The sequence below is a fragment of the Phoca vitulina genome, unplaced genomic scaffold (assembly GCF_004348235.1).
Source record: "Phoca vitulina isolate PV1807 unplaced genomic scaffold, GSC_HSeal_1.0 scaffold1, whole genome shotgun sequence".
Lineage (NCBI taxonomy): Eukaryota > Metazoa > Chordata > Mammalia > Carnivora > Phocidae > Phoca > Phoca vitulina.
This window is the reverse complement of record NW_022589704.1, coordinates 6,556,851-6,628,207: the sequence shown is the minus strand read 5'-3', so window position 1 is coordinate 6,628,207 and position 71,357 is coordinate 6,556,851. Positions and strand designations below refer to the sequence as shown.

At 44.5% G+C, this 71,357-nt stretch overlaps 2 protein-coding genes across 6 annotated transcripts in view; both read left to right on the top strand.

The window, feature by feature from the left end:
• The window catches only part of TRPM8 (transient receptor potential cation channel subfamily M member 8), a 111,099-nt gene extending 94,351 nt beyond the window's left edge, over positions 1 to 16,748 (top strand). Inside the window, exons 22-26 of one of the 2 annotated variants that reach the window (XM_032395253.1) lie at positions 1,131 to 1,321; positions 5,721 to 5,820; positions 6,870 to 6,903; positions 11,401 to 11,493; positions 14,286 to 16,748. In XM_032395253.1, the coding sequence (XP_032251144.1) occupies positions 1,131 to 1,321; positions 5,721 to 5,820; positions 6,870 to 6,903; positions 11,401 to 11,451 (376 nt within the window). In that variant the 3' untranslated portion in view covers positions 11,452 to 11,493; positions 14,286 to 16,748. The remainder of the gene's footprint in view (positions 1 to 1,130; positions 1,322 to 5,720; positions 5,821 to 6,869; positions 6,904 to 11,400; positions 11,494 to 14,285) is intronic. The other variant, XM_032395166.1, reaches the window with a different exon arrangement.
• A 10,420-nt stretch (positions 16,749 to 27,168) lies between these two features.
• Positions 27,169 to 56,228, top strand: SPP2 (secreted phosphoprotein 2). 4 transcript variants are annotated; one of them, XM_032394873.1, is made up of 8 exons: positions 27,169 to 27,232; positions 33,655 to 33,852; positions 33,954 to 34,078; positions 38,092 to 38,214; positions 39,356 to 39,463; positions 44,181 to 44,235; positions 48,607 to 48,704; positions 55,353 to 56,228. In XM_032394873.1, exons 2-7 carry the CDS (start codon positions 33,771 to 33,773, stop codon positions 48,675 to 48,677), a joined length of 564 nt encoding a protein of 187 aa, XP_032250764.1. In that variant the 5' UTR covers positions 27,169 to 27,232; positions 33,655 to 33,770; the 3' UTR covers positions 48,678 to 48,704; positions 55,353 to 56,228. The 4 variants fall into 4 exon arrangements, with proteins under 4 accessions (XP_032250764.1, XP_032250925.1, XP_032250849.1 ...); XM_032395034.1 differs by having other exon boundaries at positions 27,208 to 27,232; positions 33,661 to 33,852; XM_032394958.1 differs by lacking the exon at positions 27,169 to 27,232 and adding an exon at positions 27,253 to 27,617 and having other exon boundaries at positions 33,661 to 33,852.
• The last annotated feature ends 15,129 nt before the right edge of the window (positions 56,229 to 71,357 follow it).

Below are 71,357 nucleotides of genomic sequence, written 5' to 3'. Positions count from 1 at the left end.
TCATGCCCATTGTGTAATGCTTGGAAAGCAGACAACAGAGAATAAAGAACATTCATGATGTGTGCCGGGGATGAATGACCACTGTTGATGATGGGTTTATTTCTCCCCGTGACTTACGATTTATGTACTGAGATCATGTTGTAAGTATGAGTTTGAGCCTAATTATTTCACTTAACATGTATCAGAAGCATTTCCCCAAAGTACAAAAATTATTCATAATCATTATTTTTAAGGGCAGGGTAATGCAATCCTATTGATTAACCATAATGGGTGATACATTTTCTTAGTGTTAAGCATTTCCATTGTCCCATTCTGTTGAGGTGGGAGCTTGGAGCTGCTGTTACTTTCAGGACTATGGCAGACAGCTGTGGGTATATATCCATTTATATATATTTTTTTCTCAGTAACTCCTTAGTCTTAGATTTCCAGAAGTAAAGTCATTGGATCCAAGGGACGAACATTTCTAAGGCCCTTGATAAATATTAACAAACTTCCTCCGCAGTTTATTTACAATTAAACTCCCATTAGCAATGTATGAGGGGCAAATTGTTCCAAAGAGAGTCCACACCTTTGGCCTCTTTGTGGCTAACACAGTAACAGACTAACGAAAAAAGGGAATCCTTGAAAGCTCTTGAAGTAAAGCATTTTTTATTTTATTTTATTTTATTTATTTTTATTTTTATTTTTTTTTAAGAGTTTATTTATTTATTTGAGAGAGAGAGAGAGAGAGAAACAGCATGAGAGGGGATAGGGTCAGAGGGAGAAGCAGGCTCCCCGCCGAGCCGGGAGCCGGATGTGGGACTCGATCCCAGGACTCCGGGATCGTGACCTGAGCCGAAGGCAGTCGCTTAACCAACTGAGCCACCCAGGCACCCTAAAGCATTTTTTAAAGTTCACCAGACAGCCTTTTTTTTTTTTTTTTTTTTTTGTGATAAAAACAAAAACCCAAGTGGAAGAGTGCCCAGCGCTGAGCTGTCCTTGCCCCGGGCTCTGTGGGGCTCATCCTCTCTTCTGGGCTCAAGCTGCCCCAGGAATTACTTGGTTATCAATATTACCATGCTTGCCAGGGACATGAGGAGGCCCGTGGAAGGCTGAGGCTCACTCTTCTCTCCCCCCACCTCCCCGGCCAGCTACACTGTGGGCACCGTCCAGGAGAACAACGACCAGGTCTGGAAGTTCCAGAGGTACTTTCTGGTGCAGGAGTATTGCAACCGCCTGAATGTCCCCTTCCCCTTCGTGGTCTTCGCCTACTTCTACATGGTGGTCAAGAAGTGCGCCGGGTGCTTCTGGAGGGAGAAAGACGCCGAGCCTTCCGCCTGCTGTGAGTGGCTTATCGGTCTGTGCCGGGGGTCAGGAGCAGTGATTTGTCGCAGGGGAGCGCGCCCGGTCCGCGTGGCCGCAGGAAGGCATTACGCACTGTGGGGTCCCCGCGCATATCTGTAGGTTTGTAAGGATCGGGCACCGGCCAGCCCGTGAATGACGCAGCAGGGAAAGAGTAGATTAAAGGAGCGTGGCAGATCTGCTGGGACGGTCTCATTCTGGGGCAATGGCTTTCGGGGCGAGCATCATAATAACGTAAATAGGACATGGAGCAAGCATGATTCATGGGAGGGTGTCAAAACCCGACTTTGTGTTTGCTTCTGGGAGATGTTAGCCCTACTCCAGCAGAGCTCATGACTTTTCTGGCCGCTCCTAGGGAAATAGGAAATCTTACAATTACTTTACTTTAATCAATACAGTCTGTCTATTAACCAGCCGCTTAATTGCCATTCAGGCTGGGGGCGGGGGGGTTGTGGGAGAGACTTCCCTTTTTGCTGCACCCCCTCTCAGCTGACACAGTGGTCAGGAAGGGGGAGCCGTTGGCTTTTTCCTCTCTTACTCCCCTTCTCTGCCACCCACCAGCTGCTGTCGCTGCCCCGCTGTGGGTGGGAGCACAGGGAGGAAGGAGGAGAAAGAAGCAGAAAGTCTCTTCCAGAAACAGGGGTACTGTTCTGGGCTGGCTCCATGCTCTCTGACCTGGCACGTGTGTAAAACTGATCCTTTGTTGTGTGGGCACTTGGTGGGCCCTTCAGCTGTTCCCCGGCCGGCCCCTCGCCTCTGAGGACTTGGCAATCCTTTCTCTGGTGGCTGCATCCCCTGAGCCTCCGAATGCCGGGGGGCCACACTGCACACACTCTCCCTGATGGGGACCCACTTCCTTCTGGAAGGTAGGAATGTCCACAGCTCGGTTGGTTCTCTCTCTCCTGTGGCTACCCACCACCTTAGCTCTGACAAGGACTGAGGTGCAAGAGGGTCCCCACCCAGCTCCCTCTCCTCACCCCTGCTGGAGGAGCCAGAATCTGTCACTGTGGGAGTCTCGTCACATTCGGGCACCCCATCCTCAGGTACAGTTGTCTTCCCTGCACCAGGCTAGGTTTTCTTAACACCTGATCCTGGGGCCACTGAGCCGGACAGAGCACAGACATGTTTCAACCACATTAAGCAGGAAAGAAGGGAGAGGCCTATTTTTATTCATTTGGATGTTTGGACACAGAAAAAAAGATAGAAAGGGTACTGCCAGCCCATTAACTTTGACTTCTAACCTCAGATTTAAGCCAGGGGATCTGGCTCTGGGGTGGGCTGGGGTAGCCTCTCCATCACCCACAGCCCCGGAGCTCATGCACTGGAGGGACCATGAAAATCTTTACATTTCTTTTAAAAATCAGAAGAAAAAGAATGAACTGTTAGGTCACAAACTTTTAATTTAGGAAAGCAAAGCATGAAAAGGCATATACCCTATAGCACATACAGAAGAAACAGTGTAAGAGGAGTCGTCTTGCTCAAGGCCTGCCTTCCTTTGCAAATACATGCTTGGTTGTGGGGGTACAGTTACCAACAAAGTCACTTGACAGCTGGGCTGCTCAGGCCATATTTTTACTTGAACGGTTCTAGAGAAAAAACTAGCAATGGATAAAAGTTGCAGGGAGGAAGACTTTGACTTGGTATAAGTTTAAAACAAAGTCCACCAATTCGTGCTATCAGGAAATGAAATGAATAGCTCTGTGAGGTCGTGAATCCCCACGACTGGCTGAAGTCCATCTGGGCATGGGGGGACAGAAGGGCTATAGGGAATGAAGGTCTACTCTCCAAAGGTACACTGTGCTCAGTCCAGGATCAGTGGAACCAGAGAACTCAGTGTATAATTAAGGACAAATCCGTCTTTTGAATATGGGGTTGAGAAGGCAGGACAAAATGCATTATGTTCCCCTCCCAAACTTATTTAATGATTAAGCACAATAGGAACATAAAATGGGAACAAATTCCCCAATTTGGCCATCAAATGGACAGGAGCTTCAGTTTCAGGAGGCAAACAGGTCAGAAACAAACTCTGTGAATCTGCATGTGTTTCCCTGATGGGCCCTGGGAGAATGATGTTCTTAGAACCATTTGGAGAAATAGGTAATGTAAGCTGTTGATGCTCCCTCTCTTCGAATAGTTCTTAGTCTCAGGAAGAAATAAAGAAATAGAGGGAATGGGTTGACCATAGCAGGGCAGGTCCTTCTCCACCCAGCGTGCAGTGATGACAGAGATGGGGAGCCGAGAGCCCCCCGTTTACGCATCAGAGACTTCTGGAAGTGCCTGCTCACCACACATTCATTTGCTTCTTCCTGAGGATCACTAATTCCAGAAACCGCAGCACTCTGTGGTTGGCAGAGTCTCTCGTGGTAATTCACTTCCCAAATTCACTTTGCATTTGCCTGCAAGTGAGGAGGACATCATGGGATTTAAGTTCAAAATTGTCCTTCTTTGAAGAAGAACGCAAGATTTTTCAAATAACTTTTCAGAAAACATAGAATCAAAACTTCCATTTTGGGTATGTTCCGGTGACATCCTAAAGTAATCATGAAAAGGTATGCTACCCAGTGATCTACTTTTATAAAATATATTGCTTTCTATGATTAAAAAGTATACATATTCATTATAGAACATTTGAAAGCTATAGAAAAACACAAATAAGAAAGAGCCAAGAGCACATGTAACTCACCACTCAGAGATAAATATTGCCAACATAATGGTATCTATTCTATTATTTTTGTGTGGGTGTGTAATAATTAGGTTGTTCTGTAAACACATATTCATAATCTAATCTGTTCATTTGGCTAATGATACATCATGAACATTTTCCATATCCTTAAATATACATCTATATGACAGTTCTGAACTGTAGAGTATCCCAGCCTGTGGTTGCGCCATATTTAATGTAACCAATCCCTTGGCATTAACGTGGAGATCGTTTCAATTCTTTCAGTATCACACAGCGCTATGATAAACAGATGCCTACCTTTTTTAGCACATCAATGACTTTTTTCCTTGGAGTTATTTATAGGAGAGAAATTTCTAGATAAAGGTATGCACAGGTTTAAGTCTTTTGATATCGTTGGCCACCTTCCTCCTCCACCTTCTCATCCATCATGCCCGAAGGCTGTAACAAATTTACAGATTTTTTCCCAGTATATGGGAAGCCTGTTTATCCACATCTTTGCCCACACAGGCTATAGCTATTACTGTAGACTCTGCTAATTTTCCACTTTGGTTGGTGAAAATGCCATGTCATCATCTCAATAGCATTGTTTTGACTGCTAGAGAAGTTGGCCATTTTTTCCTGGTCATTAGTCACTGTTGCTCTTTGGCTATCTGTGTTCAGGAGCGTGTCGATCCTTTCCATGTTCATTTTTAAGTACTGCTATTGGGCTTCTGCATACATTTTAGTTTGAGGAAAAGACATTGGAAATCACTTGGCTAGGAAAAATACAATTAAAAGAAATTCAATTAGGGATTAATTTCTATAAATCTGTATTTGTTATGTAGGATTTGCTTCAATCCTGTCACTTGCCTTATTGGCTCTTTGATTCCCAATTAATTCTTTTTAAATCCAGGAAGATCTTATAATTTAGAGACAATTTAAAAACAAAACTTGATAGATTTTTTTTCTAAGTAGACACCTGCATGAACATATGTGCTTTTCTTTCCCCATGAATTCATATGGAGGATTGCTGTCCAACGCACCAGTATCTGAAACACAGGTGCCCTGGTGATCTCTTACTTTGCTTGCCTTCTGTAAGGCCCAAGTACTGCAAGAAACTGGACTGAGAAATCTTGCTGGAACATGCCCCTTAGCCAATTTTATAGCAAGCCCTGTCTTAGATGAAAGGAAAAGACTAGACGTAAGAATTTTCCTTGAGGTCCACACCCAGACTGCATGATGTCCAAGGCTTATTTTCCTCTCCTCCAAAGTTCCTACCCCGGTTTTAGGCTTAGAGTAGCAATCCGTCAGTAATTCTCCAACTGAGTGGTTGATTTAGCATTTTTATGTCATCCAAATGAAAGAGGAGCACATATAAAACGTGAGGACAAAATTCATTAGTGAAATGATTTTGCCAAGTCACAAAACACACAGACAGGCTTTAGATTGATCTCTATTTAGAATAAAGATTGCATTCCTATTTCATTCAGGCAGCTCCAATTCCTCATTGTTACCAAGAAATTCATTAACATTCCATTGCTCTGCTGTTGTCACCAGTAAGGAACATTACTCAGATCAGCCTGTGCGGGACGAATCTAATTCTTCTGGCTCTGGGGTATCACAAAATGACTAGCAGGTGTTGATTTAAGAGGTAAGGGGCAAATGAAACAATTTGAATGTGGTGTGTTTTTTTTTTTTTTTTGTCTCATTATTCAAGGTTTCAAAAATGAAGACAACGAGACTCTGGCGTGGGAGGGTGTCATGAAAGAAAATTACCTTGTCAAGATCAACATGAAAGCTAATGACACCTCAGAGGAGTATGTTCACTTCTGCTTTGCAAGGCTCCCCTTGCATAAGTTGGCAGAACATAAGTAGCTTATTTGTATAAACTCTGTAAAGAGAATTTACAGCAGAAAGAAATAGGACCAGAAAGATATTACCTAGGCAATTGAAGATGACAAGCACGTAAGTGTGTGCCAGCCTTTCAAGAAGGGCAGAACCACCCACCTGCCATCCTGATTGTCCTCCAAGGCCCTGGGGAAGAAAGAGGTATTTTGGGACTGCAGGTCAGGGCCTTGGAACCAGATAACAAGAGCGTGCAGCCATGGCAGAGGTGGATTCCGGGGAGACCCACAGATCATGGGCAATTGGCATGATCTTGCAGGTGCTGCACACATGTCTCTGTGAAGAAATAGAATCGAGAACCATTTGGTAGATCTGTTACAGTTGTCCTTGAGAAGTCCTGACCATCATTTATGAATCACATGGAGTTGTTATAAATGTCCCATAGAACTAGATAAGTCACAGCTAAATCCATAGATGGTCCCCAAGTAATGTGTCATGCATGGCCTTCACGCGCGTGCCCTTCTTATTATGCACGTTAACATGGTTAACGGTCTGATGTCACTCTTACTGAGAGCTCCAAACATACCTCAAAATTTACTTTAACAAAGAAAGAGTAAATGTAAGTACACCCAAGCCCTGTGCTAAGTTCAGCACAGCTACTGGGACACATGGGATGGATGGCGTGCTCTTTATCTTTGAGTAACAAGGTAGACTCCCTAAGCTCTTCTCCGTTCCTGGACTCTGAGATCTTGATTTTGGAAAGGAGGGATGGACCTTACTGCCCTCTCAGCAGAGGTATCATGTACTTGCTGTACTGCTCACTGGGGTGAGGGTGGGATTCCCCTTCATTTGGGTGTTGGGGAGAAAACTGCAGCTGACATGGATTTAGTTGAAAATGAAACTAATCTGTGTTTTGTTCTTTACAAGACTGTAAAATGGCATCTAATAGCCTTTTCTCTCCCCCCTCCCCCTTCTCTTGTTCTCTCTCTGTTTTTTTTTTTTTTTTTTAACTTCTTTGAAGAATGAGGCATCGGTTTAGACAGCTGGATATAAAGGTATAGTTCTGATAATAGTTTGGGAAACATTTTTTTAAAAGTCTGTGTTATCTGGGGTGCCTGGGTGGCTCAGTCGGTTAAGCGTCCGACTGAGTTTCAGCTTGGGTCCTGATCTCAGGGTTGTGGGATCGAGCCCTGGGTTGGGCTCTGCACTCAGGGTAGAGTCAGCTTGAGATTCTTTCTCTCTCCCTGTCCCTGTGCCCCTCCCCCTCCCCACTTGCCCTCCCTGCTCATGTGCCCTTTCTCTTTCTCAAAAAATCTGTGTTATCTTTGAGATTTCAGATAGAGGCCAGTGGTTGTGGTCTGAAAACAAAAGAAGTTAATTATTTAAAAAAAAAGATAGAAGTGACCCTGTTCCATATTCATCTTTCTTCATTCACTGAGTAAGGTCTGGGTGCTGGATGGAGCTGCTTCTCAGATGCTCCTGGCCCCTCTGGACGGTAGTGCTGGAGTCCCATTCCCATGATCTCTGAACTCTTTCATGTCTCTGTCGGACCCAGGGCCCCTTCTTCTCTTTCTCTCAGCTGTGAAAGCAGGTGTGAGATGCTTGTAGTTACAGAAACACCAGCGAGGCTCAGAAGAGCAATTTGGGAGCCTATGAGCCTCTGTGCTTGTCTTCGATGCCGCTCTAATTTGCTAGCTATTTAATTTGAAGGGCACTGCAGATGTACGAGTATACATGTGAACATTAGGCGTAGGGAGAGTGTGCCCACATCCACCCTGAGCTGGGTGGCCAGAAATGATGATTAGGTTTAGCAGAAATTACAATTGACTCATAAATACTGGATCGCTGTTAGGCTCTGTGGAGGAGATGATATCTGGTATTTTATCATGGTATTTTGAGACGAGCATCCTGGGTGATGATAGCCACACTCCCTCCCAGTGCTGTGTTGTTTGGTGGCTGGACAGTACCCCATCAGGTGAGGCAGAATCAGGGGCACCCAGTGCCTTGCCTGGACCAGTGGGGTCTCAATGAACATTTGCTGAGTGAATAAATGACCCAAAGTTGCCCCTCATGGAGCTCTTACATAAGAATTTATCCAGTTCAAACTTTCTTGGTTATTTATGTATTATTTACCACCAGCATTCTTAAAAACCAAGGCTGTGTTTTCCTAGGCCTCATCTCTTGAAGCCCGGTCCTAACAGGATGGTATGCCTTCCTGGTCCCCCTGGAGTAGCTCTTCTCTTCCTCCTGAGTCTTCGTCTCCTTTCCTTTCTCTGGAACGGCCAGCTCTATACATTGGAGTCAACTACTCAGGAGGATCAAATGCTTTGCTGCGTAACAAACAACCCCTACACTTCAGTGGCTTCAACCACCATTTTATTTTGTGCTTGCTTTCTCTTGTGGGCCAGGAATTTGGGAAGAGCTCATCCGGGCAGTTCTGCTTCATGTGGACACAGCTGGATTTCTTGGGCTGGATTCAGCTGGTGACGAGGCCAGGATCTGGCATCTCAGTGCTCGTCCATGTGGCTTCTCTCTCACCCATGACGTTTGATCCTTGTGGCTTGGGCTGGTCACCGCATGGCGGTCTTGAGGCAGTCCCCCTTCTTCCAAGAGTGAGGAAACAGAGACTGCCATTGCTCTTGAGGTCTAGGCGTGGACCTGGCGTGACATCACATCCACCAGAGTCTATTGATCAGAGCAGCCACGGGCCAGCCTGGATTCGGTCACTGGCCTCTTGAGGTGGGAGTGGGACTGGTGGACAGGCACAAAGGAACCATCGGCAGGCGTCTTTGGGGACTCACCATCACACAATAGTGTATCTTGTTACAGCTTCTCTCATCCTGATGTTGTGTTGTTGATCATTCATGGAGGGGCTGGGAAGATTCCTATTTGATTGGAGTTGAGTGCTGTACATAAGTGATCATGCTAGGATGTATATCATGATTATAATCAATGGAGAGGGAAAAGAAAAGTGCTAGGTATGTTTAAAGATTATAGAAAATTTAGCGAATATTAAGAGAATATATGAAAGAGGCAATAGGAGATAGTATTCTAAGTATTTGTATTAGAGACATATAGTATGTGATAAATAATATATATCCTCATATGATAAATTCACTTTTCCACCTCATGGATTTATATTTACATGTATTGTCTGCTGCTTCTGTGCCTAGGCCACATAGTACATAATATTTACCGAGCACCTGCGATGTGCCAGGCATGGGGCTAAGTGCCATCGAAGCAGATGTGGCCCCCCCCAATGTCATGAATGGACCCCTTTGTGAAGCAGTGTGGTTATAGGAGCTGAATTGTGCAGGATTCAATGGCAACAATGATTTCCAATGCAGTATCTGGCACGCATTCCACAGATCGCCTGTGTCTGCGTCAGCAGGGAGCAGGGTCAGCAGCTGTGAAGGCCCTGAGTCCAGAGAAGCAGGGAGAGTTCCAGGCAGCGACCGAGGGGCAGCGTGAACTCTGAGTGGGAGGAAGTGGGGGCGGCTGGGCCGCCCTGTGTGGGAACGTGCTTCTGTCCAGTTGGATTTTATCCCTGTGCAGGGGAGGCCTCTGCAGAGTTTTAGCCCGAGAGGGGCACATCTGGTGGACTCTTTCAAAGACCCTCCGAGCCATCGGGGTGGCCGCAGAAGAGCAGCTTAAACAGTCTGGTTTGGCAATAGAGGCCCCCTGGACTTGTCTAGGTGTGTGTTTCTGCAGAAATCAGGCTATTTTGGGTTGTGGTGTTGTGTTGTTTTTACTTGTGGTCTCACTTGGAGTGGCTTTGGAAGGAGAGAGGGGCAGGGCTGGAGCCTCAGCCCTCCTGGAGTCCACCAGGCCTGGGTCAGAGGTCATCGGGTGAACCAGGGCACTGGACGAGCTGACCTGACTCCCAGGGGCCACGCTGTTTGCAGACCGAGACCTCCTGACCACTGAGGGGCTGGCGATGACACGGTCAGTGGGGACAGTGGGCCTGAGCTGTGGGGGTTGTGGGAGGTGGGGGCTGAAGAGGTTGCTTGTCACTGAAAGCACAGTTTAAGGCTGTCCACGCACATGTGCAGGACAGGAGTCCCCAGGGCCCTCAGAGAAGAGCTTGCAGGTTCTGTCCCCTTTGCATGCTCCTGGCTGTGGAGCTCAGCCCCTTTGCTTGTTCCTCCCAGAAGCCCACCGACGCCATGTATTTTGTAGGTTTGGGGAGAATCTGGGTGGGTCCCAGGGAGGCCTCAAACTGTGTGGGATTTCACTACCTTTCTCCCTGCTTCTCGTCCTGCTCCCCTGCCCCCCTCTCCTCTTTATTCCCTCCTGGATCCTGTACCCCTCCCCTCCTGAGCAACAAAAAGTCTCTCTTTTCCATATACAGAGAACTTTAGGGATCATCACCTGTTTGTTGAGCAAGCTCTCAGAATCTTACGTCTGCTTTAAACAGCTTATTGAAGTCATCCTACCACCAACAAGTACAGGGCTCTCACCAAGCCCCTCCAGCGAATAAAAAATTTCTCCATCTCATTATACCCGAAAACAAAGTCAATTCGCAATTGACCTTAGGTCTGTAAGTAGGGATCTTACTAGATCTTCTTTATTTTAGGCAGCTATTAGCCCTTATGGATTCTTTTTGTTCTTAGAAAAAAAAGAAAAAGTTAAATGAAGAGATTATTACTGGAAATAAGCCCAAGATAAACACAGATTTTTTTTTCCTTGAGCGAGAAATATGGCAAGTTAGAAACCAACTGTATTGAAATTGCACTATGTCCATGAGCTTTTATCAAACATACCGATAAGGTGTGTAATTTAGAACGAGCTTCATTCATCTTGTGTCATAAGCTTGTGAAAGATGCATGTAGCGAAAATAATTTTATTATGCCTTTTACTTAAATTGTTTTACTATTTATACTTTTTTGTGAGAGTAGAAACTTTGGTTGCAAATATTTGATTTATTAGTATTGTATCATATTATTATTATTTTTAAATATTTATTTATTTATTTGAGAGAGAGAGGGCGCGAGCGTGCCCATGAGTGGGGGGAGGAGCAGAGGGAGAGGGAGAAGCAGACTCCCCGCTGAGCAGAGAGCCTGACTTAGGGCTTGATCCCAGGACCCTGGGATCATGACCTGAGCCAAAGACAGACACTTAACCAACTGAGCCACCCAGGCGTCCCTGTATCATATTTTTATTAGTATTATACTTCTACCAAAGTGAAACATTGTCGGTATCTTATAATTTTATTAGTGTTAATTACATATGCCATGATTATTTCTACATAGTATTTCTCTGTGTGGTTAAAACCTGTCATTTCTATGTGAGAACCATTACTGATTTGCCTTTGAGAAAAACTCACACTCCTTGGTGCTGATGAGTATTTGCTAGTGACATGATTTCAGAAAGTAAGCAGTGGGCAGGGTCCATATCACCTGCCATGCATTCTGCCCTGTTCCAGGATGCGCCATACTTGCTGCTTAGTATCTACATCTGTTTCATGGAAAAGCCATAGAGTAATCATTTAAATCATTGACAGTTGGAAAATTTATCTTAAGACCAGTTCTATTTTTTTTCCCCTTTCCAAGATTAATGATCTCAAGGGTCTTCTGAAAGAGATTGCTAATAAAATCAAATAGAACTTCATGGACTGTAATGGAGAAAAATCTAATTATACCAAGGTAAGTCATGTTAATAAGCTATATTTTTGCTCTGAAAATTTACATATTTCAAGACTAATTTAAAATCATGGTATTTTTTTCTTCATTGTTTTATTTTCCTATATTACCAGATTTGAAAATAATGCATTGTTTAAAAAATTCAAACTATATAGGGTTATAGGAAGGAACAAGTAGAAGCCTCTCTTCACGTTCCTTTCCCACCAATTTTGCCCCCCAGAGGAGGTTAGCACTGCCAGCAATAGGGTAAAAGTATCCTTTTGAGTCTTTTATTTATTTATTTTTTTTTTAAGATTTTATTTATTTATTTGACAGAGAGAGACATAGCGAGAGAGGAACACAAGCAGGGGGAGTAGGAGAGGGAGAAGCAGGCTTCCCCGCGGTGCAGGGAGCCCGACGTGGGGCTCGATCCCAGGACGCTGGGATCACGACCTGAGCCGAAGGCAGACGCTTAACGACTGAGCCACCCAGGCGCCCCCTTTTGAGTCTTTTAAAGACACTCACAAACTATATGGCTATTTTGGCATTAATTGAATCAAGGTCACACTGCTCAAAGACTTGGTATTTTTTTCTTCCTTAACTCTCTTTTATGGATATTTTTATGGATCAGTGCCTAAAACATGTACCTCATTCTCATGATACACTATGCACTATGCATGTTTATTGCTGTGGGATATATAAATGTATGTTGATCATCTTTTTCCTACCAAAAATGTTTTAGAAATTCAAGGCCTGGCAGTTGAACCCAAGATTTGGCTCTATGATCTTACCATTTGCCTTAATTATGTCTCTTTTCATTACCAGTCCAAATTCAGAACCTAAATGTTAAAATGTAAACATGTAGGTTTAGGGAAAAACAGCAATGGGGATTCCATTTGACTAGAATTTTTTAAGAAAATAAATAGTTAGGAATGGAAATACAATTAAGACTCTCTCCTTCTCTCTTTTCTTCCCCTTCCCTCCCTCCCTCCCCTTTCCTTCCTTCCTTCCTTCCTTCCTTCCTCCTTCCTCTTCCTTCCCTTTCCTTAATCTTTATTGAATGCCCACTAACTTCTCAGAGAAGTCCTGTGTCACAACCTGTGCTGAGGCTCAGACACCGATCATGAGCTATGCACTAAACACTTACACTGCAGAATTTTTCTTCACGGATTGATTGTGTCATGGAGGGGATTGTGTTGCATTAGATTCCTTTGAATATTTCTGGCCACTCCATACTTTTCCTTAGGTTCTGACAATTATGGATCATATAGGGGGGACTTTGTTAGAGCAAGACTGATGCATGTTTTATATAATCTGAAAGGCAGGCATGAACTCCTGATGTGCTCAAGACAACAAGCCTTACATATTTAGGAGGAATATATTTCAACTCTTTCATTATGAAAACAATAGTATTGTTTTAGTGAAAAAATAAATTATAATTTGAGTTTTGAAACATTTGTCATTTTGTTTAATTTATGAGCTGAAAGATATTAAAAAAACAGGAAGAGATAAAAAAATTAAACATGATTTAAAAAAAACCGTGAAAGATAGAAAAGATAAGAAAATATCCCAAAGGAGATGCACATCCACCTCTCACAGCTTCAGTGTCCTCAACTCTTGTTCCTCTTCAGATGTGTTGACTGTGAGTAAAATGAGCAAATGCACTGGCTTCTTATTGACTTATCTTTTGATAAAATTGAATTTTTTATTAATATATGGAGAGTTAATGAATTGGCGAATGAAAGTGAATTGGGAGAAGGACATTCCTCCATTTCTGTGCAGGCCACCCATGAAAGAAAGAGGATGAGAAAAGAGATACCCCATAAATTCGTAACCACTGATACCTTAGAAACAATGAATTTGTTATGCCCAGTTTTTTGGTATATTTTTGTCTTCTCAATAATAAGACCCATTTTCTTTTTCTTTTTCTTTTTTTCATGTTGTCTGTCTGGCATATCCTTTAGAAGTTCACGGAAAATGTAATTTTATAGGCAACCATCTACATGCTGTTAAAACATTATTCTGATACTTCTGTCTCTAGAGAGGTGAAGGTCATCTTTTTGGGGGTAAGGGCAAGGAAGGAGAATGCCAACTGTAGGTGGAAGTGAACTGGTGTTGATAGGGGCAGGTCTTCATCAATTTGCCAATCTGGGCTCTCCATCCCTAAATCAGCCTTTGGTCCAATAACTTGGGATAAAATAAACAGACAGTTGTACATATATTTCCCTTTCTCCCACACTAAGGTTGAAAGGAATTAAGAACTGAGGACAGAACAAAGCCATTTGTTTTCTCATAGCTTTATGCTTAGAGTGGACCCAAGGACCTGAGGGCCGTGGGGGAAAGACAGTCACTGGAAATGGCTTGATCCTTACATAATAATCCATTGATTCTTGCATTTGCTACACTGAAACTCTAGTTCAGTGAAAGAATTTGAAGTTCTTTTGGGTGTCATAATAAAACTTCATTTAAATAAATCATTACAGTTCTTAGCTTTATTTTCAACTCACCCTTTTATTAGTGGGAAACCACTCAGCAAATCAAGCACTCGGAAACTTTCTAGGTCTTCACCTGGCCTGAGCCGAGTCTCTGTCCCTCACCTGTAGTCATTGTGTTCTCATGGTTAAATTGGTCAGAACTCACATCTTTAAGAGAAAAAACAGCCTCATTACCACTTCAATACCAAAAGAAAATCAATTTTTGAAAGTGTATTTGAACTCATGACCAGTATATTACCAATATATTTAGAAGCAAATCATCTCCTGAGCACGGAAGTGGGCAGTCCATTCTTAAAACAGTGTCCTTTCTCTGTTTCACAGGTAACATCAGAGATCTAGGTGGGAACAAGTCAAGGAAGGATGAAGAACAGTTTTGTTACTGACTACGCAGTGAGAACTGTTCAGGCCCTGCGTGTGCCTAGCAGATGGCTTTCATCACCCCAATGTGCTCAAATCTGAGAAACAGACATGTGATTGGTTTCACAGGAGAAGATGAACGTCAAGGACAGCTTCCTTGTTACTTCCTGAGTCTCGATCACTTGTACTCACTGTGGATCATTTTAGAGTGTGTTCCTGCACCCCCTTCTTCCTTCACTTTTCCTACTTCTGACCCGTGCATATTACATCTCTTCTGGGAATAAGATCTGGGTCATGCCTTCCCTCCCATACCATTGTTGTTTAGCTCAATCCCTTCTCTGCTACTTCCCTTTTTGGAGTGTGTGACTAAGTAGTCGGCATGTTGTTAAAAGTCTCCCCAGTCAGGGCAGATTCTAAAACATGGTAGAGCAAGAGGGCCCTGCTCTTCTCAGGAAAGACTATTCTCACTTCTCATTATGCTTTTTATCTATCAAAGGAGGTGACAAAGCCGCATCCTATCCTCTCACACTTCACCAGGAGCTCTCCATTCTTAAAGATGTGAAGAATCACTCCAAAATGGGACCTGGAGAGGCACCCCTGATTTTGTTTTCAGTGGGTGCTCCTTTCTTCTCTTTTTGGTGGCCTCTACTCCTTGCTGCGTTCTCTTATTCATTCTTTTCCCAATAAAAATATTCCATGGATATTATAGAAAATTCAGACTACATGGAAAAGTAGAAGGAATATAAATAGTCCCACTAGTGGTTAAAGATAATCACTGCTAACATTTTAAGGTGTGTTTCCAAATCTATTTCTTTTCTATGCATATTTTATTTCTCTTATAAAATTTTACATGATGTCATCATACCACATATACAATTTTGTATAAGCTTTTTCACTTAGTATTTTATCAAGGATGTTTTTGTTATATTCGTGGTCTTCTTAAACATTACATTAATGATTCAACCTCCAATGATTTCCATAATGCTGGTCATTGAAAGCTGTTTCCAGTTGGTCGGTGGGATGAGGGTCTTGGTGCATGAATCTTTTTCTGCATTTGGGAAATTTTCCCATAGCTAGACTCCTGGGGGTATATATTGATTATCAAATCATTTACAAGGCTTTTTCATAAATGTATAGCTAATAGGAATTATTAACTTTAGTCTAAAATATGAGATATGTGAAATTAGAACTCTTAACATAAGGTATTATATTTAATCCTTAGTTTAGCAGAAATAAACACACTTATTTAAATATTGCAAATGGTGAAGGTATTGGTGTAGAATTGGGGAGATCATCTTGCTGAACACTTCTAGTCTCAGCTTTCTCTGGAAGTGGTGGTGGCTTTGCCCAAAAAATGTGCTAGAAGAACATAAGGCACTTTAAGTGTCCATAATTAGTTTTTCCAGCTTTGAATAGACTATAAACTCAGTGGCTGAAGAAGGAAATCTTGGAAGGAAGCTATTAAAAGATCATCTCATTAAAAAAAACTACAAAAGCACGAACCAAAAAAAAAAAAATGTTTTATCATTTTGTCTGGGCTTTAGTTAAAATGATTACTCACAATATTCATAATGTTGGCAGGGAATGAATACATGGGAATGAATTTTTTTTTACTTAAACCTTATTAATGGCTTAAAGGGGAATCCTCTTGAATAGGGTTGAAGCTCATGGTTTCAGATGCTAAAGGTAGATGGAATAAAATTTATGTGACAGAAATTGCCAATGAGTGGAATTTTCAAAACTTCTCTGTTCATGGGAGAATGTTACTTTTGTTTCAACTAGAATATGTGCCTTTTCTGAAGCCACCAAGAAGAGTCTTAGGTCATCTCTGTACTGCCTGGGAAAAAGAAAGTGTGTGGCAGTGTGTATGTAAGGTTGTCCAGGGAGAAACAGCAGTCTCAACCTCTTACCCTCATTCCAGTAGTGAATTTGAATAAAATCAGTCAATCAACCTGAAAACCTCTCCTGAGACAAAATTAGGCATAACTGTTGGCTGATTCCCTTCAGTGCGTTTGTCCATATACTCCTATTTCCGCTACCCGTGTTTTTGTTAGTGTAAGAAAGAGGCCTACATGCACCTTAGTATGAGCAGCACAAGAAGTTCTCCTGTTGATGCTAATGAGAGAGAGCCTGGACCATACTCAGAATTCACTGGTCGTAGAGAAGAAAGTGTTTTCAAGAAAGCTAAGTGTTTTCAACTCAGCTTGTCTGGTAGATGTTTTTGCATGGCTACGCCACGTGAATTTTTCATATGCAAAGCCATTATTTTAAGTGTAGCTCACAGAAATAGCACAGGTGTGGATCATACCTCTAACCAAACCATACCTCTAACCATGCCTTCGTGTGTGGTGCTCACTGTGTCCTCTGCATCACTACGGGTAATCCTGCAACGTGGTGTAAATGAGTGTGTTAGTGAATTAAATGACAAGGAAGAACTGTCCGGTGTTGCTTTCGTCATTTTATTGACAGTGGAAATAAAATAAAATTCCTTTTCTTTTCTTTCTTTCTTTTTTTTTTTTTTTTGAGAAAGCAGTAAGGACTTTTATTGTCAACACAAATGAGAGATACAACCATAACAGAAGACACAAATAAATTAATTATCCTGATCATTTTAGATGCCAGGACCTCTCTGTGGAAAGGTCAGCTCAGTTTCTCATGTAGACACGATACTATCCAAAACAAACAAACAAAACGGGAATTTTGAGACAGTGTTTAAGAAAATGACCAAGCATGTACATGGTGAGAGGAGAAATAAAAAGTGGCTTCCCTAGTTCTTTTCTTCAGTAAGTTATATATTTATAAAAATATGTAGCTCTTTGGGGCGCCTGGGTGGCTCAGTCGGTTGAGCGTCTGCCTTCGGCTCAGGTCATGATCTCAGGGTCCTGGGATCGAGTCCCGCATCAGGCTCCCTGCTCAGCGGGGGATCTGCTTCTCCCTCTGCCCCTCTCCCCCAGCTTGTGCTCTCTCTCTCTCTCACTCACTGTCTCGTAAATAAATAAATAAAATCTTTAAAAAAATATGTGGCTCTTTCTGGGGCCTTTTTTAATGATTTCATCTAGAAAAATTTAAAATTCTTCCACCTCCCAGAAAAAAAAAGCTTTATGCCTGGCCTGAACAAGAAAATCAAAATAGGGTGATACTAGTTTCACAGGAAACTCAAGACTACACTTTACATGTAGGTACCGCCTTCTTTACTTTAAAAAGGTTTACCATCCACGTATCTGTACCAAAACAGTAGACTCAATTTCCTCCCTTAGGAAATTTTCAACCAAACTGGAGTCAGATTGATCTCACTTGAAAAGTGCAAAAAAGGATATGCAAGACCAGTGTCTGTTCTGGGACATGTAGAGGAGATGCATCCCTCCAACAGCACTGGCCAAAGAGGTGCTCTGGCAAGAAGTGGCTGCAAGAAGAACTGATCTGTCAGAGCTACCAAAGCGGGAGGACACTCCGGTTTCGGCACAGGAAGAGGGGTCCCTGCCCAGTCTGGCTGTGAGTTGTACCCAGGTCTCAAACAGATGTCAGGTCTCCCAACTGGCAAGGCTGGAGTGCATGGAAGAGCACGATCAGCCGCGTCAGAGTCTAAACTAGCCTGTGAATGCCTCTATTCCATGATTTGTCCACGCTCCCACTGATAGTGGTCAGGAAACCAAGCCCCAGTTCTGGAACAACACAAACATTAGTGACCTAGTAAGCAATGGGCAAAGTTCTTGTCTTTGGTAAACAATACAGAAATGGGTGATGAGGCCCCCCTACTTCACTGCTGGGATTCCTTAGTTTCACCGTTAATGAACCAGCAAAAAATGCCTTCTTCCACACAAAGACAAGCTTCGTACCAACATCTCTCCAAAACCAGTTAGGTCTCCAGCTCTAGCCTTGGTTTAAGAGGTCTAAAAAAATCAAGCAACCACACTTTCCATGTCAGAACCAAGGTAAAGGGGGAGTTGGGCCCAAGATACCCTCCATCCAGAGTCCCTGGGATACAAAGAGCTCTGGGAGCCAGTGGGTGTGAGCACATTCAAGTCACGGGCTTTGAGATTATGGGTCCGGAGTGGTGGTTTCTTCCCTTCTATCACTGGCATGTCCATCTTGGGCGGCTTGATGATTGCTGGATCTTCAGCCATTCAGGAGTCCTGGATGAGGATCAGTTCCACTGGAGAGGGTTTCAAATTCCTTAGTTTAGTCAGATTTGTTTCTACAGGAATTTCGTTCCCAGGGTTACATGAGCCAACTTCTCTAAACAGAAGTTCCCCATAGGTCCCCACCCCTCAGACATGCTTAGCTATTTCTGAGGTTAGAGACATCCCCTGTGAGCTCACAAGAGGGTCTGAGGATCTGTCTCGGGGCCAATGTGGATGTCTATTGTCCACAACCCCACTTGTGATCATGGAGCCTCAGGCCCAGCCTGGAGCATGGTTTCCGTGCTGAAGGAAGGGCACATTTGTTCCAGGGAGAATTGAGGGAGTGTGTGTCCCCCTACCCCTCTCAGATTCTTCCGGGTCTAGTGGGGACTGAGCTGCTGGTCGCCATGGAGACAGCCTCTGTCTCAAAAACAAAAGGCTCAGAAGTCGGGCCCTCAGCCAAGCTGGGGCTGATATCAGTGATGAATATCCCCTGGCCTCCCCACCCACTCCTCCGCCCTGGGCCTTTATTCTCCTGAAGATGGAAATCTTTAGAGGAAAAGAAACCTTTGGTCACCTGCCCCATTCGTTGATCAGACCAGAGCTAGCCCCAAAGCCCCAGCTTGATCCTAAACATCTGTGGTTCAGAAATGTGCCTTCTGCTCTGATTGACACATTTACAGCAACAATTTTTAAAAAATCAGTTTCTTCTCCCTACAGAGGTCTTGTTTGACAAGGAGAAGTCTCCCTCATCCCCTCTTATGTATAATGTGCTGTCATTAACTGTCCACTGTGAGCACGTCCTGGGTAATAAGAATGGTTCAGAATAAATGGAAGCGTTTGGAGGCCCCTGCCCCCCACTGTCTTACTGTCTCCCAGAGGAGAGGGGATTGATTTAAGAAACAGAAGTAACACCACGAGGCAGTATGCCAAGTGCAGGGACAGGCGCAAGGGCAGTAGGATGCAGACTAAGGAAGGCTCGTGTGAAGACTTCAAGAAGACCCTGCTTGTGCACTCAATGGAGGAAATTGGCTTCCCCCAAATTCTTCTCATGGAGATCACTCCTGCTCACACTGTGCACAAACACAGGAGAAGCTCCTTGGGGTAGACAGTGAAGCCCAAGTGGCTAAAGATGGTCACCAACTGCTGTGCACAGACAGGAGTGAGGCATATGAAGTTGCTGGGGGAAATTGAGGAGGACCCACCACAAAGGGGACATAAGAAAAAGGGCAGGTTAGCAGGGGTGTGTTAAGGTATAGTGTTTGGGACCCCCTCCCTGCCACAGTGCAAATCTTCAGAAAAAGAATATACAAACCACGAAGTGATCATGGCAGCCGATCACACGTAATCTAGACCACGGGCCACGTCATGCCTGGGAGCCCCTGTGGCCTCACGCCACCCCAGATTAAAGCAATATCCTTCCGATGCATGTTTCCACCAAAGTCCTAGCTCTCCTCTTGACTCTTGATGCTGCTTGAGAGCTGTCTTCCTGACATCACGATGCAGGGTGTCAACCCCCTGCTCATGAGTCTTCCATGGCTCCCTATTAAGTCCTGCTCAGCTCCCTGAAATGGAGCTTGTGACCTCAGCAGCCTGGCCCTTACCCACCTCCACAGGCGCTTATTCTGACCTCCCTGCCTAGTTCCCAAACTCCAGGACTAGCTGTCTTGCACAGATCCCAGGCCATTGCCTGTGTGGCCTTCCTGGCCTGGGCTGAATGCTGTGTCTTCCTCCCAGCCCGATTCTCACTTCTGACTGCTCAGCACTCCACGGCCCCGGAAAACCAGGCAGCTTGTGCTGCCCGCCCTCCCCCGTGGCTCTCCCCACACCCGCCGCTTTGGTTTCATGCCCCAACAGATTCTTGAATAGATGACGGTGTGGTGCCCTAGCTCAGAACAGGTGTGCTGGTTGGGAATCCCAACGTCACTGCTGGCTGGCGGCTGTGTGGCTTTCAAAGGTTACACAAACTCTCTGTGCCTTGGTTTGCTCATCTGTAAAATGACCTCAAACCACCCCCCACCCCTCACCTCAGAGGGTTGAGAGGATTAAACGAGATAGCTTGGGAGGGTCTCAGGTCCGGCTGGCCCTTGGTAACTGCTCAGGGAACTTAGCATCTCTATGGTCACCACTCTCCGCTGTTCCTTTGTCTAGTCTCTTCCACCTGCCTCTCGGTGAGCTCTTACTCTACTGCTAGTGCCCAACTCGGGGATCACCTCCTCCAGAAAGCCTGCCTTGATCTTCCACTCCCAGAGCTTCCTGACCCTTCAACCTCATGGCGCGGGTGGAGAAGAGAAGCTCCAGGGTGCTCGATGAGGACTTCTGGAGGCCACAGGCTCTGGCCAGGCCCCCACCTAGCCACCCAGCCTGGAAGATCAGCAGTCAGCACACTTGTACCCCATTTCTGGTCCGGAATCCTGATCGGGAAGTTGTGGTTATCAGTTCTTATCATGATCTGTTTATGTGTCTTCTTCCTCCCTTTCTGTGAAGTTCTGGAGTAAAGAGGCTTTGTCCTACTTGTTTGTTTTAGTCACTATACCTAGACAATGTTGGTCTATTGCAGGAGCTCCGTTAGGTATGTGTGTGATTGAATTGGGCTATTCTTCACTGGTCTCCAACCTGCCCTGAGGTTTCTTCATTCATGTTGTCTCTTCCTTCTTGGCTGGTTAAAATATTACTCATCCCTAATTAAACACCATCCAATTCTTTCCTAGTTCCTGGGCAGAGGTCACCAGTCCTTCCCCTTGTGGGTTTGGAAACTGACTTGACTGCAACCTGTCTTCAGGGTGTCATTCATGGTCCCGGTACACCGATCTGTCCCCCACTGGATTAGCAGCTCTCTTAGGACAGAGACCTGGTCTTTTTCATCATTTCATTAACCTATGCATTCAGACACACACTTTGTGTGCCTTGCAGCGCTGGTTATAATCCCAACCCTGTCCTCAGAGACCTTACCATCTATAGGAACAGGCAAGTCCAATGGCATTTCAGTCCCGAGTCTTGTAGTATGACAGAGATTTCAGTACAGGACTCCCCGGGAGCAGGTAGAAAGGGCTCCCAACCCAGCTCTGGGGAGCGGGAAGGCATCCCCTGGAATCCGCTAAATGCTAAAGAGGATTAATCCAGGGAGGAGTGTTTGAGGTAGAGGGAATACATGTGGGCGAGCGGTTAAGAGCACAGACTTGAACCAGCTTGCCTGGGTTCAAATCCTGACTCTGACATTTGCTGAGCCCAGTGCCCGGCAAACAGCCCACACCCACATAATGTTAGCTATTGTATCCGTCTGTCATTTATTAACTCGGCTTAACTTCTGTGTTCTCGGCAAATGTTTGACCATTTGGTTACCCTGTGACATTCGCCCTCAGGAAAGATTTTGCCAGGGAAAATGAAAACAAACCAAACGGCTCCAGGGGCCCATACCTGCATAGATAAAGAGGACGGGGACTCCCTGCAGGGTCTCAGGGGACCCGTGCGGACGGTGGCATTGAGGCACATCTGAAACCGCTCTTTCTCACCTCGACCCCAAAATGCATTCTTCACGTTGCAGAAGGCTTCGTTTTTTTTTTTTTTTTTAAATAAGCAAAAAAGGACATAGCTCCCAAATTTAGAGTTTGAGTAGCCTTTTGTTTTTCTGAGTTATGAGGTGGGGGAAGAGTGTTTTGCAGTAATTGCGCATGGACAGAAGTGAAATTGCACCTGCTCATCCTGCCTTAAGTAAGTCCAGGAGAACGAGCAGCGCGTCCGAGCCTGGACCCTCCAGGAGTCCAGAACTCTGGCCTGGTGCACGGTTAAGGGTCAGGTGCGCTGTCCTGGTTTCCCGCCACCTCTCACTGTCCCTCCAAGCTTCCTCTCCCCTCTTTCATTTCAGCGCTGGCAAATGGCTCTGAGGTCTAGTAAATTTTTTCTGAGATGCGTGACAGACAAAAGAGAAACCGCTCTTCCAGGTTGATGGAGAGGGCTTCTGGATAAAGCTCCTACTGCAAAATGAAGCCCCCTACCCGACCCCCCGGGCTCTCTGCTTTTTCTTGAATCTGCTCAGCAGAAGCTGCAGCACTTTTGGATTATTCCAGAAATGGTTTCCTTTCGAGCCCTGCTGTCAGTTTTCTTTAGGCTGATTAGGCGGTTTATGGATGCTTTACTCTGAGCCGGGTGCCTTCAGTGACCCAGAACTGAAGACCCCCCGGCAGGTTCAGCACTAACCACCCCCTCCTCGCTCCCCTCCCACCGCCCCGCCGCTTCCCTGCAGATTTCTCTGCCCGCCCCCTCCCCATGGAAAGCCCAGGGCTGACACCATCAGCATCCTCTGCGCCCTGCAGAATGCCCACCTCTCTACCCACCTGCCCTGCCGGCCCTTCGAAGCCTCAGGCTCTGAGCCCTATTGTCCTTGGAGTGTCAGGAAGCAGGAAACTCATTCCAAGTGAGGGTTGTTTCCAGGTCAGGAGAACAATTTCCTCCCGCTCCTGACAGCACTCTGCAGTCCAGCTCCAGAATTCTGGATTTAAGTCCCTTCTTTGCAAGCTTTCCTCTTCAGATCCTTCTGTAAGTAAGGGACACCATTTCTGCCCCTATTAAAAAGAGAGGAGGCTTTCATTTTCAGACTCGAAGTGCATCTGACTTGGATGGAGCATTTTTTTATGCTTGAAGAAGGGAAGATAAATTCACTTGCATGGAGCACGTACCACCTGCCTCTGGATCCAATGTACCTGGGTTAATTCTCCCATATTTCACTTTCTCGTAGAATATGGACAGCCCATGGCTGAGATGGTAGGAAAAGGAGCGGCTGAGCTGAACCCATACATGACCTGGGCTCCCTGCTCTCTGAAACACTGGGGATCTGCCACTCCCTGGATAATCGATAGTAGAAACTGCTTTGGTCAGAACACTGGCGGGCCTTATCTTCTTGGTCGTTTGGGTTGCTTTGAATTCATTTCTATAGATGTGGTGGGGATGAAGGACAGATGTGAAGTGATGAGTGTTAGCAGTTTCCCTTCCCCTGGCCGGCTCCCCCAGCCCTCTGGGGAGCAGACATTCTTGCTCGGTTCATCAGGCCACCCCGTGTCGTGGGGATGATCCTGGTGAGAGATAGTTTGGGAACAGACACCAGGCTGGCAAGTGGACAAGAGGAAGGAGGCCTGGTTGGCTGGATTTGAGACCCAGTGGAGACTGGGTCGTGTCCTGCAGGTGTGTACATGTGTGTGCGTGTGGGCGTGTGGGCATGCACACACATACACACTCTGTCTGAACCTCCTTGTTTCCCTTACCCCCCTCTTTCTGCAGGGGCCACGCCAGACCTCCACCATTCTCGCAAACTCTGGCTCCCCCTCCCCCATCTCTTTCTTGGCAAACAGCCTTGCACCCTACTCCCCCATCCCCATGGGTGCTCACTCAACCCTCCTCCTCCAGATTTAGAGACCTCCCTACACCCAGACCCAGGGTTTCCTCTTCCTCCCCACTGCCACCCAGGCCCTGTCCTTCGTCTTCTCCAAGTCAGTCCTTCCTCCTGCATGTCAGATGCCACCCACTCCCTTCCGTGCATCTCAGGAACCAAGGATGGACCACAGCCCCCCACTTTTATTTAACCTCTTCTCTTCTCAAGTGACTATCTTCCATTGGAAGTATTTCCATCTGCTCAAAACTTCCGTATCCCCAAAATGCCAAGCCTCTACTCCCCATCCTTCCATTGGCCTTTCTGTCCCTCTCTTCCATAGTCTGGGTTATCACAGATGTCCCTGCATTCATGGCCTCCGTTTCTTTCCCTCCCACTCATGCATCAGCTCTCCTTCCATACAGAACGCCACTTCCTGAGATCACCAGTGAGTCCAGTGCCTTCACACCCAAGGGCGTTTCTCAATCCTCTTACCTCGATTCTCAGCAGATTCGACACTGGTGATGGCTTTCATCTTCCTTCTTCTCCTCTGGAAACCACAGTCTGTGGGTTTTCTTCATACCTCTGATGGCACCTTCCCAGTTGCCTTTGGAATCCCTTCTATGCTACTTGTCTATTAATGAGGGCTTTCTTAGGGCTCCGTCCTGGGCGCTCTCCTCATGCCACCCTGGGGCCTCTTGTTCACGGTCATGACCTCAGTTACTGTCTACATGGGGTTGACTCCCGGATTTAGAACTTCCAGCCCGGGTCTCCCACCTGGGCTCCATGCCTGCTTAGCCAATGGGCTCGCTGCCTCTCTGTCCAGTGCTGCCACCAGCCGAGCAGATGGAAATCCTGGGGTCCTCCTTGGTGCCCTGTCTCCTCTCACTTTGTACCCGGGCAGTTGTGCCCCTAAATGTCTCTGATACCCAACCATTCTCCCCTTCTCCACTGTTACTACCCTTGTCCCAGCCACAGCAATCAACGCTGACCCTCCCTGTTCACTAGTCCCTTCCTCTAGACTCCACACCTGGGCCAAAGTGCCCTCTTCAATGTGAAAACCTGATCATCTGACACTCTTGTTTAAAACCCTTAAACAGCTTCTTGATGCTCTGGGGATAATGAGCTTGGTTATTAACAGAGACTGTGAGGCTCTGGTCCTCTTTACCTTTCTAGCATCGTCTGACACTCGCTCTCCCTCCCGAGCTCTGCTCCCTTGGTTGCTCACAGGGCACCCCGGAGAGGGGCAGCAATGCTACGAACAGTGAGTCTGGGACAACAGGACTGTGGTGGGGAAGCTGTGTGATTCCCCTACTCAGAGCTGACCTGCTCCCTGATGTCCAGATGTGTGTGCGTTCTACCCCTTCTGCCTGGGACTCTCTCTTCCTTGCCCCATCAGTTCTAGCTCAGCCTTCAGCCCTCATCCCAAGCTCAGAGTCTCGGGTGACCCCCTTTCATAGCACCCCATGGAATGCCTCTATGGTGTCCCCGAGCCTTCTCCGACTTTCCTTGTCACTATTGTCGTTTTGCAGGTATTCATGGGATCTTGGATGAATACTTATCTCCCCCTGCAAAGTGTAAGCTCCCCGAAGTCAGGAACCATGTCAGGTTTACTTCCCGATGTATATCCGGAGAGCAGTGCAGTGCCTGGGGTTTGAGTGTTGGCCAGTGTTCAGTAGGTTAGCAAATGCGTGGGTCAGGTGCTTGCTGGGAGGCGATCATGGCTGGTTTCCCATGTTTCTGCACATCTGCCTTTGTTGCTGACTATTTATTCAAGGGTTTTCGTATGTTGAACAGCCTTGGAAGATGGAGACAAGGTCTCTCTCCAAAACCAAGGACAGGTGGCTATCTTTCGGAGGGGAAGGTAACGTTTTCCTCTGGAGGAAAGTGTCTGCACCCTACTGCCCGCTAGGAAAGACCTGGGTTCTCTAGGAGCAGGGATCAAGGATCTTCTTCTGCAGCACAGTGGACTGTGTGGGTAGAATCTGGCTCTTCTGCTGTCACCCAGGCGGACCCGGGGCTCAGGTCACCAACACGAACCACACGGGTCCCCTGACTGCTGCCGTCACTGACAAGCGCCCTTTATCTCTGACCCGGGAGTGGTGGGTCTTCTCCCAGCTTCCATGCCCATCCCCGGCTGGGTGAATTGCAGACCTTTCGAAAGTATTGACATTGATTGCACTAATTCTATTTTATTCATTCTGCATGTTTCTTGGACTTTGGTGTCAAGATGTGGAGAAACAAAGTACGAGAACTTTGTGAGTCCCAGGTCCTGTTCATGTTTCCGTGAGACAAATGGCATCCCGGGATCACTGCTGTGTGATGCTGACGGGGGTGATGGCTTTGGTGGCCATCTCTCTTTTTTTCTCTCGTTTTTGTATGTTCTCTTTTTTTTTCTCTGATGTGTAGTTTTTTTCCCCTCTGAGTTCTTTAATCTCTGCTCTATTCCCTTTCAAGTGGTTAAACTAGTTTCTCACACAGTGTTAGCCGAATCGTAGTGGGGACTCCTAAAGAGGGGAAACACGTTCCAGGTTTGGATAAAGATGGTGGGAAAAGCGCTGGCTCAGAAGTTAGGAGACATAACTTTTAGATCTGTTCCGGCATAACTAGTTATTCGATATGGGGCAGGTCACGAAACTCTGGCTTCCTCATCTGAACTCATGAGTGCATTCATTCATTCATTCATTCATGTGTGCATTCATTCATTCGTGCACTCATTCATTGAACAATTGCTTCTTAAATTATTTGAAATAAATGACGCCATTGCTTCCTTCAAAGGACTCACACGCTAATGAGACAGATGAGAGAATTCAAGATCCTAACAGGATGTGAAAGGCATGATAACAGAGGAAGTCCCGGGGACCTACCACAGGGCCCACGTGGGTGGGCAGAGCAGCAAGAGAGCTTCACAGTGAACCGTGCAGGCAGCTGGGGTCTGAGCCGAGTCTGGTAGGACAAGTGCTTGGCCAGGAAGAAGGCCAGGAAGGAGGTTTTGGTCAAAGGAAGGAGAAAGTCCCAACAATTCCTGTTGAGCCTTTATTTACCAGACTGTGCCTCTACCAATAGATGGCCCAAGTCTCCAACGGTGTCACCCCTAGGGCCATGAAAAGTGCACCTGGCAGAAGGCAGCAGGACAACACACTGAACTCTACCATTAGCCCTATAATCTGGGCCCTGCCTTCTTGTCTGCCCAAAGGGGATGGCATCAGTCCCTCGGGGGTGGTGGTGGGATGTGAGCACTCGGCAGGGCCTGGCACAGGGCAAACAGCCAAGCAACTGCACCAAAACTAGGGGAACACTTTGGAAATTATTCATGACTTTGTTTTTGCCTCTTTGAGAACATGACCTTCTCCCTAGTTGGCCCAGGATCTCCATCTGCCTGGGCTGAGAGGAGGGAGCAGCGACGAGAATCCTGCAGGGAACTAGAGGTAATTCTCAGTTTCCAACGGGCATAATAGGATTAGGCAACAGGAGGTTAGGCTTGAGAAGCAGGATACTGTCTTGAGGTGGCTTTACAGATTCTTTATTCCCCTACTTTGCCTCTTCTCCCCCATCACCTTCATCACAGCTGTCCGAAGGAAGACAGGGCAGTGCAGGGCGTCTGGCGGGAAGATGCCAGACTCTCATTATTTACATCTATGCGAGTCAATGAAAAGAGCTGAGCAGCCTCAGTCCCCAGGGGCTGGCTGCCCTTCCAGAAGCCTGCAGGAGGACAGAGCCATGCTGGCCCCTAAATAGCTCCCGCTCCCCATGTTCTTCAAACAAGCATATGCTTGGAAAACGACTGGTCTGAAAATAGCCGTATCGTACCAGGTAGGAAAAAATATTCGCTATCTCTTATTAATTGCAGAAAGGCACAAAGCAATCCCAAGAATTTGGAAGCATCAAGGAAGCTTTTCGATAAATCCTCGGGGTGCATTCAGTGCTGGAGCCCGCAAACATGTCCACTGATTTACATTTTTAAAAGGAAAGAGTGTTGTTTTAGAATTCTCTGGATTCCTGTCTCTTAGAAACGCTATTGTGCTTCCAAGGAGTTAGCATAGGATTAGACATGGTGACTGGAAGTATAAAAGTCTGCAAATTATCCTTCCTTTGGGGGTTATTGAGTTCTGTAGTTTGCTTTGCTCTTAAATGGTGCTTATTTGCTGCTTGTGGAAATGGAAACAGACACAGGATTTGTTCCAGATCTGAGCACTTGGAGTCGAGGGGCAAAGATAGCAATAAGGCATCTCATTGTGCTCCTCGCTTTTTTTCATGAGAGAATGACATGTGGTGTTGTGCATTCAACAGATAAAGAGATGATTGCTATCAAATATTTGAGGCATTTCCTCCCACTCTTGAAATTTGAAATTTAATTTCTTTCCCTTCCAAAATAACATTTGACATATTTTTAAAAAGCCGAAAAGCGCCGCGAGGCTTATAGTGAAAAATAACAATCTGTGCCTAACGAAGAACGGGGACAAACCCTTAAAAGTCTTTTGCCTGTTTGTTCTGCTTTTTTAAGTTCTTATTTCTAAATAATAGGCTTATACTGCTCTTTGTTGATTTTTGATTCCTGTGACTTCCCACTTTTTTTTAATGCCCCTTCCCCACCCCCACCTCCATGCAATAAACACTTCCCAAGCTGCTGCCTTCCTCCCAACCATCACTGCTCAGTGCTCATGTGATCATGGTTATATCTGTATTTTTCACAGCAACGCGGCATGTCCTTTCGTCATTCACTGTCGCTCTGTGTCAAATATTTGGAAGTCTACCTTCAGGGTGGACTTCTGAATTGAGGTGGGGTCATGTGACTGATCTGGCAACAAACTCCAGACCATTTAATTGTTGATGTGAAATTCTCCAGGGCTCTCTTTGCATCTGGCCACGTTCCAGAAGATGATTGCTCCATGGTCCGGGTCCTTTTGTGACTGTGATCAAGAGAGTCCTTTTTTCAACTGGCAGCGAGCAAAAGATAAGATCTGATTGTTTTAAGCTACTGTGGTTTGGGGGATGATGTTGGTTACCACGCTGTAACCAAAGTTTTCCTAACTGAATTCTTTCCTGAGCAAATGTTTATTTTTCCTGGAAATAGCAATGCGTCATTTAAAAAGGTTTGCTTAATTTTCTCTGTACCAATCAGAAATGCAACTCTGAAGTCTACACGAAGGGTCTGAATCTCTTCTCAGTATTCTTTATCAGAGACTCTATTAATATTATCCTTTATCTACTCAAGGGTTGCCTTCTAGCCTCCTGCACAATTGTCTTCCTGGAGATTCTCTTCACCTCTCTGGAGCATAAATCCCCCAGTAACTTATTTTTGGCCAATGAGATGTAGGCGGCAATGCTGTGTGTGACCTTTGGAAAGTGTCCTTAAAGAGAAGACACTTATCTTTCTCTTTCCTTCTTCAAGCTGCATGGAATAGAATGTGATGGCTGGAGCTCTGGCTGCTATTTTGGAACATAATGATAGGATATCCTAAAGGAGTCCAGGTCCCTGATCAAATTGTGGAACCTCCAAACAAGCCCTCGGTTGCCTATCATCACACTTTTTTTTTTTAATGTGAAAAATAAACTTAAATGTCATTTACTCTGGTTTTGAATTTCTGGTCACATGAAGTTGAAGCTGATTCAAACTGAAATTTCCTTGTGCTTAGCTAATTCCTTTGTTTTGGTGAAGGGCATCCTCTTATCTGTCGTGGTTTGGTTAAGAAATAGAAGTGACTGTACACCCTAGATATGAGGGGATTTATACAAAAAAAGGAACTGTCAAATCATTACTTCACAACTTTTATCAAAATTCATTCCAAATGGATTAAATAATTAAAATGTAAAACAGGAAGTTATAACATATAGGTAAACAATTATGACTTTAAGTTGAAGGCTTTCTAAAGATGACACTAGTAGAAACCAAAAACAAGTTGAGTAGGGCTTAAAAAGAAAATAAAATCTTTCATAGGACATATCACACCAAAACCAAAATAAACGAAAATTTATAGGAAGCCATAATTAAAACTCAAGGCTCCTGTTTGAAGGTTCTTTCCTTTCAGCAGGGTTTCTCAACGTTGGCATGATTGACATTTTGGACTGGATAATTGTTTTTTATGGGGGTCTTTCCTGTGCAACGTAGGATGTTCATCAACAGGTCTGGCTTCTAGATGCCCAGTAGGTCCTCTGCCCTAGTTATTGACAACCAAAAATATCTCCGGACATTGCCACATGCCCTTGAGGAGCAAACTCAGCTCTGGTTGAGAAGATTGCTCTACATGGTGGTTCTCACGTTGGAGCATGCGTCAGAATCACCTAGAATACGTGTAAAACACAGACGGTTGGGTCTTCTCCCTAGAATTTCTGATGTAATAGGTCTGGGGTGGGGTTTGAGAATTTGCCTTTTTCATAAGTTCCCAGGTGGCGCTGAAGCTGTTGGCCTGGGGACCACACTTTGAGAACTTCTGATCTATCATCTTATGCTTGCAAATAAACACATCGTTCCCTAAAATATGAAATCAACAATAAGATTGACATTTCCAGTACATGGAAATGTTGTGACCATAGGTAATCAAGGTACATCTTGACAGTGGAGTTCAGGAGTTGAGAAACTGTGTTCTTAGACGAGATTGTAACACAGAGGTGAAATCTGTGATTTATGGATCAGATGAAGATTTGGTTTACATTTGCTCTAAACTTTTCTTAAGTTTAATATTACTAGAGAGATGACCAAAATGAAAGAAACAATCTCAAGAGAAATGATAAAGATGATAGCAATGAATCTTATTACTCTGTGATATGGATGTCCACCCATCTTTACTCAGACATTTTCCAATTGCTGGTTAAGCTTCCTGTGATAGATATAAATGTCCAGGGGCTATGTAAAAAAAAAAGCTATGCAAACTTCTTCACTTACTGCCACATAACTTTTAATAGTTCACCTAAATAGTTTTTGTTCAAATAGCAGAAAACTGCTAGAATTGATCCTGTACACCTTTCTGCAGATAGGCAAAAAAAAAAAAAAAAGGAAATACATCATTATGGCCTGAATTTCAACAGATGGCTTATACATACTATTCCAGGTTTCCCAGACGTGATGCAGTTTTAGATCATCACTTTTGAGCACCAACCAGCCCCTGCTCTGTATGCCCTGCGCATTGTTTATTACAGCCAAGTGAATCCAGCACTGAAATGATCTATCTCGCGCCAGCAAGCTACAAACAAAACCAATAGCCCCGTGCTGGCAACATTATTTTATTGTTGTCTCCTTAATCTCCTCTATTCTTTTGCAATTACTTTTATTAGTATTGCTCATTTAATGAGACGTTGGAGTTCGGAGCCAGATGGTGCCTTTAGTTAAATCTGGAAGATTCTAATGGAATTGAGTTCAAACCAGGCTAAGAGTAAGAGAATTACAAATCTCTTAGCATACTGCTTTGTGTACCTTTGGCACTGCAGAAATTAGTGCAGGCTCCAAACGGGAAGCCCCGGATTAAGGTTCAGAGAGACCATGTGTGTTCCTATCTGGGATGCGGTGTAGCACAAACAAGACTGGGCATGCCCCCTGCCTCACGGAGACTGTAGTCTCCTAGAAGTGAAGGACAATAAGAAGCAAGCAAGCAAGACCACCAGGCATTGTGATAAGTGGCAGGAAGGGGGCAAGCGGAGATGATGTGGAGGGGTGCTCAAGAATTCTCTCTGAAGAGGTGCTCGTTAAGCCGATGCCCGAATGATGGGAAGGGGCTGACTTGGGGAAAGCAAGAGAAATGCCATCACTGTTTGGTAGAAGGAATCGGGGAAAGGCTGTGGGATGGAAGTTGTTTTGTGTCCTCAAGGAACTGCAAGGACACCTGTATGACTGGAGCCTGTAGAGGGAAGGCGGGTGGCCCCAGATGAGGCCAGAAGCTACTGGACCCAGAGATGTTGCATGGGGCAAATGGACATTCGGACCCTGAGATTATCCAGGGATTTTTAATGACCTCTGTGGCAACGTGCTGATGAATAAGACCCGTAAAAAGAATATCTTTGGGATCAGAGCAGTAAATATTCATGATCCAGCCAGTCTATGAAATCAACAGAAGCATGATTTTGACCCTTTGTGCAGAGGGCAGGCAAAATGGAGGCAATATTTTGATTAATCGCCTTGCCTCACGTGGTAGCGTTAATTTCATACTTGCATACCGCACTGCTGGTAGGGCACAGCGGTGGTGGTAATTCTACCCAGTGTCTCCTCTTCATCCTTCCTGTTGGTAACAATGGCTGGTCTGCCTCTAACCAACATCCTGCCCCACACTGTGTCCCTAGTAAACGGCCACAGTCCCCTTTCCAGAGGTCTCCTTTCTGTTCTGTCTTCCTGGCCTTGGTCCCCTCCTCCCCTCTGCGTGTTTCTGTTTCTGTCAAGGCCCAGTTCAGACACACACCCACCTGGGAGTGAGGTCAGGAGGAGTGAGTGAACTGCCAAGAACTCTTACAGCAATGGATACTTCCCTTGCTGGCACTCATATTTGCCTTGTGTAAGCAGGGTGATCTAGCTCATTTGTTCATTTGAGCTATTCTCTGGACCTGTTGCCTTATACATAACAGATGTGAGAAAGTATATATTGAATTCCATTCTTACTAGCATTTACCATTTATTGAGCAATTAATTGGTCAAGGGTTCTTCCAAGTGTTAGTGATTTAATCCTTATGTGATGGTTAATTTTATGAATCACCTTGGCCGTGGTGCCCAGATACTAGGTTGAACATTTTTTTCTGGATGTTTCTCCAAAAATATTTTCAAATGAGATTAACATTTTAATAAAGTAGATAGTCTCTATAAAATGTGGGTGGGCCTCATCCAATCAGTTGAAGGCATCAATAGACAGAAACTGACCTCCCCGGAGCAGGAAGGAATTGTGGCAGCAGACTGCCTTTGCTTTGAATTGCAACCCTCCTTGGGTCTCCCACCTGCTGGCCCACCTTGCAGATTCTAGACTTGCCAATCCTCCACCATTGTGTGAGCCAATTCCTTAACACAAATCTCTCTCTCTCTGTCTCTGTCTCCCTCTGTTTGTCTGTCTGTCTCTCTAAACACCCTGTTGGTTCTGTTTCTCTGGAGAACTCCGATTAATAACACACTTTATATCTTACTATTTATGCCCATTTTACAGATGTGGAAGTTGAGGCATCAAGCACCATGCCCAAGGGCAGACACTTGATGAGTGTGGAGCCAAGATTCCAGGCTAGGTCTTTCTGAGCCACAGCACAGTACAGCTTCTCCTGCATGAACTTGAAGGATGAGAACACAGCGACCTGCTCATAACACACACTATTTACTATAAATCATCTCTCCTTTTTAATATTCCCCAGGTATGGTGGGCTTTTATAGCACGTGAGAATCATCAACGCACAAAGGCCTTATCATTCAGGTGAAGGGCAAAAATTTCCATTAGCAGAGAAGGCTGGTTGACAGTTACGTACACAGTGCTTGACCTATTTAGGTCCTATATATGAAGTCCTCTCCTTTACGATCATGATTTCCAAAAACATCTTGAAATAACCACACAATTTTCACACACAGTCAACTACAAGATCTTCAGAAACACAAGAGAGAACTAAACAGACAACAGTTTAAAATTCACGGTTTTGCTGAAAATAAGATTACATCTCCCCTCCCTTCTAAAAATGTCATTAAAATAAAGAGAAATAAACAGTACATGTGGATGAAATTAAAATAGAGAAAAACAAACTGCGCACACAGAGTCCTGAGCCTCTTGATGTCTTTCGCCGTGGGCTAAAGTCCCATCTTGAGGTCAAAACTTCAAAAGTAGCCTCAAACTGGAACTTTTCCATAGGAAGAGCCAGCAGTGAATATTGACCCCAGGATCAATTGTTTCTGTTTAAGCTGTAGACTGCTCCAGTCAGAGAGAGCAAGCCAGGTCCCAGTTGATAAAGAGCTGCTTTCAGCTGGACTTGTCACCCCCAAACGCATAGGAACGATCTCGCTGCCTCTGAATTAAAATGATTCTTCCCAGAACGGAGAAGATGATGATGAAGATATTGATCGTGTTTGTGCTTGGAATGAACTACCCGTCTTGCGCAGGTAAGCAACTCAAAGACACGGACCCCCTGCCCCAAATGCTGTGGCGCCGTGCTGGCCCCCGTGCTTTGTCTCACTGTGTCCCCGTGTGCTTGTGGGTCCAGGTTTCCCGGTGTATGACTATGACTCGTCCTCCTTGAGGGAGGCCCTCCGTGCGTCCGTGGCAAAAGTGAATTCCCAGTCCCTGAGCCCGTATCTGTTTCGGGCGTTCAGAAGCTCTGTAAAAAGAGTAAGTGCATTATTATATCTTCTTGATTCCTCTTTATATATACTGCTTTCTGTTATTTATTTTTTCTGTCTGTTGGGTACACTTTAAACACTTTTCCAGTTTAAAAAGATAATAGCTAGTCCTCTCTTTCGTACTGTTTTTGGACAGAGAAGGAATTTAATAACAGTTACTGTCCTAAGGCCCTCCAAGCCACTTTTGATGCAGAATTCTTCTGGAGTATCTACCCTCTGGCCTGGCTTCCCATTTCCAGATGTTGCCCTGCATGCGCCCTGCTTCTGTATCCGCAGCCCCCATGGTTCCTCTTGAGATGTTTTAGTAAGAGCTCGTTTATTAGAAATGAGGCTTTTTTGATTTCAGCAGTCCTGCTCCTCATACCTAGAGGCAATAAATTCCGGCTTTTAAGCCCAAGAAATCCCACCTTCCTTTGTCAATTTGGTAATGGTCTGTTTCCTGTTAGCTTGGGGAAATGTGAATTTTCTTGAGCTTCCAATGACTTGGTCTGTGATTGGCAAAGAAAGAAATGCAGAAATTCGCTTCAAAGGAAATGAGGGGCCTGGAGAGCGAGTCACCTTCCCCTCCTATGTCTGCAGGTGACTTCGAGGCTTACTCACTGTCCAGGCGCGGTAAGAACAGAAATTGCCCCAGGCTAGTGGGTGCTAAGATGGGAGGTGGGAGAGGTTCTGTAAACTCACAGGTCCTACGAATGAGAGTTCTGTGCAGCCAGGCTTCTTCAGAGCAGAACCAATAGAATGTGTGTATATATGTGCGTGTGTGTGTGTGTGTGTGAAAGAGAGAGAGAGAGAGAGAGAGAGATGTGGGGGGAGAGGGAGGAGAATGAGTTAGAGATTTATCGTAAAGAATTGGCTTATACTATGTGGAGGTTTGGTAAATCCAAAATCTGCAGGGTGGGCTGACAGGTTGGAGGCCCAGGAAAGAACTGATTCTTGCAGTTCACGTCTGAAGGAAGTCTGCAGGCAGAATCCCTTCCCACTCAGGAAAAAGACAGTCTGTTCTATCCAGGCCTTCAACTGATTGCATGAGGCCCACCCACATTAAGGAGGATGAGCTGCTTTACTCAAATCCACCAGTTTAAAATGTTAGTCCCGGGGCACCTGGGTGGCTCAGTGGTTAAGTGTCTGCTTTCAGCTCAGGTCATGATCCCAGGGTCTTGGGGTGGAGTCCTGCGTCTGGCTCCCTGCTCAGTGGGGAGTCTGCTTCTCCTTCTGCCTCCCCCCATCTCTTGTGAATAAATAAATAAAATCTTTTTAAAAAAATAAAATGTTAGTCCCATCCAAAAAACACCTTCACAGAAATATCCAGAGCGTTTGACCAAATATCTGAGCATCGTGGCCCAGTCAAATTGACACATAAAATTAACCATTATAATCACCCGAAGGAATTTGTTATGGGTTTTTATTGCTCGGCCATTTTTGTTTCTTTTTGGAATAAAATACCAAAATATGCTCATTATAAAATGTCAGAAAATATAACAAGAAAGAAAAAAGCAAAAATATTATCCATTATCCATTCCTCTGAGACATCCACTATGAGCGTGTGGGATAAGGCCTTTTTGGATCCTTTCCATGTATTGGTATAAAACATGTTTTTAAAAAGAAAAACAGGAGCACAGCGTAACATCAATTATAAAGTCCCACAGTTTACTTCAGCAACAATGCTGGATTTGGGATTTTACCTAGTTGATTCCTTACTGTCAAGCATTTAGGTTGTCCCACCTTTTTCAAATAACACAGAGTGGAAATTAGCGGATTGAAAGTGAGTTTGAATGAAAAAGCAAAACCATTAGGCTTTTCTCCTTATTCTGAACAGAGTGCTTAAAGAAGCAAAGAAAAGTTGCAAATTCATCTCATAGTTCAATAAAATTATCTGTACTCAAAAGAATCCCACATTTTCATCATTTTAACTAAGCCTTTGTCTTGTCAGTTTGTTTTCATTGGATTGCTTTGAGGGAAATTGCTGGAGCACTATCTAGGTGGAGGGCCCCAACAATGCACTCTGGCAGAAGAGGGCTTTATTTTTTTATGAAGCTCAGATTTATTATCCAATATTTTAAAATTATGAATAAATGCGGTAATAAATATTGTTGAGGCTGAAATTTTAGTCTTACTTGTTTCCAGAAAATTTTACTTCTATGAGCACTCTTCCCCAGTGTTAGAAGGGGACATGAAGGTCCCCCATCCCAGGCTTGGAGTTTGTCACTTATTTCCAAATGCAGTGTTCTACCTGTGCCCATCCTTCCCAACGTGTGAGCGGTCTCTGTGCTCACGGAGGGTTCTCCCCACCCTCTCCTCACTGGGAAGTTGGTTGAATGTGTGCTGACTCAGCTTTGTCACAAGGTGGGCTCAAGGACTGAAAGGGACGAGAGTTTTGGAGTCTGGGGGCTGTGGTCGGGTACTGGGCCATGGCAGCTCCCATCTGGCCTCCCTGCTGCCATCTTGTTCCTGCTGCAGTGTGGTCTCTTTGCAGCAGCCGTGGTGATTTTTATCTTAGCTCTTAAATTCTTCTGAGAACTTCCCGTTGCAATGAGAATGAAATCTAAACACCGTCCCATGGGTGACAGGACCATAAATTACGTGACACACCCTGACTCTCACACATCATAGTGTATGGTTCTCCTCTTGTTCATTTGCTCCAGCCACAACAGCAGGACTTATTCTGCCCCAGGACATTGGCCCTGCTTTTTCCACACATGATGGGCTCTTTCCCATTCTATAAGCCTCAGCGGCAAATATTTCTTCCTCGGGAGGATTTCTCTGGCACTTTCTCTACAGCAGCTACTTCTTCTTCTCCACCCCCATTACCATGTTGTTTGTTCCTTCATAACACCATAACCTTCTAGAACGACCTTGCTTACTTCTCTTTAAGGTGTTTACTGTGCGGCTGTATGTAATCTAAGCTGGAACCTAAGCTGCATGGAGTCTTCCCTGCTCTGCCTTTGGGGCTGGACACACTGTGGGCGCTCATTAAGTCACGGGACTTCCGTGTCATCAGAGCATCACAGATTCATCACGAAGTTTGGAAGTTTCCCCCAGGATCCCACCCTTGGTGGAAGGGAGTAGACAACTGTGTGAACTCATTTATGGACCACAACTGATCAAACAGGAAGCAGGATGGGGTAGCCCTGTACAGCAGAGATGTACTTATCACTTCATTTCTTATTTCAGGGATTATTAAGAAATTATGGGGACATTCTTTTAGGAAAATGACCCTTAAAAATACAGTTGATTCTCATTATTTGTGGTAGTTGTATTCTATAAAATCACCATGCACACTAAATTGGTACATATGGAACCATTGCTCCTGGTCTAAATTAGTATATACTGAACGATTGCTCCTGGTCTAACACATGTGTTCTCTCCATGTGGCACATCCAGACCTTCTGGTGCTTAAGAGCACGGACAGCACTCTAGGACTACACTTGGGGGCCATTTGAAACAATAAAATCACCAAGAAAAAAACCTCACAAAAATGAGAAAAACATGGTCCAAAATAAACCATGAAAGTGACACTTGTCTACAGTATGACAGCAGAAGCGAGAAGGCAGAGCGCTGCCTTGTCTGATCTCAGTTAGGAACATGTGCACGGGGCAACTCAAGTTCTTTGCCACTCTGCACTTGTCTGTGGATGACTGCAAAGGGACCCTGAATATTGATTTTGGGGATTATGAATACATTTTAGTGAGTAGGCACATTTGCAAAAATGGAATCTCTGAATCATGAAGATCAACTGTAAATTAAGTCATCAGAAGTAACATCGACCTTGCAGTTCAGACACCTAAGTTCTGGTTCCATTTTTTTAAATGAAGTATTATGCACCTTTAGAAAAGCACTTCTGGTCTCAGACTGAGGGGGTGGAACTGGGGATTGCTAAAACCACTTAACAGCTTTCACCATGAAGGAGTCTGTAACTTTGTCTCATTGTGCAGGGAGAAACATTTGTAGCATTGTAAACTTCAGCATCTCACCAAGGCACACTGATGCTTTTTCTTTGTGAAGGTCAACATTCTGGATCAGGACAGCTTGAACATGGACTTAGAGTTTGGCATTCGGGAGACAACATGCAGGAGAGATTCTGGAGAAGACCCCGCTACCTGTGACTTCCAAAGGGTCTACTACATGGTAAGTATGGCAGGAAACGCCATATCCCAGAAAGTAGCAGGACGAAGTGCCTCGCTTCTTCCGTGACCTGGAGCTGTTCCAAGTCATAAGGAGACCTTGGCCCCTGCCTGGCATCTGGCCACACTGGGAGGCACGAGCTGTGTCCATACTGTGTTCTCCCGGGGAAGGGGCAGTGTGGCTCAGTGGTTGAGGACTTGGGCTCTAGAATTTGTGGTCTTGACTGATCCTGGCAAATTCTTTAAGCCCTGTTGCCTCAGTTTCCTGCTTCTTGAAATGGGTAGAATGATGGTTCCAGGCAAAGTGAATACAAAGAGGCCAATCCCAAAGGCAAATTCCAGAGATGTTTCAAATTCTGTTTTAAATGAATCTAAAATGCCAACTGTGCTCTTGGCGTGAGTTGCATTATTTTGTAGTTGACTGTTGTATGATATCTGCCCCCTTCCTCCTCACTGGCTTGGGCTCCATGGGGTCAGGACCATGGTATGTTCAGTTTTGTATCCCCGGTGACCAGAGCAGGGCCCAACACTTGGTTACCATCCATGGGCAGGGGTCTGGTGGATCTGGTTAGTGCCACCATCCAACACTTGCTCTCCAGGGTGTTTGTGTTCAGATGTATGAGTTCTCGGGTTTTGTTACTTTATGAGTTTGTTACTTGATGAGTCACTTTATGTCAGGGTCCCTTCACAAGAGTGTAAATTCTGAAAAGGGAATCCTTTGTTTTGTTGTTTTCATGAGACTTTTCTCTGAGACTGTTTTATGAAGGACTCAAACCCAAGTGTCACAGCAGCTGTTCCTAACAGAATCTGAGGTCAAAGTAGGGAACAAAGTCCTCTGGGCTCTTCCCACTTCCTTTTGTTCCACTGGGAAACTTCGGGGCAGCCCACTCTGTGCTCCTGGAGGAAATGGTTGCTCTCCTGGGGGACTCGTGATACACCAAATGCCTAGCAGATCTTTAAATATTTCATTTGTTTCTGCTTCAGTCTTGAGAAATTTTCATTTTGGAAACATGAAATGCCTCTGTGAATTTTTTCTTTCTGTTTGCATCGTTCTGGCAGGCCTTACGGTATCGCCTGGTCTCTCACATAGGTCCTAACCCTTTCTATGAGCTGCTGAGGATTGAACTCAGTGTTTTCTCTTCCAGCCCTCAGCTATTTGCAGAAGCACGGTGCGGATGTCTGCCGAGCAAGTGCAGGACGTGTGGGTTCGCTGCCACTGGTCCTCCAGCTCTGAGTCTAACAGCAGCGAAGAGGTAGGACCAGGGGCTTGGTGTCCTCCAGAACCATCTGTGTGGGTCTGTGACAATCAGACTGGTGTGATAGAGTCACGGGAACATCACCCAGGCAGGGGCGAGTACAGCTCTGCTGACTCGGCTGGAGTCTCCCCTACTTCTCCAACCTCTTCTCTCTCTCCCACTCTGTCTTTATTTCCCAGAGATTTGGAAACAGAGAGCTTAAAGCAATAGTTGGCAAATCTGTAAAGATTTAGATCTAAGTATGCAGCTCCCTGACCCTGTGGTTTAGTGGAGGGAAGGGGGAGGGGCATTTTTGTCGGACTAGTGTTCAAAACCATTCAGCAGCTCCGCAGTCTAGGTCAGGGTGCTTGACTCCATGATCTGCTGCTTCTTCATCTGTGAGATGCCAAAAGTAAAAGAGAGATAATGTAGAGAGAATTGAGTAAGTTAGTGGACAAGAAAGACCTGGTCCAGCATCTGGTCCACAAGAGATGCTTGGTGAATGGCAGGACCTGGCTTCCCCCACCCCAAATGTGTTGAAATTGATTTGCAATCATTCTGTAAAATTAACAATATGTAAATTTCTGACTTGAACATATATTAGGTATTTATTTGTCTGTCTACTTATTAACTGCTTTTCTTACTAGAATGTATGTCTCCTGAGGGCAAAGAGTGTTAGTTTTTGTGGGTCTAGGACAATGTTTGATACAGGGTAAATGTTCAGTAAATGCTTGTTGAATGGAGGAAGAGAGGGTCAAGAATATGATATGAGGAGGAAACCTCTTGACTCCAACTAGGCATAAAAACATAATTGTTACATTATTTATTCAAGATGAGATAACATTTTTGACTGGTATTTAAAAATATTTCTACCATGGTACAGCTGGATCTGTCCAATGACAATCTTTCTCTACTCAGATTTTTACTCAGTTTTTCAAGATTTCATTCTGTAGGCAAAAATTACATTAAAAGAGTAAAGGAAATTCACCTTCAATAATTCTATATAAAAATTAATGTTCCTATATTATGAATATACTCACACCTTAAATATTTCGCGTGGAAGTCCATTTGTAGGGCTAGGACATGAGGAAGCTAATGGCTAGGAGCTCCCATGACAGGGGACGGTTTGACAGGTGTAGGATGACTAAGTCCAGGTGCTAGGACCTTCTCCACAGAAGTATTTGATTGATCTCGTGCACACTGGCACCTTTGAGGATCAATCCACAGGTGGTTTCTGGGCTTTCCATGGAGCCATGGTTTCAGGATCTAGTTCCTGGGTGTTAGGGCAAGTACGAAGGGCCTCCTTTTCTAGACTCCACTGAAGCATCTAGGAAGTGAGGTGTGTTTCCTCACCGACACACTCACACGCTCATGGCCTGGCTAATCCAGAAATGACAAGTACCAAGCCCAGTGTTTCACAAACATTTTGTTCATATTGATTTTGTGGCTTATATGGGAAAAGCCAGGGAGACAGTGAGGGGTGAGACAAGCAATCCTAGCCCCCGAGGAGTTTGTAGACTAGTGGGGGGTCCATTCAGCAGGAGTGATCCTGACTACCAGGCCAGCATGTGGGGGCACATGTCAAGAGGACAGAATCTCATCTGGGTGCAGGAGAGCTTCCCTGGGGGACCTGACATTCACATCAAGAACTTCCATCAGGACAAAGAGGACAGGTATGGAGGGGAGGGAGGAAGAGTGACTCTAAACACAAGGGGATCATGAAAGAATTCACTGATGCATGAGAAGCTGGTTGGGTTGGAATGGACAGAAATCATTATGACCGCAATGAGCAAAATACGGGACAGAGGCATAAGGGTTGATCTGGAGAGGAAGTCAGGATGGACCTCAGGGGTCATGTCTAGGATCTCTGGCTTCACTCCAATGGCAATAGGCCTATTGGCTAAAAGCAGGAGAGGGCTCTCGGAGGCTGGAAGGACAGGTGAGGGAACTCTAGCCAGTGCCAGGAGTTAGTAGTGAGTGTTGAGAAATGGATTCTAGTTCATTCTATAACCTTTAACACATTGAACTGAATTCAGTAACTGCCCTCTCCCCATTTAACCCCTCTTCCATCTCTGATTTGGGAAGTTGATTCTGATCGCATAGCCCACAAATCTGTTGCAACTTTCTCATTGCATAGTGAGGACTATGCACTTCTCTTCCAATCTGAGTTTTGTAAGAAGATTCTGACATTAAGTTAAATTGGCCCTTGAAACAAACAATATTTTAAAATAAACTCTCAGGTGGATGTTCCTCAAAGATTAGGAAATTGTAAAGAATTACAAGCAAATTAAAAAAAAAGAATTCCTTAAATTAAAGAATGCTGTAATTCAAAGGAAGAAGAAGAAAGCAGATGGAGATTTCAAGTAATTCCTGGAAACTCTGAAATAAATTTCTTATACGAAACAGAAAAAAAAAAAGGAAAGAGAACAGCTGTTAACCATTTTCGGTGAAATAAGCAGTGATATTACAAACATAAAAGAGAATAGACTAGGATGAATTTAGTCATCAAACAAGTAAATCATTGCTGGAAGTAGGAAATAGAAGAAATAAAAAAAAAATCCTGGAGTAGTGAAAATGAAGATCATTTGAAAAACATATGTAGGTTCTAGAAAAATTTCCAGGGAAAGGAACTTAATGTGAAGAAAGGTGTAAGCCATGGAGAATAAGACTAAAAATCCAAAATATGAAGAATAAGGACTTTGATCAAATGGAAAATATCTCCTAAGGATATAATGCAAGAAACTGCTGCATATATGAAGTTTGGATTTTTCCCTACATGATTTTTATTTAATTAATTAATTAATTAATTAATTTAAAGATTTTATTTATTTATTTGACAGAGAGAGACACAGCGAGAGGGAACACAAGCAGGGGGAGTGAGAGAGGAAGAAGCAGGCTTCCTGCTGAGCAGGGAGCCCTATGCAGGGCTTGATACCAGGACCCTGGGATCATGACCTGAGCCGAAGGCAGACGCTTAACAACTGAGCCACCCAGGCACTCCCCTTTACATGATATTTAAAAGGATAAAAGCTGTAAGGAAATTTGAGGAAAAAAGTTTCTAAATTTGCTAATATTCTTCTCTCCTTAACCAAATGCATATCTGTGTTGAGGGTAGTTTCCATTATATGTGTTAATTTTGAAAGTGAAATAGAGAGAGGATAAAGGGCTCTGGACAGGACAGGAGCACGCAGCCAAACACTTTGTGGTTTCGTCCCCATCCAGCGTGTGATGCTAACACCTATAGGTTGACGAGTGAACTTGACTTTTGACAAACCCTGGTTTGGAGTAGATGGGATGAGATCGGGCTAAGGCTTTAGCAAAGAGACCTAGAAACAGTCCAAAGGGAGAAAGAGGAAGAAGAACTAATATGGAATTCTGAGCTCAGGGAAGGGGAGGTGACAGGCATTTGATTTACTTACTGTGTTCCATTTCCAATGATAGGAATTCAACTACAAGTCGCCTAAGCTCCAGTGGGATAAGTCCCTGGATCACATTCCCAGAAAGGACTGGGAAGAGTTGGCCTCAAGGACCAGTTAATTTAGGAGTGTTCAACACCACCTGTGCCACATTTATTTCTCCCCCTCTGTCCCCCTCCCTCCCCCTCCCCCCTCCCCCTCTGCACTGCCCCACCCCACCCCCTTCTCCTCTCCCTCTCTTACTGCAGATGAACTTTCTCCTTGTAGCAGGAAGCAGGGTCACAATGTACTCCAGATTCAGATCCTTTAAACTTAGGAGGAAAAGGGAGCATTTCTCTCTAGTTTTCCTGGAGATGCCTCTTGACATGATTCCCGTTGGCTTGGCTTTGGTCATGTGTTCCCCCTTCCCCCTGCCACCTTTCATAAATTACACCTTTATTGGGTTATAATCCACATAGTATATAACTCACCCTTACAATGTGTCCAGTTCAGTGGTTTTTAGTATATTCATAAGGTGGTACAACCGTCACCACTATCTAAATCCAGAACGTTTTCATCTCCTCGAAAAGACACCTCATCCCCAAGAGCCCCCATTGTGTGTTCCTCATTCCTCCAGCCCCCAGCAACCACTCATCTACTGTCTGGGTCTACAGATTTGCCTATTCTGGCCATTTCGATATAAATGGAATTATGTATCCTTTTGTGACTGGCTTATCTCACTAAGTATCATGTTCATACCTGTTGTAGGATATATTGGAACTTTGTTCCTCTTTAGTGTTTGTACGGATATACTATGTTTGATCTATCCATTCATCAGTTGATCAACATTTGGGTTCCTTCCACTTTTTGGCTATTATAAATAATGATGCAGTGAGCATTCATGTGCGAGTTTTTGTGTGGACTTATGTTGTTATGGCTTTCAGTGGCTTCCTGAAGACTACTTGTGCAAGCCTTTTCCAAACTGAACACATTATGGGAACTTCATAGACAGGAAACCTCCACATCTGATCTAAATGCAATCTATTTGCAAGTCCACATAAAAGGTTCCATCTTTCTGGTCCCTAATATTTGGGAGCACATTCTGAGTCCAGTGGAAAACTTTTTAGGCAATTTAAACTTCATGTAAGTTACTCTTCCCATGTGCTTTCTTAGACACACGTTTGACTCCATGTAAAGTTATTTAATAAAATATGTTGCCTTATTTCATTAACAATGAATTATGTAATGCATCAGAGTCCTCCAGATAATATTTGCATATTTTACAGTGTCTCCTTCTTTCTTTCATGTGTTGATATATCCCGATGCCTACATTGATTTAGATGTTTTTGGGGGACATATTGGGATCCTCTAGATGGAGAAACAACTATCCGCGTGGTAAGTTGAGATCTGTTCTTTTTAATGATTTTTTTTCTTGAAACAACTTCATATTAAAGCTCTGTTAGTGAGTCATTTAAAACTGGAAACATCGATACATAACCTTTGAACATTATACTAATTCCAGAAAATAAACATTTTCTTTTATTTTTGTTCCTTTCTTTTTTTTTTTGACCTTTTTAAAAAAAATTTCAATTAGCCAACATATAGTACATCATTAGTTTTTGATGTAGTGTTCAATCATTCATTAGTTGTGTATAATACTCAGTGCTCATCACATCATGTACCCTCCTTAATGCCCATCACCCAGTTACCCCATCCCCCCACCCACCTCCCCTTCCACAACCCTCAGTTTGTTTCCCAGAGTCAAGAGTCTCTCATGGTTTGTCTCCCTCTGATGACTTCCCATTCAGTTTTCCCTCCCTTCCGTATGATCCTCTGCGCTATTTCTTATATTCCACATATGAGTGAAACCATATGATAATTGTCTTTCTCTGATTGACTTATTTCGCTTAGCATAATCCCCTCCAGTTCCATCCAAGTTGATGCAAATTGTGGGTATTCATCCTTTCTGATGGCTGAGTAATATTCCATTGTATATTTGAACCACATCTTCTTTATCCATTCATTTGTTGAAGGGCATCTCGGCTCCTTCCACAGTTTGGCTATTGTGGACATTGCTGCTATGAACATTGAGGTGCATGTGCCCCTTCTTTTCACTACATCTGTATCTTTGGGGTAAATACCCAGGAGTGCAATTGCTGGGTCATAGGGTAGCTCTATTTTCAACTTTTTGAGGAACCTCCATACTGTTTTCCAGAGTGGCTGTACCAGCTTGCATTCCCACCAACAATGTAAGAGGGTTCCCCTTTCTCCACATCCTCGCCAACTTTTGTTTTTCCCTGTCTTATTAATTTTAGCCATTCTAACTGGTGTGAGGTGGTATCTCATTGTGGTTTTGATTTGTATTTCCCTGATGACAAGTGATGTGGAGCATATTTTCATGTGTCTGTTGGCCATTTGTATGTCTTCTTTGGAGAAGAGTCTGTTCATGTCCTCTGCTCATTTCTTGACTGGATTATTTGTTTTTGTTCCTTTCTTTCCATTAGGCAACAAAGATACAACTTATCATTTAGGTATCCCTTTATATTTATACAGAGATTTTCCGTACATGATTCCATCTGATGGCCCCATGTGTCAAATAAACAGGGCGGATGTTGGATTACATCTTGAGAGGGTCCCCTAACTCGAACATGCTTGTTTCATCCTGGGTGCACAGCCCAACTTACAGGACCCAGGTGTGCAATAATGTGTGGCTGGACTGTCTAGACTAAAGCTCATCTAGTGATTGAGGTTGAATTCTGTTATCTTCCAGCCATGTGATGAGAGCTGACCATTGCTTTAAGTGGCTTGTTTGGGGGAGAGGGGGCCCTCCTTTCTTTCCTTTTTGTGTGGCCTCTCATTTGAAGTGGGATTGGGTTAGGAGACATTTTTACTTTCCTGAGGTTTTTCCTTATTGGTGCTGATGGCAGCAAAACTGTTTGGTGATCTTCCATTGCTTCCTTGCTTAAGAGGTATATTGGGGGCATCAATAATAAGATCACGGAACATTCTGAGTGGAGAGAAGGGCCTTGCCTTATGACTGTTCCTGTATTACAGGTCTCATTTCTGATAAATCCAGAAGTGAATTGTATGAACGGTCACTTGGTAAATAGTCCTACTTTCTTCCATACAACACCAACAGATGCTTTCGGATCAAGCCAGAGTCTGCTGAAATGATTTCATAGTAGATTAACCCCTGAAATAAGAACGATTTTAAATGAAAATGAAGAGAACAGTACTGCATAAACTTGCTTTGCAAATCACTGAAACGGTAAACTTGAGGCATCACAACTCACTTAAATGTTAGCAGGAATCAAAATAGCAAATCTGGTTCAGGATATCAGCATTGACCTTTCCTCCTGCCTCACTTTGGGGCATTTTCTGAAAAAGCTCAAACTCTCTTGAACCCCTCGTTGCCCTCCACCCTCAACGGTACTTTGGGACCAGCAAGTGAAGTTAACGGTAATGTAGTTCCTCCCTTTTACAGATCAGTTTCCCTCTCATTTAATTTTCAGCATAGATCTGTGAACCAGGTGTCCTATGACCTGCTTCTATAGAAGAAATGAACAATAACTCTTGGTGCTTATATCATACACAAGACACTTAACTCTGCTAATTGCTTGACACAGCTTTCTCTTCACAACCATCCTGTGAGGCAGCACTGTGTTCCTTCCCATTCTGTAGATGAGCAAACTGAGGCTTAGTGAGTATCTGTAGTGTGTCCAAGGCTACACGGCCAACATGGGACTTGGATCCAGGTTGTGAGTGGCAGAGATAGGACTTTGATATAGACCTGTCACACTCTCCAGCTTTTGTTTTTGCAATGCTGTCTCCCAGAAGAGTTGTGAATTTCACCCTATTTTGGAGTTCCTCATTAAAATGAATAACACAGACATTAATATTTCATTGAGCTCAATGTTTGATCCTCACTAGGCATACTATAATTTATTTGAAGTGCTGGGGCTTATAATCTGAGGCTTGATTTATTTTTTATTTTTATTTTTTAACTTATTTTTTATAAGATTTTATTTATTTATGAGAGAGAGAGAGAGAGAGAGATATCAAGAGCAGGGGGGAGGGGTGGAGAGAGAATCCCAAGCAGACTCTGAGCTGAGCCCAGAGTCTGATGTGCGGCTGGATCTCACCACCCTGAGATCGTGACCTGAGCCGAAACCAAGAGTCGGATGCTTAACTGACTGAGCCACCCAGGTGCCCCCTGAGGCTTGATTTAAAACAAAAAGATTTTAGACACCCTCTGAGTTGTCGCTTTGGGAGAAGATACAGTTATTCAAACAGTGTGACCATTGCTGAGGACATTTTTGAATATTTCTTTTTTGGCATTGCCTTCAGAATCTATGGCCCATTCTTTTGAATCACTGTAGTGGTGGAAAATATTTTTCCTTGGATTTGATTTTGGAAATAGCCAAAATAAATGTGATTAATCAAATTAACAACCAACTTGGGTGCATTAGTTGTATATTGCTATGTGTGAATTATCCCCAAACTTAGCAGTTTAGAACAACGAACATTTGTTTTTTGTTTTTTGTTGTTTTTTTAAAGATTTTATTTATTTATTTGACAGAGAGAGACACAGTGAGAGAGGGAACACAAGCAGGTGGAGTGGGAGAGGGAGAAGCGGACTTCCCGCCGAGCAGGGAGCCCGATGCGGGGCTCGATCCCAGGACCCTGGGATCATGACCTGAGCCGAAGGCAGACGCTTAACGACTGAGCCACCCAGGCGCCCCCGAACGTTTGTTATATTACAGTTTCTGAAGGTCAGGAACCCACAGGCAGCTTAACCGAGTGGTTTTGACGCAGTCTCTAAAAACGTTGCAGATAAGATGTTGTCTGGGGCTGCGATCTCATTTGAAGGCTTGACTGGGTCTGAAAGATCCACTTCCAAGATCATTCATGTTTGTTGGCAGGCCTCAGCTCTTCATGGGCTCTCGGACTGAGGGCTTCAGTTCCACCCCCTGTGGGCCTTTCCATAGGGTTGTCTGAATGTCTTCAAAACATGACAGTTGGCTTCCCCCAGAGACAATGATGAGAGAGAGAAAGAGAGAGAGAGGGAGAGGGAATGAGCAAGACACAGAGCACCCAAGACAGAAGACACGGTCTTTTGTTACCTAATTTTGGAATTTGTGTATTATCCCTACTATGTATTTTATTAGTCACACAGACCAGCTCTGGTCCAGTGTGGGAGGGGAATACCTGAGTGTGAATACAGGAGGCCATCTTGGAGGCTGGCTACTACATTAGGAAAATGCCATTTGGGACCAAAAATATTTTATGGATATAAATTAATGTGACTGATCCTTTTTATATGGCTCAGAAGGTAATTCCAGAGCTGAATTTTAAAAACATTTTGGGCCTTGGGAACATCATGGATGCAGCTATGCAGCCATCTCAGAGACTTCTTCGAAGACAACAATTTAATTTATTTCACCAAATGTGTGTCACAAGCACTGGGCAGGTCTCATGGAGGACTGAAAGACAAATATGACAGTCCCTGCTCTCGAGGCTTATAGTTGTGGCTGGGACAGATCACACATGGAGAGAAATAAGCATGGGTTCAGCTGTGACATCACACAGGGGAGGGTGAGGGAGAGCCAGGTAAGGAAGACAGAGCTGTCCTGTTCTTGGGCATCTCTCATCAGTGTGGGTCTGGTTATGCTAGTCACACCTCTTCCCACTGTTCATAGTTGCGGGGTCCACATTGTCTCAGACCTTGGTGTGAATGACAGAGCCTATATGTCCTTTCATCTGTAGAGAGTCTGAGAGGGATCTTCCGTCCTGGGAATCGAGGGTACCCGAACAAGTGGCTCAGACTTCAAGAATAAATGCTGGCTTTGAGTAATGGCCTCAAGGTAAGGGGACACAATTAAAAATGTGTACTTAAAAATAGAAGCTGCTTGGAGTGAGTGCCTTCACACTGCTGCCCTTATGCCCTCAAATGTCTAACTCTGCCACTCAGCTCTCATCTTTGCTCGCCTTCCCACTGCCTGGTCTCCTCCCAGACTCTGTCCCTCAGTCGTCTCTCCCATCCCACACACCTTGAGCTTTCTCCTGTGGCTTTTGTATTTGTCACCAGTGACATGATCAAGTGTCCAGTTGAAGAGCAAACAGACAGACATAACAGCCCCTCCTTTGACGCTCCCCTACCCCAGCAACTGCCCTCCCTCCCTCCTTGTGCACTGAGCTTCTCCACGCAGTCGTGGTCTTTGGCTGCTGCCCCACCTTGCTCACCTCCCATTCGTGGTCTACTTTTTTCACCCTGGACTTTCAGGCCTCAGATCCACGAAATCAGATCTGCCTTCCTTTCCTCAATCAATAATTTAAATACTGGTGACCACTTGTGTTATGTCCTTAGCCTACCCCCTCCTTCCACAGATTGCTCTGTCATCTCTTCCACCTACCCGACTTCATCAATGATCTGCAATTATTTCCGAGAACACATCTCTTACCAGGCTCTGTCCTGAGATCCGGGCTCACTGGATGCAGTTGCTATGGGTACCTGTGACTGCCTGGAACTCACCTGGCCCCTTCTTCAACTGCCTTTCTTAATTGAGGGAGTCACCATCCATCTAATTTACTCAAGCTCAAAATTTTAGAGCATCATTGACTCTTCTTTCCCCTTTCTCTTCTCCCCACATCCACAGGGGTCCAGTCTTATTGATCTTGGCCACACATTCTCTCTGGCTTTGGCCAATCATTTCATTACCATCACCACTGACCAGTGCCTACATTCTTGCCCCAGGTCCTGATCTCATGCTGTCCACCTTACACACTATCCTCAAGCTTATCTTGAAACACAGAGGAGTCTCTGATCCTTTCCACATAAACTCCCTAATGCTCACTTCATTTGGGGATAAAGCAGAGGTATGCAAAAGGCAGACACTAAGCCAAAAGGAAGAACAGCCTATATGCCCCTAGTGTGGTGGGGAGCTGAAGACTGAGCCCTGGTTTACCAAACCTGCACTGAGTATCACCGAGTATATAAATTCCCAGTTACTAGGGATTGAAGCAGATGTAACTAAGTCTTTCTAAAGGTTCCCAAGTAGTAAGGGGACACTTGAAAGTAGAAAGGGCACACTTGAAAAGAATCTTCAGATGCAATTATAGACATCGATTCAATGCACATTCATTTTTACACACACACACACACATTAATAACAAAGCTTGAGCCTTCACAGACTTTAGTTTGCATAACACTGTATACCATCAGGATAAAGTCCGAGCTCCTTAGCATGGCCCACAAAGGCCTTGGTGATCTGGCCCCTGCCCACTTCTGCTCTGCCTCAATCCTAAGCTCCAGCAGTACTGAGATCCCATAGCTTGTCCTGCTGAGACCTCTGCATGGAAGAGCCACCTGGCTAATCTCTCCTCACCAGTCAGGCCTCAAGGCACTGTCATTTCCCACGGGAAGTCTACTCTGACCCCTTTCCCATTGTCCTCATCACAGAGCCTTGCAGTTGCTCATCTCCTCTCTGTCCCACCGGGCTGCACCAGACTCCCTAAGCGCAGGGCGCAGGCACATCACGTGCTACCATCGCCTAGTGCCCTGCACAGAGCCTGGCGCACAGCAAACACTCGGCAACTATTTTTGAGTGGATGACGGAATCCTTCACTTTAGGTTCCTGAGACTGTCATTTAAAAAAAAGATCAGTTAAGCATAGTATAATTAATTTTCAACCACTGGAATTTGAAAGAAGTCAACTGTCATTTTACGAAAATAGAAGGAAAATTTACCAGCGAGGCTGTATTGGATGAAAGATGCAAATGGTAGGTTTTCTTTTTAATCTATGTGCCTCCTAAAAATAAACACCAGCTTCATATGGAGATCTAGAAGCTACTCATTATGAAGAAATGGACTCATCGTATTCCTTTTTTACAAATTTAAATCATTTCCTTTTGCTTTATAGAGCATCCTCAGGGGGCAAAATAGAATTCTCAATGAACTGTCTGTATTTCATTTATTTATAATATGATTATATTGGGCATATTCACATACATGGATTGCAATATAAATTATTGATTTGATTTCTATAACAAAATTGATTGCTTACCAAATGTGTCTTTAAAGGCAGTGCCCATGAAAGGCTCGACAAAGCCACCCTCACCTGGACATCGACTTTGACTTAAGTCCCAGTTATGTCCCTGCACTCCTGCGACCTTCAGATTTCCCCACTGGGCTCCGAATTTCCTAGAATCCCAAAATGAGCCTGGGAAGGCCAGCACAGGGACTGGAGTCAGAGGACCTGGCTCCAAACCTGCTCTGCTACCAGGAGCTGGGAGATCGTGTTCCAGTCTCTTCACCTCTCGGCTCACTTCCTTCCAAGATTTATTATTATTTTCGTACTTGTTTTTGGCCCTGCTAGACCGTGAACTCCTTGGGGAGGCATGGCCTCGTCATCCTTATTAATTATTTTAGTTTACTACTATAAAGTTAAGAACAATGTCTAGAACATAATAAGGGTTCAATCAGGTTGAAAGGAAGGAAGGAAGAAACACATGCATGACCCAAATCAAGATGACTGTGTTCAAGTTGTGGATGACATTTATCTGGGGGGGAGCTCCCCGAAGACGGGAGCTTTGGTTCAGGGAACACGGAACCCTCAGAGCCTGGCTTAATAGGGGGGCTGAGTAAGTATTTTTGTAATTTAATAAACACTTGTTCTAGGATTCTTTCAGGTTGCTAAAAAATCATTTCATAGATAGGAGTAGATAGCGAAAGGTAATATTTCAACACGAGCTTTGGAATTTTTTCTTTCTTTCTTTCTTTTTTTATTTCTAATGTCTTTATTATCATTTTCCTAATAGCAAGCACCACCTAGCCTCCTGCTGGGGGAGGATAAGGACTCTCTTGTGAAAGGCAAAACAAATATGAATGTAACTCCAATCTTGTCTGCAGCCCTCATGCCCTACCCTGAAGCCAAAAGATAATCTATTATCAGAGGCTCTGATTTCATGCGCTCAAGGCAGAATATCTGCTCCCTCTGTCTTTCCGTTGAAAGTCCATCTTGTAGGGGAGTGAAGGGGCCACCAGCTTTGGAATATTTTCTTATCTGCTACTCTAACACAGGGGCCATGAAGATCAGGTCCCAACTCTCACGCTGTAAGGGATCTATCTGAGCATCTAGCCCTTGCATGATCTTTATAGCTGGACTAGTTCACACTCTTTAATTATGCAGTGGCCAGACGACCACAAACCACACAGAGTGCACCCAAACCACAGCGGCGTGAGTGAGGCGTTTTCCTTTGCGTTGCAGTGTCATTCCTGTGGACCCCTGAAACTGTGCCCAGAGCAGCAAAGCAGGCTGTTGCTAGTGAGGCCTGAGGTGGACAGCTGCATGCTGAGAAGGGTCGGTCTCACGAGTTTGTCAGTTTGCTCAACAAATGTGTCTGGGCCCTGCACCAGGAAAGATCAGAACTCTCAAGGGTGCCTGGGTCTGTGTTTGGACCCATCCCGTGCACTGCCTTTTATAAATCTTGCAACAACTCCTGTGAAGTTTCGTCATTATTTCTCTGTTTTGTAGATGAGGAAGCGGGGGTATCAGAGGCTCTTGCTCTCAGAGGCGGTGTTGAGATTGGGATTTTAAAGATTTTTTTAAATTTGTTTATTTGAGAGAGAGAGAGAGAGAGCAGGAGTGGGGTGAGGGGCAGAGGGAGAAGCAGACTCCTCGCTGAGCAGGGAGCCCAACACGGGGCTTAATCCCGGGACCCTGAGATCATAACCTGAGCTGAAGGCAGGCACTTAACCGACTGAGCCACCCGGGTGCCTCCAAGATTGGGATTTTAGCTACTGACGTCTGTCTGTCTTTCTTGCCCTGCCCTGTGACACTCTACCTCATGTCAGTATCTCCAAGTTTAAGAAACAGCAGGAGAGGGCAAAAGCCCAAGGATTATTATTTTTTTTAAAGATTTTATTTATTTATTTGAGAGAAGGGGAGGGGCAGTGGGAGAGGGACAAGCAGACTCCCCACTGAGCACAGAGCCCAGCACAGTGTTCGATTCAAGACCCTGAGGTCATGACCTGAGCTGAAGCCAGATGCTTAACGGACTGAGTCACCCATGCACCCCAAAAGCCCAAGGATTATTTACATCTGTCACCTGTTGGGTGAAGCTAGGTAGGCAGCTGCCAGCTGGAAGTCAAAGACTAGTTGCCTGGAAGCGTTAACACACACCTACCTATCATCAGCTAGCTAGGAGGGGTGACCCCACAATGTGGGCCCCTAAGTGAGCTGGCTGAGTGATTTCCATATTTGGGTGTCAGACCCATGAATGACAACTTGCTGTCATGATCTCCCACGGCTGCCCCCCCCTCACTGGGAGAGCCAGGACCTCCCCCCCACCACGTCTGAGATAGGAAATTCCAGCCAGTGCTTGGGAGGTGGAAAGCCAGCCGTGTGGGACTCTGTCCACTTACACTCTGCTCTGATGCTCCTTCATTGAGCATACCTGAAGGAGGAAGGACAGTCCACTCTCATATCTTGGTAGTTATGATCTGCAAAGTTGCTGCCAACACCGAATTAGCGAATACTGAGCCGTTGCTCCTGTGGGAAGTAAGGGTTAGGCTCCCGTGAGCCTCTGGTCACCTTTTGTCAACCGGTCAGCACACGACCTTGTTTTATGTGTGTTTCTGTTGAAAGGTACCTTATTTAACATCCACTATTGGTTCATATTGAACTCACGGTCAACGGCACTATACCTCAGGCCTGAACCACGCTCCTCGCACACACACGTGTTCCCCGTGAGGCACCCCAGAGCCTTCTGTGCTTAACAGTCCTAGCCACCACCTTGGCACCGTGCGGGGGCGCCACTGGAAACAGCGAAATCACCAACAAAAAGCACCAAAATGCCCAAAGCATGGCCCTAAATGGTCTGCAAGAAGGACACTTGTTTACAGTGTAAGCTGAAATAAGGAGGCAGAGCATCACCTTGTTTGACCTTGGCTGGCAACGTGCACTGCTGCGTCCCAGGACCTCTCTCCACTGGTTCTGCCCTGCTCTCCATCCGCCTCCTGGTGCCTCCAGCCCCTTTGCCCACTGAACTTTGGCTGCATTTGGTGCTTCTTTCCTGGCTCTCCTCTCAGCCACGTCTTCTCTCTGTTCTGCACGGATCTCTCTTCTTCCTCCTGCGCCCCAAATGGGGGTGGTCCCCTGAACTCCAGCCTTGGCTCTTCCTCTACTCACTGTCTTCTCTTTCCCAGTGATCCCAGGCACCCCCGGCACTTTGATGCCCATCCGTCGGGGGGAGGGCATTCCACCCTCCTTTCCCATAGTCTGCCCTAACCAACAGCATGCCAGATGCCTCCATCTGGATATCCTGCCACATGCTCAAACCAGAATTCTTCCCTTCAGGATTAGTCTTCCTCCTGTAACCAACCCATCTTCCTGGTCACGTAGATCTGAAACAGAATCCTCTCGGACCTCCTCCCTGCCCTCATCTGCCCAGCCACTGCATTCTGCTGTCTTCCTCTGAAGAGTTTCCCAGCTCTGTCCCTTCGCTAGCCTGGTGTAGTCAGCATCTTCCTGATGGTCCCATCTTGCTCCCCTCAAGGTCACCTCCACGTGTCATCAGAGTGATGTTAACACTGGTGGGGTCGGGAGTGGGGTCTAAACTCTCTAGTGGAGGAATCGGGCCCTCTGCACGGTGGTGTGGTCCGTGTCTGCGTCCCCTGCTTCTCTCTGCCTCCACCTGACATGGAAGAGTCACATGGCTGATTATTGCCCCGGGCCCCCAGTCTGGCTCTGACCTCCCTTCCCAGGTCCCTGCTGCTGTGCCAAAGCACCCCACCCCAGCTTGTCCTCGGGGTCTAGCTCACATGTCTTCTCCAGGAACCCCTCTCCTCGGCTCCTTTCCTGGCTCGGCGTCTCCTGCACACGAGTATCCCTGGAATTACATTTACTGTACTGTACTCTAGTCTCTTATGGCTTCTTTATGGTTAATGATTTCTTCCTCCCTCCCTACTTCTTTCCTTCCTTCCTCCCTTCCTCACTTCCTCCCTTCCTTCCTTCCTTCCTTCCTTCCTTCCTTCCTTCCTTCCTTCCTTCCTTCCTTCCTTTGATAGAGGCTACACCTTATTTATGTTTATAATCCCCAATACTTAATGCATACATGTTTATTGGACAGATGAATGGATGAATAAATGAATGAATGAATACTCCCATCTTCAGCCCCATACCCTCAGATGGCCGTAGCTGAGGTCTGTCTACCCCTTTACCAGCTCAGGTGGCTCTGTCTTTCCTGGCTGCAGCTTTGGCTCAGGGCCCCTCTGGCCCTTCCTTTTTTGAAACTTGAGTTTCCTTTCTGGGGCGACCTCCCCTTCCCCTGCAGGTATCTCTTACCTCCTTTCTTTGTTCAAGGAGCTGGCCACTTCGCATAGTTGCTCCAGACTCTAGTGCCCCCTTGGATTCCCTTTGAATACACCCAGGAGTGCTGGGTCCTGTGTCTCCACAGCAAGAATGTGGAATGCATGCCATGGAGTCTAATCGCCCCCTTCTCTCTTTTCACAGCAAAATGCATCGGAAAGAATAGAAGTGCCAGTGAAGAAAGATACTTTATGAATTGTGTGATTTTTCTTTTGATCGGTTCCAGTCCTTAATAAATGCTTTACTCTTCCTCTTTTTTCATTGCCTGATTAAATAAAAAAAAGGTATAACTATCAAATTTTTAGATAAGAAGCAATGACATGAGGAGATTAATATTACCTAAGGATTTTAGGAGCTAAGAACTCACAAAGTGGCCATGCTTAGCATAATGATGTCAAATGCATGTTTTAGATCAACATGCAATGATTGTAAATTCCTTATTTTTAAAAAGACAATCAGTCCAGGCAGCTCGATATCAAGAGTGTCTTTCCTTTTGTGACTTATTTTAATTAAAAAATAATAAATCATCTGGTGAATTAGGCACGAAAGGCAGTCGCCTCCCCATCACCAAAATGTCTCTGTGGATTCTTTTTCTCTAGACTTCTCAGTCCAGGGCATCAATATAGCAAAGCCAGCTTTCTGTCAAAACAGATATTGCCAAGAAAGTACCCAAGGACAGAGGTCTGTGTTCCCAGGCCGCTTGGCAATTGCCTCAGTTAGAGGACGCTCTTGGAGCCTGGCCCTTCTGCAGCAGGTCCTGGGAGGATTATAGGATGTGAGAATCTACAGATCCAAATGCAGTCCCTTTCCGGCGAGACTGAAACCCTTGTCAGATCCCCCTGGCTTTCCATGAAGACGTCACAAGCTCCTGAGAACTATTTCCTGAATGGATGATACACTAAAGACATTATTGGTTATTTGCACCTTCATTTACAGGGTGCTGGGTATTAAAGAGGGCACTTGTGATGAGTACTGGGTGTTATACACAACTAATGATTTATTGAATACTACATCAAAAACTAATGATGTACTATACAATGGCTAACTGAACATAATAAAAAAAAAAAATATATATATATATAAAAAAAGGAGTGACTGCTTACTCCTCCCATAACAAACTGCCCCACTTCCTATAGCTTCTCAACATCTGCTGAGGCTAGAAACTGGCTTGCGCCCCATCTTCTCTATTTTTCCTGGATATTCTCATATGCTTATTTTATTTCCACTTTAAGATCAGCATGTCAAGGCATGAAAAAAAATTCTGTTGGTATTTGGAATCAATTACACCAAGGTTCCATGGTGTAATGGTGAGCACTCTGGACTCTGAAATCAATTACACCAAATTTGTAGCTTGTTTTTTGACATCTTTCGACTTCTGAGTTTTATTCTGTGAGAATAAGCCATACGTTTCCACTTACCGAAGTCTACTTAGGTGACCCTTAATAGAGTTTAAGAGGGTTTTTTTGTGATGAGAGATGTGTTTGTCATATTTTGTAAAAAAATTTTTACTGGTATTTTCTTTTTGTTATTATAAATGAGATCTTCTGTTGTTCTATCTTATAATATAAACTTCACTAATATATGTTAAGTTTTTAGCCTATCTTCAACAATTTTCATATTGTTTTTAGCAGGTTTTTCAGTTGCTATTCCAGAGTATTTCATGTATACCATATAACTTTTGCTAATAATATTAATTTTGCGTCCCCCTCGTCATTTTTCAGTGTCATTTCTTTCTTTTTCTTACTTCCTTTGAGTATATTCCAACTGGGTTAGACCACGACACTATGGTGATAAGGATCCTGTCTTAGTCCTCACTTTGATAGCGTCCTGAGAAGCATTTCAGTGTTGCACCCTTAAGTGCCATCCTGCCTCCTGGTCTGGTATAAGTGATATTTATATTTTCAGTCCTATTCAGGTTGCACCCATCCTTCCACTGCAGAGTTTAGAACATAAATGTATACGGAGCTTTCTCAAACATCTTTTGAAATTTTTCTTTTGTGAATTTAAAGTTGGAGATTTGGAATTTGTCTTTCTCCTTTGATAACAAAACATGGTGAATCATTTTAATATATTGCCTAAATTGAACCATCTTTGCATTCCTGGAACAACCCCACTTGGCCATGGTTTACTATTCTTTAAATATGCTGCCGGATGCCAGCTGCTTCATTGAGGATGTTCGTATCACCTTTCATACGTGAGAGTGATCTGTAGTCTCTTTTTTGTGCTGTTGCGCTGTCTTACCTGGTTTGGGTATCAATGTTGTGAAACCCCGCACAGCCTCTATGTGGTCCCTCCCTCTGCTCACCCTCTCCCTGTGCCCTGGTCTAATAAAGGAACATCCATGGAGGGTAGGTGTGACTCCCTTAGTGGTTACAACAGTATATTAACCACATTTAAGTAATTTAAATATTTCTGTCATCTGCCTTCCCCAAACATTTTTGCCAACACATTTCTTCCACTGTCTTCTGGAAGGAGAGAAAAGTAAGAAACAGACCTCAGCCTGAAATGGTCAATCCCTGCTTAGCAACCCTCACGGGGGCTGGGGTGGGAGTCTGCTGGGTCATGTATCTGGCAGAGAAACTGTCTGATTTGTTCTGTAAATGTGTGCATGGGGATTGTGTGTGCCATTCTCCTCATTGAGCACAGAGACCGTGCTCTCACTCAGCCCGTGCCCTCTCCAAGCACTGATGTACCCTGGGCGTCAGCGGACCAGCAGGGAGAGACACACTTAGCAGGGGAAATGGGCTCATCCACCGTTGGCAACGGCGGAGACTACAAAAATACAAACCGAGTGCAGGACCCCCAAGCTCCGCACGTGCTCCACTGAGGCTGTTTCTAATTCCTTCAGGCCAGAATTCAGGTGAGTGATTTTCTGTTGACCAAAGAGAGTTCATGGGTTTCCTTTGATCAGCACACACATGTCCTCTCCCAGCTCCCACTTCTATAGAAATCCCAGTACAAGACAAACAGTGACAAACCTCTCCTTAAAAATGTCGTTGTGCCACTCTGAGGCTGGCTGCAGAACAATTTTGGCCTTTTTCCAAAGGCAGGTGTGACCAGAGCCAATCTGTATGAGGTTGGCTAGGGAATCATTAGCAGTGTGGACAAGCATAACAATGTTGCATTCTTGTGAGCCCCTGGGAACATGCACACCCCTCTACAGAGGGACTGCATTTACCTCCCTGGTCCCTTCACAGTTTGGATGAAAAATTGCCCAGGGTTCTAACATTTAACATTCTTTTTCATTTTCTGTCCTGGAATGTCTCGGTGTGGCTTGGCTTGTCGCCAACCTCTTGCACACCATGCCCCTTTTCCCTCGTCCAGGGGACATGTGAGAGGAAAGCTATATGCTCAGGTCTTACCTTTGGGGCTGCCTTAGCCTGAAAATTTGCTGGTGTCTTCTTCAAGTTTGGGGCAACTTCCCAAACTGTTTTGTGGGTCTTCTGTTTTGTGTTATTTTCCTTCCAGACTGCAGCAGGAGATTTAATTCTGATCCTAAGATTAATTTTATATACATTTCACAACACATGGCCTGATTTCTTCAGCGACTATTGGGCATTAGTGGCTCAGGAGATGTAGGACAGTGACAAAGTAAGAAACATTCTACAGAATGCTCTGCACTGCAGAAGCCGTGTTCCGGCCTTTTAAAATGAAGCTCCGCTTGATCAGCCCTGAGTTTTCTGGACTGTCTCTTTCCTTTTTTCTCTGTTGTCTTTCCTCAACACCTGTATTCTCCTTCTCTAGGCTATGGCACCTTTGTGCTTCTTGTGGTACCAAGGAAGGGAAATGAGGATTTTTCCATCTTGCTCAACTGTCCTATGTGAAGAGCTCTGTTTATGTGAATGGTAGATTTTAAGGAGGGTATGTGGGGCCCACTGTGGATGAGTGTGAGTGGGGGGAGGAGGAGAAGCCCAAAGGGGATTCAGCTGGGGCTGCAGCTGCAGTGGGCAGGTGTAGGGGCTGGGTGGGTAGGGGTGAGTGGGTCTTGGGACATAGGGAGCCTAGAACATGGTGAAAGCTGAAGCTCCCTGGAGTCTTTCTGGAAGTGACTGGTTAGACTTCTCCAGAGTGGTAGCCCAACACCCTCACTAAGTTGTATGGTTTCTTATGGTTGCCCTAGCTACTGCCCAAGGGCAAATAATGTTGCCTGGTCAGGAGCCCAGCCACAGTTGCCATAGTGGCATCTGTGACCACTGGTCCACCCAGCATATGAAATCTCTAGCTGGGATCAGGCAGTGAACTACAGGGGGCTGCCAGAGTCACATGCAGACAGGTGAGCATTGGTGGTCAAGAGAATTAGACACGTCAGAGGGATTATAACCTCCACCCCACCCTGGGAACTTTGAGACACCAAATCCCAGATTTAATCTGTGACAACCTCTACCCACTATGTTCCCTGGCTAGAGCCATTTCTACAGAACAGCAGGATGTTTCTGCTCTATCTCTGAGCTGTCATGGATGCTGCAATACTGATTCCACCCATTGGCTCACCCTGCCAAAGGAATGGACTCCCAATTGTGAGCACCCATCCTCCTGGAGACGTCAATAAGCAGAAGGAGAGAAGCCACCCAAAGCTGCTCATTCTGATGGATTTGCCAATAGAATTTACACGAAACAGCAAGAGATCAATGAGAGAAGCCACAGCTCTGAGACCCTCAGCTTTCTCAAATTCACATGCTTGAGTTTGCACATTTGTCCAAACCCCACATTTCTTCTGTCTTCCTTCCGCCTTTTGACTCCAGTCTCCTCTCCATCCTCCACGTTGCTAGGCCTTCTGCATTGGCCCTGGCAAGCCCCCAGAGCTGATTTCTCCCTTGCCCATCTCAGTCTGCTTCTCTCCCTCCTAGTGTTCTCATGCCTTTCCATGTTTGATGCGGCGTAAGGTTGGTCCCAATGTCTGTATTGGTTCCCATGCTCTCTTGCCTTGGTAGTAGATTGCTTCAGCCATTCTCCTTCCATGTGCCAAATTAGGCTGAGTATCAAACATTTATTTTCTATTATATCTTGAGTCAGTGTTCACATGAGCTGAGCTTTCTTCCCTCTGTCTTTTATCGTTTTGTTCTGTTTGGGGCGCAGGCCTATTTTTTTCCAAATGGTGTCTACTCATTTCTAAAATACAATTTGAATTTGACTGTATTACCATAGTTAATGGTCAGCTTTTTCAATCAATATGTTACTCACTAATATGTTCACCCTGATTGGATCCTTGGGCTGGTGACAGGGAGGGAATCCTTTTTATAACAAGATTCTGAACCAGTGTCATGAGACCAGCCACATTGGGAGTATTTTGCTATTTATAACTATATTCGTTTCCTATTGCTGCTGAAGCACAAACTTTAGTGACTTAAAATAATACAAATGTATCATCTTACAGTTCTGAAGGTTAGAAGTTCAAAAGGGGTCTCCTGGGGCAGAATCAAGGTATTTTTAGCAGGGTTGTGTTCTTTCTGGAGTCTCCAGGGAGGATCCATTTCCTTGCCTTTTTCAGCTTCTAGAGGTTGCCCTCCTCATTCCCTGGCTTAGAGCCCCTCCTCTGTCTTCAAAGCACAAAGCTCCAGCCTCCACTTCCATCATTCATGGGCTCTTCTGTGACCACCCTGCATTCATCTTACAAGGAACCTCGTGATTCATTGGGTCCGCCCATATATTTCAGGATATCTTCATCTCAAGATCTTTAACTTAAATAAGATCTCTGTTACCTCATAAGATAACACATTCACAGCCTCTGGGGATTAGGATGTGGACGCATTTAGGGGGCCATTACTCACCCTACCACAATAACCAAATCACACAGCCAAATAGCTATCATTTATTGGACACCACAGACCAGGCAGGCACTCTACACGGATTCCATCATGTAATTCTTAAAATAACCCTATTGGATACCTACCACTATAACCGTAATTTGACCAATGAGGAAGGCACGGCTTAGAGAAAACTCATCCTATTGTTAGTAAGGGGCAAACCCAGGCCTTACATCTCAGCTCCCTGAATTGTGTTCTCCCTTCCCTAAAAAAATTTAAAAAATTAAATAAATAAATAAATAAATAAATAAATCTTTAGAAAGTTAACCAGTGGGTTTGAAGTTCTCTCAGTAGATAGGAAGCAAAGAGAATGACAGCCAAACTGTTGGCCTGATGGACCACTTTGGCCATCAGATATTGCCAGTGTGACTTCTTACAAAACCATTGCAAGCCCACCCTGCAGACCCACCTATCCCTTGGATAAATGTGCATTAAGCAACTCTATATGCCAAGCCAGGGAGCATGGTTCTCTGCATCAGCCATGGGGACTCCATACAGGTGGAGGTGGGGAATTAATTTACCCTAAAGCTCTCTGTTAAACACTCACACTGTTGCCCCGTCTATTTAATTCTTTTTAGACTGAAGGCCTGGAGTTCCCAGTTTATGAAATTAGATGAGGAGCCGGGTTCATTCCCAGTTTTGCTGTGCCCATGACCTTGGCATTCTTTTTTTTGGATATCTAAATAGACACTCCCTTGGCTTTCACTCAACAGAAAACTGGCATTCCTAAAAGCCAAACAAAACCTCCCTCAGAAGAAAAAACAAAATTAGTGAGCAGATAAGACATCTGAGCCTTATTTTTCTCTGAACTCGGATGTGGTGGAGGTAATGGCTTTGTGGGTACAGTGGGGGAGGGGAAGAAAAATGAGCTGTTTCTTGACTCCCAGCAGCTTCGGGGCGCTCGGAGCTGGAGGGCGCTAGGTGGCAGGATTTGCTAAGCTGGGCTCTGCGGGCCTGGCCTTCGGTGAGGAGGGTGAGGCCTGGGAACTAGGTCACAATGAAATTGGGAAATGTGTGTCCTTCTGTGAGCAGAAGCACAGGGCTGTTCCTGCTTCGCCAAGACAGCTCTGCATGGTTGAAACCACTGTGCAAGGCTGCCTGCTTTTTCCACCCTTCCTTCCTCTCCTTTCTTTTCTGCTTTGTCATGTGTTTCCCTGCGATGTCCCCCCAGTGGACCAGCGTCTGCTGGGACATCAGCTAGTTTAACACCTGGCGGCTCAGAGGGTGGGTGTCCTGCCGCTTCCCATTCCAAGGCACACATCAGGTTAGGGACATCCCATTCTCAACTCTCAAAGTGAGTTTTTGTGGTAGCAAAACTCACATTTTCAAGAAAATGCATTGCATATAATATGTAATGCGTATTACATACTAATATATATATGTTAGCCCATGTCCTATGATACAATCAAGACTCTAAGACGGGTATCGCCACCTTCTCTCTCATCTCAGAGGTGCCTGGGGCTGAGCCTGCAATGGGGAAGGGGACAGGCATGGTCTTCTGTTCTTACACTTGCCCTGCAAGCAGTGTGTGTGGGGGGACCGGACAGTTCCGGGGGTTGGGTGGCTTTGCCCTGGGGCCTGGCTCATGGTATGTCTGGTTCTTCCACTCAGGGCTCTTTAGAAATGATGCCCAGTGCTCTTTTTTCTCCTGGGTTCCTTTGGCCTGGGCCTGGAGCAGACAGAGCTGCACTCGAGATTGTCCCTGTGACTCATCGCTCATCCCCAGGGCATCCTGCGTCACACCTCACCCTCCTTCTCCAGGTCTCCTTGCCCATCTGTGGCCCCCATGCTGGACTGACTCGAGATGACCCCATGCCAGCTGACCTGGGTTCACTAATGTTCCCCCAAAACTCATGTCTATCCAGAACCTCAGAGTGTGACTTTATTTAGAAATAGGGTCTTTGAGGATGTAATTAGTTAAGACGAGGTCATCCTGGATTCAAATGGACCCTAAGCCAGTGACTGGTGTCCTTATAAGAGAAAACAGAGACACAGAGAAAGGAAGGAAGTCCATATGACAATGGAGCAGACATAGGAGTTTTTGCCTACAAGCCAAGGAAAGACAAGGATTGCCAGAACAACCAGGAGCTAGGAGAGAGGCCTGGACCCGGTCCTCCCTCACAGCCTCCAGAAGGAACCAACCCCCCCAACACCTTGACTGGTGACTTCCTGCTTCCAGGACTCCTTCATTCTCTTAACTCTGCGTAGGGGGGCAGTGGCGGGGTCTTTTCACATTTGTGTTAGTTCCCCAATCCCGTCCTAACATCGTGTTACCGGCCATATATATGTACACTGTTGAGGTAGGACTGCATAAGTTTATAGACTGCCTTTCTGACTAATTATAATAGATTTAATCATAACTTCTCCTTCCCCCAAAAGACATGTCTTCCCAGAACCCATGAATGTGACCTAATTTGGAAAAAGGGTCTTTGCCAACAGAATTCATTTAAGGATCTCAAGGTGAGAGCGTCTTAATTTTAGGGTAGGTCCTAAATTCAATGACAGGTGTCATTTTGAAGAGGAGAGGAAACAGAGACACACAGGGGCGAAAACCACGTGAGGACAGAGGCAGAGATGGGAGTCATGTAGCTTCAAGACCATGAATGTCTGGAGCCACCAGCAGCCAAGAGGCAAGGAAGCATTCTCCCCTGGAGACTTGGTCAGAGCATGGCCCTGCTGACACCTTGGCTGATACCCTGGCTTCAGACTTCCAGCCTCCATGAGTGTGCGTCAGTAAATCTCTGTTGTTCTGAGCCACGCGTTTATGGTAATTTGTTATGACAGCCCTAGAAACCTAACACAAATTATATTGTAAACATTTTTCCCATGCTACTAGACATTGTGGAAATTATCTTTAAGGACAGCACATTATTCTATAGTTTGAGGAAGCCAATCAATCTTCTATTGCAAATTATTAAATATTTTAAAATTGAACTAACTAAATAGCAAGGAATTAAATACACTTGAACATAACATGCATTTTGAGTATCTGATGATGTCCTCAGGAAGATCTCCCAGAAGTAGAACTGCTTGGTCAAAGCACACACCCTCCACTCACACACACCTCTCTTGCAAGAAGCCGACTGCTCAAAGCCTGTAATTTCTGTAAATACTATTTTACACTAGTTGGTATAAGACATGTAATAACTCTTTGACTCATCTGTATGACAATGCTTGCAAATGCTGTCCTTGTGAGCATGAAAAATAACCCTCTGAGGACCAGGTAACATAACACTTAGCTGTCCGGGTTTCCCTCTGATATGTTTTAGTCAACATCAGCTCACGTCCCTCCATCTTGGTGCCAGACACGTATTTAAAATGTGCTTCTTTGGGCCTCTTCTTTTATTGGTCTCCAATCTAAAAACAAACCCTTGGGGCACCTGGGTGGCTCTGTCGGTTAAGCATCTGCCTTCGGCTCAGGTCGTGATCCTGGGGTCCTGGGGTCAGCGGGGAGTCTGCTTCTCCATCTCCTTCTGCCCCTGCCCCCCCAACTCACGCGTGCTCTCTCTCTCAGATAAATAAATAAAATCTTTAAAAAATAAACAAATTAAAGCAAATCCTTAGCTCTAGCCAGTCATCCTTAAGCAGCCGGAATAACAGTGGCATGGGGACGATCCTTAGTCCCCATGTTGGAATAACATGAACATACTGGCTACTGCACAAAATGTTAGCCCAAGAAGTCTGTGGGCACCACTGTTCTGAGGAAGACAGCATAGAAAAACCACTGAAAACTGTATTTATCTAGAGTCAAAGGATCTGCGATTCCACTTGTATTTGGCTAACATCAAATTATTTTTACCTTGGGAATGTTTGTAAGTTTCACTTCACCTTGGTGAGGTATCTGGGCAATGAGAGCAGTGGGCTAAATAAACTCGAAGATTCCAAGATTCTACTCCCCTGCTAACGTTTGAAAGGCCCATTTGAAGGGCATTGGCATGTTCATTGCTAAGTATTGGAGCAAATGTATCTGAGCCACACCAAGCCGTCCTATGTGCTCAAAGGTGATGCCTGAAGTCAAGCTCTTGCCAAAATCACTATCAAAAAGATCATGATTGTATTAAACAGAAGCGATTATTCTGGGAGCCTACCTCGGTTTTTCAGCTGAATAAAACATTTTATTATTATACGAACTACCATCTTGACATGAAAGGTTATAATTAAAGACAGTAAAATAAATCACGGAATCATTACCGAACTATTGTGTCTCATTTGTAAGTTTATAAGAGACTGTGTCCTGCCATAAACTTACAAAATATGTCCATGTAATTCTGACCTGGAATCTGAAAATGACTTTAAAAATTTAGCCCAGAAAGAAGCTGATTCATGTAATTAAATATGAGATGCCTTATTTGTTCGGTCAGTAACTATCGGACAATCCTCCTTCTGGACTCAAAGAAAGAAACACAACACATATGCACATCCACACACTGAGGTAAGGATGCATACGCATGCACAGCCACACACACTAAAAAGTATGCAACCTTCCTCTTAGCAACTTACGCCAATGCCTCTTTAGGAAGAGGCAACCACACATGCATCATGAGGAAAGGCCTGTGGTGGTAAAGCCATCATAGAGGAAGAGGACATGTGCATGTAACACCCTTTTGAAGTTAGCGGGGAGCTAATAGATATGGGTCCTCAGGGTGTGTGCAGTATCACTAGAAAATTCTGGGTTGACTTAGTTAAATTGTTTTTCCTTAATATTATGTTGCTATCTGGTTTCCTTAGTTTTTCTAAGTTTTGGTTTGTTTATGTCATTTCATAAAATTTGCTGAGTCTTTGGAGTTGGGTGAGCTTCAGAGCACACCTGTGGCAGAAGTGCAGAGGTCTTCGGTTCCCCTGGAAGCCGGGGGGCAGAGTGACCGTAGCCGGCTGCCAGACTGCCAACTCCACCCAGTGACTGCTCCAGAAATGGGCATGTGAATCCATTCCAGCCAGGGACTGGCAACGGGGAGTGTGCTAGAAGCTGCTGGGTATGGCTTCATGGCTTCTTGCCTTATGGGTCTTTCTTCTACAAAGATGAAGCTGATGCAAGGCAGAAGGCAGAGGTAAGAATCTGAGGCTTGGAGCCAGAGCCAGTGGGTTCAATGAAGCCCCAAGCCCATCCTATCCCTGTACTTCCAGAGCCGATCCATTCTTTATTATTCAAGTCATTTTGGGCGGGCCATTATGGCAGGGGGTTGTGTGATAGACTATCACATTTGGCTCATCTCATTTTATACAAGATACCAGAGCCCATTAGGCCATGGCTACAGGGCTTGCCCAAGATCATCAGCTACTTACACAAAGACCAGCACCAGGGTCCAGTCTCCTGATGACCAGACTGCAGCCTGCATAAGCTTGAACAGATCTTGCACATGCTTTTCGAATGTTATGCTTTGGTGGATCAATGGGCTTTTCTGGTGAGGGTCTTTAATAATCAGAGAAAATAGATAAAGTCAATGGAGCAGTGCTTGTCTGGGAGACCAGATCTTGATGACCCAATTTACTGGGATTTTTCTTAATTCTTACTCACGCACCAAGGTACTTGCCTAATGAATAACATTTTAGAGTTTTGTTATTGATGGGCAAGCTAATTAAGATTCCTATTCTCCAATTAGTTCTTGCCTTTTGATTAGAGTGTTTCTGACTGTTGCTGTTGTAATGCTCAGAAAGGGTTTCAGGTTCCTCAGGACATCTTGCACACATACCCATTCTAGCCTTTGCCTTATAGGGAAGAGGAGGAGAAGAGGGGCTGCAGACAGCCCCCCTCCCACAAGCCTGGACTTTTTTCAGAGAAGTGTAGACACTCTCTTCTTTGTTCCTCTCCTCTTCGTGGCTTATGTTACCTTACTCCTGATTCAACCTCCCAATAACACACCTTTTGTTGTTGTTCTAGGCAATATATTGAAGGACAGAGGTACAAGACCCTGAATCAGAAAATGTGGTTTTAACACCTGGAAATGGCCATATGCAGGTCATTTCCATGACACCCTGAAACACTTCATGTTCCCAAGCTTCCCCTCACTCATATGAGAATGAGGGCAACAACACTCTCCGAGCACATCTTCTGCCCAAACTGCTCTGCACCCCCAGTCTTGTTATGCTGATCCTTTAGTTCATGGACACATGTTGGGTGTCCAGTATGTAAAAAGCACATTGCCAGGGAGGAACTATAAAAGGAGATTGTGGAGCATTATCTAAGGTATCTTGCTACCATTATAAAAACCCTCATTTGGAAACTGTATCAAACATTGTATTTCTTCTTAAACTACTGTCATCTTCCAGATCCATAAACTTCCCAGCTGCCCTATTACTCACATCAGTGGTAGAAACAAAATGCTATCCTTTTCATGCCCTGCCAGTTTCCTCTGCTGAATAATAATTGTGTCAACCGGAAATATTATAAAGGTCACCTGGCCAGGGTATTTATTCTACGTTGTGCATCATTGGGTTTTATAAGTGATTGATGTCCCTGACAATTCTCACTTTTTGTTTTGTATTTAATCAGTCACACATGGATCAGGAATAATATAAACTTTTACTCTCTATAAAAAGATAGTGGTCAGATTAAGCTTGTTTAATTCAGAAAATGGCATCATGTAGTTAAAAGCATCCTTTTATATATTATGGGTGGAATTTTTTTGCCCCCTCCACCAACCACCAAAAAGAAAAAAAAAAGATATGTGAGGTCTGAACCCTAGTGCCTCTGACTTATTTGTAAATGGTGTTATTGTAGATGTGATGGAGATGAGGTCATCCTGGAGTAGGGTGGGCCCCGAGTCCAGTATGACTGATGTCCCTATAAGAAGATAGCCGTGTGCAGACAGACACGCGGAGAAGGGCACGTGTAGGTGGAGACAGAGAATGCAGTAATGCAGCTGTGAGCCCAGGAATACCAAAGACTGCAGCTACCACCAGAAGGTGGGAAGAGGTAAGGAAGGATCCCCTTTCAGGTTTCAAAGAGTGCATGTCTTTGCACACACATTAATTTCAGACTTACAGCCTCCAGAGCTGTGAGCAGATAAATTTCTCTTGTTTAAGCCACCTGGTTTCTGGAAGTTTGTTATGGCAGCCTTAGAAAACTAATACAGTATATATGTATATAAGAAGTTTAGGAGGGGGGTGGGAGGGATGGGGTGGCTGGGTGATGGACATTGGGGAGGGTATGTGCGATGGTGAGTGCTGTGAATTGTGTAAGACTGATGAATCACAGACCTGTACCCCTGAAACAAATAATACATTATATGTTAATAAAATGAAAAAAAAAAAAAGAAGTTTGGGAAGTGGAAGTTTTCCAAATGCAGCTGTATTACTTAATCTGTTCTGTGTAAAAAATTACCTCCATTTTGCAGCTTAAAAACAATGCAACTTTTTATCTCACAATTTCTATGGGTCAGGAACCTGAGGGTGGCTTAGCTAGGCCTTCTGCTTCCCTGTCCCTCATAGGCTGCACTCAAGGACTGGGTGCTCATCTGAAGGCTCGATTGGGACAGGGTCGGTCATAAACTGATGGTGGCATCTGGTTCCAGCTGAAAGGCAGAAGAGGAGGCCCAGTCTCCTTGTTCTTTATGCTATGAAACCTTCCTGCCTTCTGCCCCATTTTGCAGTTCTCATGGAGACTGCTCGCACCATGGAGTGTTAAATAAAATTTGTTCGTATCACCAAAATTGTCTGCTGTAATCATTCTTTAACATATACTAATATGAACTGAAGTCTTCAGAGACACAGAGAGGGTGTGCAGCATTTTGAAGGGTAGCAGAATATACTACTCCAAAATATATTTCTTTGGCATAAGGATTATTTTGAGCTGATTATTTTGAGACACAGCCGACACAGGAAAAGCTCTGAATATGGAGTTGAAATTACCTTTTTTAAAGGGAAATTAACATGTATAAAGGATATCTCCGTTTGTATGGGTATCTCTTTCTCTGTACCAGGAAGAGAAGGATGGCTCTAAATCATGAGAAACTTCTATCAGTGGAGAAGTCACCACTCAAATCTGCATAACATCCTTGCCCTTGTTTACCATGGCTTTCCTAGCAACCTCTCTGTGACTGGCCTCTCCTACCCCAACACATATCTTTCTTCCTTTTATCTTTAGCTAAAGATGACGTCTAAGCTAAAGATGCTATCTTAGGCCACCTGGGGAGTTACTCACTTTTCCTTGGGTATCTCCTGTGTATATGTGAGTTACACATGTTAATCAACTTCAGTTTGTTTTTCTCTTGTTCATCTGCCTTTTATTTAGAGGTCTCAACTAGGACCTCAGAAGGGTAGGGGGGAAATAATTTTTCCTCCCCTACAATTTCCTAAGCTTATTTGATTGGGCTTTCCCTCCCTTTCTGCTTTGGGGAACTTTCCAAGGGATGTTTTGGGAAGTGCTAATCTAGAGTTATATTTTACTAAGTAAAATTTAAACCCATTGCAGTTGCTTGTTCTGGCTCTTAAGTTCAGGGAAGATGTGTTCTTGGCATGGCAACTTAGAATTCAAGATTCATTTTCCATGAAACAATGCAGCTAGATGTAGTTGAAATAGTATGATTAGAGCTGTAATTTGGGTGTATGTGGGTAAAACAAGCTTTTGTGGACTAGTCTGGAAACCAAACCACCAGGGATAGAGCTGTCACTACAGAAGAATCCACTCGGGGTTGCACGCAGATTAGAAACATACATACGGAATTCATCCCAGGCTTCACTGGGGAGCTGACTTTGTTGGAATTCTCAAAGCAAAGCTTTTTATCAGGCCTAAAATATGCACCCATTTTTTGAATGACTGAACCTAACATGAATGGTTTTTACTTGTTGCCAACTTATGTGCCTTGAAATTCTGAGATGTTCTTTCATATTGAGTTTTTCTTAAGAATTAAAAAAAAAATCCTGAGTAAATGTCTTACAGTTATAATCAACTTTAATTACTTGTTGCTATGGAGTTTTGCTTGGTTACAAATTCTTCATCTGTTGTTCCTAATTCAACTTGAGTTTCAGAAGCTGAAGGGATAGTCTGATTCTAATGAGAGACAATACATAAATTTTTTAACAGGTTTAGTCTTCACTCCAGCAATGCCTACACAAGGAGTGCCAAGAAAAGAAAATGTTGGTAGGGGGGATTTTTTCCTTTTTCCTTTCCAAAAACCCTTCTACGTTTTTTGACTGGTATAATAATCAAATTAACATAAGACATATTAACAGGAGAAAAACTAATGTAATTATGTATGTAGGGGGGTCTCTAAAAATATGAGACCTAAGGACAAGCTGGACAATTGAGGCTTATATCATCTTGAGTTGAGAAAAAGGATGGGGCCTGGGGCTTCAAAGGGGAGGAGGGCAATTCACAGGAAGTTGAGATCAGATGTTTGGTAATCAGATGTATGTCCTGCCATGTGGATAGGTCATTAAGATAAAAATGTGATCGCTTGGTAATAGCTCTCTTTCTGGGCTTGGACCCCTATCCAAATTCTTTTAGGTAGTTTAAAGGAGAGATGAAAGTTTTTCTTGAGTCTGCTGGGTCTTGATTGCCTTGAATCTAAAATAGTCCACATGCCAAAGTAGCAAATTTTGGGGAGGCTTCTTCTGAACCCCTTCAAAAACAAAACAGGAGAGGGTGATACTTCGTAAGAACTATAATACAGATCTTCGAGAAGAAACATTTGGAATGTTCTCTTTTTTCAGGATGGAGATTTTGTCATAGCAGCTTGAGAACAGGAGAAAAGCCATTTGTCAAAAGATTCATTTTAAAACTCAAGCTGTTAGTTGGGAAGCAGGCTCCCATCAGAAATTTTATGCTAACTTGTTTTTCCCAAAGAAAAGAAAAGTTTAGTATTTGTCAAAATGATTCTGATGATCTTATTCTATTATTTGGTGGAGCAAAGTAAAAATCAATGCTAGACCAGGCCAGGTGAATTTAACAAAATCTTTCCAAAAACAGAAGATACTGTGTCAAATGAGAGTAAAATCGAACTGCAACAGTGCCTAGGGCTTGTTTCAAACATTTAATCCATACCACTCACAAGAGCTGAACATTTGCCATTATTCCTCAGGTGGCTCTTCTGTCATTTTGGAATGGAAACTTGAGATGAAAATTGAATAATTTAGAGGTGGAATGGTAGCATTTTTGAAGCTTAATTCAAGATCGTGGCTTTGTAATGTGTTTGCTTGGCTATGCTGACCTGTTTCCCAGGATCACCTTTCTTGTATGTTTCTGGTTCCGTGGGCCACAAAGGACATTTGTGGGAGATTCTGAGGGCACAGGGACACAGGAGCCATCTCTGGGTCTTGCACATCCCTGAGCAGCTGATTCACCTTTCCCCTCGTTGGCATGAATGAGCATCTAGGGCTGCAACCAGTCCACCTTCCCTTGGATTTC

Bases quoted from the DNA above. Each gene is read 5' to 3' on its own strand.
- SPP2 (XM_032394873.1), top strand. From the start codon at position 33,771: ATGATTCTTCCCAGAACGGAGAAGATGATGATGAAGATATTGATCGTG. The intron at 33,853-33,953 runs GTAAGCAACTCA...TTGTGGGTCCAG, and splicing joins GAACTACCCGTCTTGCGCAG to GTTTCCCGGTGTATGACTAT. The intron at 39,464-44,180 runs GTAGGACCAGGG...ACATTGATTTAG, and splicing joins AGTCTAACAGCAGCGAAGAG to ATGTTTTTGGGGGACATATT.